General features: G+C 35.1%; 3 protein-coding genes across 8 annotated transcripts; 1 reads left to right on the top strand and 2 right to left on the bottom strand.

Annotated features, from left to right (window-relative positions):
• Positions 1-19,120: 19,120 nt before the first annotated feature.
• Positions 19,121-32,241, bottom strand: LOC138700522 (uncharacterized). Its single transcript, XM_069827118.1, has 5 exons — positions 32,122-32,241; positions 26,410-26,563; positions 24,428-24,510; positions 19,438-19,576; positions 19,121-19,356 (listed from the first exon to the last, which is right to left on the bottom strand). The coding sequence occupies exons 1-5, from the start codon at positions 32,191-32,193 to the stop codon at positions 19,220-19,222; spliced, it is 585 nt and encodes a 194-aa protein (XP_069683219.1). The 5' UTR covers positions 32,194-32,241; the 3' UTR covers positions 19,121-19,219.
• A 3,719-nt stretch (positions 32,242-35,960) lies between these two features.
• Positions 35,961-46,945, bottom strand: LOC138699939 (probable RNA-binding protein CG14230). 3 transcript variants are annotated; one of them, XM_069826145.1, is made up of 8 exons: positions 46,916-46,945; positions 46,133-46,319; positions 45,239-45,855; positions 43,699-43,926; positions 40,774-40,973; positions 40,234-40,517; positions 39,850-40,020; positions 35,961-36,222 (listed from the first exon to the last, which is right to left on the bottom strand). In XM_069826145.1, exons 1-8 carry the CDS (start codon positions 46,928-46,930, stop codon positions 36,035-36,037), a joined length of 1,890 nt encoding a protein of 629 aa, XP_069682246.1. In that variant the 5' UTR covers positions 46,931-46,945; the 3' UTR covers positions 35,961-36,034. The 3 variants fall into 3 exon arrangements, with proteins under 3 accessions (XP_069682246.1, XP_069682247.1, XP_069682248.1); XM_069826146.1 differs by lacking the exon at positions 46,916-46,945 and adding an exon at positions 46,704-46,909; XM_069826147.1 differs by lacking the exon at positions 46,916-46,945 and adding an exon at positions 46,443-46,668.
• Positions 46,946-47,107: 162 nt separating this feature from the next.
• LOC138699940 (uncharacterized) lies at positions 47,108-70,695 on the top strand. 4 transcript variants are annotated; one of them, XM_069826149.1, is made up of 5 exons: positions 47,108-47,345; positions 51,238-51,403; positions 58,010-58,364; positions 58,933-59,008; positions 70,367-70,695. In XM_069826149.1, the coding sequence occupies exons 1-5, from the start codon at positions 47,209-47,211 to the stop codon at positions 70,377-70,379; spliced, it is 747 nt and encodes a 248-aa protein (XP_069682250.1). In that variant the 5' UTR covers positions 47,108-47,208; the 3' UTR covers positions 70,380-70,695. The 4 variants fall into 4 exon arrangements, 2 of the variants coding, with proteins under 2 accessions (XP_069682250.1, XP_069682249.1); XR_011332135.1 differs by lacking the exon at positions 58,933-59,008 and having other exon boundaries at positions 47,111-47,345; positions 70,352-70,695; XM_069826148.1 differs by lacking the exon at positions 58,933-59,008 and having other exon boundaries at positions 47,113-47,345.
• The last annotated feature ends 1,394 nt before the right edge of the window (positions 70,696-72,089 follow it).

The raw sequence follows: 72,089 nt of genomic DNA, 5'->3' as shown, positions 1-72,089 counted from the left end.
AGATGTGTAATTCCTAAGTTATTGATTGTTATCAGCTTGTTGATGATGATGATGATGATGATGATGATGATGATGATGATGATGATGATGATGATGATGATGATGATGATAATAATAATACATGATTTTTTTTGCTTACTTTATACTTTGTAAAGTATACTCGTATTAAAATAATAAAATTATATTTTGTGACGGGGGATAGAAGTTATCCCTGGCAGGAATGTTAATATAAATTTATGAGAGGGGGATAACTTCCCAACAGGGTGGGAAGTCCTCCCATCCCCCGTTAATTTTCACCCTGGTTGTAGGTAGTTGTATTCCTTGTCACTGCAACGCTGTACTGTAAATAATTAAATAATATTTGGGTACAATTGGATAACGCGTGTAGAGCTGTAGGATAAGAGCTTTAACAAGGAAATAAAGCGTTTTCCGACCCATGTTTATATAACATTTTTTCATTCACTACATGTGAGGTACAGAGTGTTTCCCTAACACAGTTACCGTCAAATAATATGACTCTGGGCGCGGGCTCGTTTTCCCCTTCTTGGGCAGCAGTGGCGGGCAAGGTTACGTGGTGGAGAAATAGCATACCACCGGAAGTAGAGTGTTGGCTGGTCTAGGAGCGTTGTGTAAGAACTAAAGATAGGAACCTGGCCATACCTCAGGCTTCACATCATTCATGACGTAATGATAGTCTAAACATAACTAACCTAATATCCTCATGTTGTGGTTTAAATTCGTACCTTTAGTAATCATTAATCAATACCTAATAAATATTATTTCATTACAGCTACGATAGTTTTAATTCTAGTTAATATCACAAAATATAAATGAAATGATGTAAGATGTTCCAAACGAAGGTCATCGACACCTACATTTTTTATTTCCGAGTGGGAGTGTTTATGTTTACAGAAAGGAATGGAATTGCAAAATACTTAACTTGTAACAAAGTGCTTAATCAGATGAAGTAATACAACCTACAACATTATACTGTTTCCCATTTAAGTGATTATCAGAAATATGAGGGAGCAGAGCGCTTAGAAGTGACACAAGATCTAATTAAGAAGATTTCGATAGGTATAATTTAAAGTAATTTTTAAATTCTTATGTAGAAAAATATTTCTTAGGCTGCGTCCACAGTGGAAGCGTCGAGCGGCGCGGTACCGCTCTCGAAAAATTGAGGAGTGGGGAGGAAAGAGCGTTGGTGTGGCCATATAGCGTGGAGTTGGTGAGCGGCGAGGCGCGGTGTGGAGAGGAGATCATGACAGTGTTTGCTTTTAGGTAATTCTTATCTAGAAAGAACAGATTAAAATAGGAATTGAAGAGAATTTTATGTTCATCCATTTAATAAGAGATGTGAAACTCTGAGAATTTCATCGTTTGTATGGAGAATTAGGGACATTTCCAGATAGATATTTGAAGTACACTCGCATGCCTACTACAACAGCTTTCGATTGTTTTCTAAATAAAAATAAGGAGCGACTACAGAAGCAAGCCATCAAATTTCGGAGATCTATCACTATCGCACAATGGCTAATCATTATATGAGCCGTTCAGAGCAGAAGTGGTTAAGTCAAAATTGAGTAATGAGATTCAAAGTAAAAATTCTGTAAAATACAGCGCAAAGTAGCAATTAATATGTCCTTCGTGCTATATATTGACTACTAATAGTTTAAATAAGTTGAATATTAATTGCTACTTTGCGCTGCATTTTATAGAAAGTTTACTTTAACCCTAATTACCCATTTTTTACTTCTACTATCAACGGCTTATATTAAGATAAAATTATTTTAAGTTAAAGACACCGCATTATGCATTCTTCGAGCAATGTTGCAAGTAGGCTATACTGCATATAAATTAAATTAAATAAGAATAGTCCTATGAATTCTTAAGAAAATATTTGGGGCTAAGAGGGATGAAGTTACAGGAGAATGGAGAAAGTTACATAACACAGAACTGCACGCATTGTATTCTTCACCTGACATAATTAGGAACATAAAATCCAGACGTTTGAGATGGGCAGGGCATGTAGCACGTATGAGCGAATCCAGAAATGCATATAGAGTGTTAGTTGGGAGGTCAGAGGGAAAAAGGCCTTTAGGGAGGCCGAGACGTAGACGGGAAGATAATATTAAAATGGATTTGAAGGAGGTGGGATATGACGATAGAGACTGGCTTAATCTTGCTCAGGATAGGGACCAATGGCGGGCATATGTGAGGGCGGCAATGAACCTCCGGGTTCCTTAAAAGCCAGTAAGTAAGTAAGGTGATGGAATTAAGTCTCATTCATTACGAATAATTGCATGGGCTGCATCTTACATTACAAAAAAAAAAACATGTTTATACTTACGAAAATTTAACATTAGAAATGAGTAGTTTTGAATATTTTTCATTTTTTCCATTTTGGTTTATTGCATTTAAAACTTCTTACAATTGTGTGCTGTGCAGTTTTAATTTTTCCACTGCACTTATAATTATTACTTTTCATATGCGGCAAAAGAGACATTAAAAATTGTTCTCCGGACACTTGAAAATATGCTCTCTTGCCGTTGCTTTATTAACAGGATATCGAACTACTCTAGTTTCAGCATATATATGTATATATATATATATATATATATATGTCCTATTTTAAATATCCAATTATTGATAAATAGATTTAACAGAAATATATTTTTACATAAGTAATATATATTTAAATAATTTCGATTTATATTCGAGCCCTTGGATTTGGTGTTGAGGCATTCAAAGACATATTCGTCTGAAGTGATACGTTATCATCGCTGACAATTGTCTTTACTTTCCCCCAAATCAGGACTGTTTGGAATCGATGGGATCTCCTGGTAGGAAAGATTTCCTACAGTCCTATCAGAAAGGACGACGTCCTTCATAAACATCGTCAGATCGAAAAACGTCCATAACGATGTAGCGATTCAAGAGCTTCGGAACCGCTTCGTATCTTTGGGACCTTCTGGAGTTCCTTCTCAAATTTATCTTTTAAATTCTACCACTTATTTTTGCCACGTCTTCTGAAATAAAATGCAGTAGTGAATATTTAATGAATTAGTGACTAAAATATTAATATATTCTAATATTAAGTCTTCTACTACGTTAAAATGAAGAAAAATTTAAGGTAAATTTCTAACATTACTCTTTTTTGTAGGTTTATAACCACAGGGACATCATTGCGATCACTGGCATTTTCCTTCAGGGTAGGAAAATTTACAGCAATTGTAATGGCAAGAGAAACGTGTGAGGTAATCTAGAATGAATCGATTAAAGAATTTATACCATAACCAAATAAAGAAAAATTAAACAAAGTAGTCAGTGATTACTACGAACGTTGTGGTTTCCTAATTGCTTCGTAACAAACGACGAAAAGATTGGTCAGGTAAAGGATCCTGATAAATTCGGTTCCAGATATTTTAATTTACGTAGTATTACTACAGAGTATTGCTGGCGCAGACAAAACATTTTAACCATTGATTTGGTGGGAAGATGAAAACAGTGATGGAGGCATTTTCACAACTTCACACTTCTTAATTTGTTGGAGACCAACAGGTTCATTGTGCCTGAACTATCGAACTCACATGTAAAGGTATCACTTATACTTATTGGAGATGAAGCCCATCCCCCTATCTAGTGAGAGAACTAACGCCTAGAAGGGAAAATTTTAATCAACGTTTATCTAGTGTTCGAAAAATAATATGTGGAATGTGCCTTCGGAATATTGCGTGCTAAGTGACGATTGAGGAATAGAATATTAACAGAAATGTGAAAAGAGTGAGCACATATTATAATCTTCCATTTGAGAAAAAGATTGCGACAAAGAATGATCTGCAAAGAATGACTTTACAAATTGACAGAACTGATGATGTGCAAACTCATTAGAACTCAGATCGCAGGAATAATAGTTGCAGTGAATTTTCTAGACAAATAAGGATAACTTCACTGATTATTTCAATCGGTCGTAATTGTTAATATAACATTATAATTTGTACTTAATAGATTGTGCTTTTTCATAACAAAAGTGTCAATATTCTTGTATGAGATTGTAAATAATTACTTTTGACCTAATAGTTTTAATCGTACCGATATTTCTTTGCTTTAACGATGGTTAATCGTAACAACAGAAATATTTAAATCATATAATTGTACCTTTATTTCGGAGTTGGAATATGTTTAATATTGTACGCAGCACTGAGTGTTTATCCCGACAATATTCTACGAAGTATGATTAATAATAATAATAATAATAATAATAATAATAATAATAATAATAATAATAATAATAATAATAATCATCATCATCATCATCACACGACATATTATAAAAATATTATTCGCATTCAGTAAAATGTCTTTCTACATATTCCTCGTCATGGAGAGGTTTTTGAAGTTCTTCTTCCAATTATTCCACAGGAATATTCGGGTTTTCACTTCTTAAATGATAACTTCTTTCGCATTTCTTGACAATTCATACTTGCAATTGTGAGCGGCGCCGCTAAAATCTCAAGCAAGAGCGAGCGGCCAGCGGCGTGTAGCGTTGTCCTTGAACCAACTTCCCCTCCAAAATGCCGCTCCGCTCACACTATGGCCAGCTGCATTTGCTAACACGCATTTGTGATTCATCCACGCCGCCACTCAACGCGCCGCGCCGCATGCCGCTTGCACTGTGGCCGAAGCCTTAGTAATTAGTTATAAATCAGTTCATAAACGCTGTGCCGATATACTGTCACTTTTATCAGATATCTGCACAATTTTTTGCCAAAACTAAAATATACAATGCACCTATAGAATATATGCCTATAAATATAGAAGTAAATGCTGTGACACTAGAAATCCCGTCAAAAATTTCTAACATAATTTTTTATATTTTCTTTCTATCGATATACTGTAAAACTTGGAAAAGTTTAATCGTTAGTTGAAAATTTTGCATTTTTATTGTATTTCAAGCATTAATAAAAGTACTATTTTCGAATCATGGCGATCACAGTTAAAGAAGAAAAATAATTTGTAAAATTATATATCACGCTCTATTTTTCACCGGTAGGTGGGTTGGGTAAACTATACCCTACCCACCGGTAGGTGGGTTGGGTATAGTTCAAATTCAAATTATGGTTTATTTAACGACGCTAGAAACTGCAGAGGTTATATCAGCGTCGCCTGTTTTCCGGAATTTTGTTCTGTTTTGCAGGAGTTCTTTTACATGCCAGTAAATCTACTGATATGAGCCTGTCGCATTTAAACACACTTAAGTGCCCTCGGCCTCGGCCGGGATCGAACCCGCAACCTCGAGCATAGAAGGCCAGCGCTATATCAACTACGCTACCGAAGGCGACAGGGTATAGTTTCCTAAGCCGCATTATTTATACAGGGTGTTAAAAAAATATCCAATATTTTAGGAGGTGCTAGTATGCATCAAAACAAGAAAATAATGTCTAATAATAATCATGGGTCCTACAACACATACTTTCTGAGATCTGTACATTTGTTCATAGGAGGTGCTCAATGTGACGTCCATTCATGGCAGTGGATTCCTCTGGCCTTCGGCGTAAGGAATCACTTGCTCTTTGAAATTGACCTGGTTGTTCTTGATAACCAAAAGTCTAGAGGATTTAGGTTTGAGGAGCGAGCAGGCCAAGGTGTGGGGCCTCCTCAATCAATCCAGCAGTTCTGAAATATTAGCGTCAGGTATTTAGCTCATTGCGAAAAAATGTGCTGGTGTGCCATCATGCATGAAGTACATGTGTAGTTTTTGCTGACATAGCACATACTCCAGCAGGGTACACAATACGTTAATAAGAAAGTCCTGTTAACGAACCCCAGTTAATCTCTGTGGTAGCACGTATGGTTCTTAATCTACCGTTAAGAACGTCTGCCCATAAGTTGATTGAGAATCGGTGTTGATGCATTGTTTCTTCAAATGCATAGGGATTTTCATCAGCTTACACATGCTGATTACGAAAATTCACAACACCATCTGGCGAACCCCTCTCATATTCGCAACCAGACTTTTGTTTTCAATATTCCTTGCGACGTATCATTATTCCATGCCAGAGGTGTCAACAACGGTATGATTATCTAGTAGTCTGCTGTATTGTAGGACAGAGAAATCCATTACCATGAATGGACGTCACATTGACCACCTCCTATGAACAAGTATTCAGATCTCAGAAAGTATGTGTTGTAGGACCCATGTTTATTAGACATTTTTTTCTTGTTTTCATGCATGCTGTCACCTCATAAAATATTGGATACCTTTTTTAACATCCTGTATAAGTTAAATCTAATGGGAATGTGATGTGAATATTGATTTATTTATATTCTATGCAAGATTGATGTTCTACCTGATATGTACAGTACATATATTAACAGGTGCCATTTTAGAATCTAAAAAATTCTGGAAAGACCGCACACTTATTTCATACTTCCATCTCTGTATCTTTAAGTTCATAGAATATATGTTTTTGATATCGTTATATTATGTCAATTAACTCGACAACCAGAGGACGACTGTCTTTATTTCTTACCGCGTTAATTTTCAACTAATTTAGTCATGAGTCATGTTGGGATCTGAAATCATTACAGTACTTTTAAATTTATGTTAACAGTCGCCACGGTGGTCTAGTGGCTAGAGCGCTAACTTATAATCCGTTTTCGATCACCGGTGTAACCCCGATTTATAACTTGTGTTGGACAAGCCCGTACTCCATGTAACAGGTTTTCTCCGGGAGCTTCGGTTCCCCTGTGGCATTCCAACAAACCTGTATCTTCATCTCAACTCATCGTGGGTGTAGCGCATAGACTTACTAAATAACCGCTAGACCGCTCACTGGCGCTAGTGTTATGCTCCCAAATTGAACAGCCGACGTGCGACCATTTGCTTGGTTGAGATGAATAAGTACAGGTTTAGTTCGTGTGCTATTTTTAATTGCAGCAATGCACACAGATGTAAAGATAAAGAAGGAAGGAATGTTACATTTCACTGATTAGTTAATCTTTAATTTCTACAATATTTTTGGCCCGTATTATGTTACAGAAGACAAACTATTGTACTTATACGGCTGTTTGTGCTTCAGATTTCCTCTGAGTAAAGATTCCCTTAACCGAAAATGGATAGGTGCAATCCGCAGAGAGAATTTCTACCCTACAATGAATCATTCAGTGTTTCAACTCATTTCGAAGATAGTTGTTACCTCTCAAACTACGTTATTACCGTATACATTGTTATTGTCCGTCATCCACTCCATATCCTTCCCTTTCTTCAAACAGTTGTTACTTCAGTGCATACATGAATAATAAAATTATTCGCCGAATTCGAAGATACAGAATTAATAATAACAATAATAATAATAATAATAATAATAATAATAATAATAATAATAATCCGTGGCGCTACAGTCCGTGAAGGCCCCAGACCGACCAGCCGGCTGCTGGCCTCACGCCCACATGCCGAAGCAGAGGTGGACGATCATCCAACCAGAATAGAGGTATCGTGTGGTTAGCACGATGATTCCCCCCAGCCTTTACAGCTGGCTTTCGCAACCGGATTTTGATACCTATCGTAGCTCCCCAAGTGCATCACGATTCTGGATGGGCACTGGTCCCATACACTGGCCGAAATTTCATGACAAAATTTCTTCCCCATGAGGACTCGAACCAGCGCGCATTCCGTAATGCGAGTCCTAGGCAGTATCCTTTAGACCACCACGCCACGGCGCGGGACGGTAGAAATAGATCCTGTTTAAAATATATATATAAACAAATTTCAGAACCTAAAAGCTGAAACATGTTCATTAATACTGCATGTACTAACCACTCATTAAGTAATGCCATAACACATTTCAAATGCATCTCCCAGAACAAGTATTAGGCCACATAGCCTGTTAGAGGAAGGAATTTTCACACCATCGTTCCTTTGGACAACTCAACAGAAACTGTATAAACTAAAAAAGGGAATTTTTTAATATCCCTGATTGAAAGTAACTCTTGTCTTAGTTACGGATTAATGAAACAGTTTTTTATACTACTGCTACTGCTGCTGCTGCTGCTGCTCCTGCTACTTGCTACTACTACTACTACTAATAATAATAATAATAATGCTTTTTGATTTTATACAACAGTTTAACCTACAGATTAAATTAAAAAGTAGACATTATTAACCTTGGTTATGAATATTCACATTCGGAGTTCCTATGAAAATGATGCAAGTCTGACAGCCTGGTTGAATTCCGATAAAGCGGATCGAGATTGTTAAAAATCCCGATTTGAGGGATAATAGCCTAGAATGCAATTTAAACAAGTTAGTCTGCATTTCCTATTATCCGATATTTTTATTTATATATTGACTCAGATGGTTACATTGTAAACATAGAGGTAACCCGCGGAAATTTAGTAAGTTTGTGAGGTAACCCAGCTGACTGCCGTAAGGTAACTCTACTCGCAAGATAATAGTTCCCCTAGTTCTACCACATTGTTGATTAATCCGTTTCGGTACCTAGTTGCTATTCTCGCAAGTAATCAACATTGTGTATTTTAGGTGCGTTGAGTGCCAAAAAAAAAAGGGGCGTTTTGATATTGTATTTTACACTAATAACAGACACATACAATTGCTGCGTTTTGTAGTGCAATGAACTATGTTTAAACATGGACTTATCGTCGATGCACTGTTGCAGTACCGGTTCCGAAAAAGAAAAGTTGCAAAGTTAATTTAGTAGCGAATGGTTAAAACATATTCATGGTTAATAAAAGAAAAAAAACCGATTAGCCTGTAGTATTCACTGTAGCCTACTGTGTGTCTTTCGTATTTTAGTGTTTCTCAGGGAGGCGAATATTACATTAAAAGCACGCGAATACTACTTTGCAGAAAACAACTATAAATCTCTTTGATAAAGTGATGATAAATATAATGTCTTAAGTTAGCTTCTGATATCCCGATTTCCCTCGCAGAAAACCTAGCAACTCTGCTGACAGGAGACACACGTATTGTTCCTTTAAATAAAAACATTTAGCTTTCGGATACGCAATACAACACGTATTCAAATAGCGGTTTCGAAATCCCGCGCGTTTTCTAACAAACAAATGGCGCTTTCTGCTGCTTCAATTTGGGAACATATTTCTCAGTTATTCGCTACAGCGTGGTAGGGGCTCGGTGTAGCGTAGACCAGTCTCGTATGGCGCCCTCTGGGTAACTACTGCTCGTAGAGCAGAGGGTTTGTAGAGTGACATGGTACCGACATTGCTTACAATCAGTACGTGAGCGAGAGAGAGAGAGAGAGAGAGAGAGAGCAATGTACAGGAAACTCTCTTTACTAGTATGAATGTCTTTGATTACCGATGTAATCACCATACCCAGTTTGGTCACCGCTGCCGTAGGCCTACGATCCAGTATCGAAATAAAGAATGTCATGGTCATGTCATGGTAAATAAATCGATTGCAAGGCCTCCAATGGCGGTAGTATTGAAGGTATAATGAAATAGATGACGAGAAGCTTATTTTATTGAGTCCAACAGTATGAAGAGCTTTATACTGTATCATAGCTTTACTAACTTTCTGCTCTCGCTGGTCTCCTGAAATCCATCACTGAAGCACAGTGCCGACTTTGCGTTTGTTTATAAGGCAGTGTAAATAGAAAGACATTTGAAGGGGTTTCATAGATCCATTTCACTTCCCCGTTGTGCCCAGGGCTGGCCTATAATATATTTAATTATTTTAATGTAAAGGATTAATTAACTGAAAATATGGATTGCACATGTGTACGAAGTAATGACCTCCGAATTTGGCTTGATTCATGATGGTCTTCAACTGTTTTTTTCTTTATTGACGTTGACATAAAATCCACACAATTTTACTTACCGCACGCTTTTACTTACAGAATTCCTGTTACCATGGCAACCACTCCAATACGGTGTAATCAAATTACAGACATTAAAACAGCAACGTCGTGCAAAAAGTTTATTATTTATCATATTGTACTTGTTCTACAGTCGAGTAGAGTTCCTCGATAACAATTTTAATATAAAAGTTTAGGCACAGGAACCAAACATCACCTACCTTAGTGCATAATCCAGTAAGCACTTATAACGGCTTTGCTTCTAGTAAATACAAGTTAACAGGTGTTTCTTATTTCCCAGTGATAAACTAGCTGTAATAATTTTATGTATTATATAAGAAATTATATTATAACCAGACATCGGATTCTAGGGCAAATGCCTATTTTGTTTCTTTAGGAGAAAAGTAAAAATAATTATTAATATTTGTGTTTCATGGAAATTGAAAGGTATTCAAAGAGTTTTATAGTGCCCTAAAATGCCCTAAAACGGTTATTAGAGCCTAATTTGTTAATATTCGCCTAAAAATGCCTAACTCACTGTAAAGTTTCGCATTTTACTCTTACTTTTTATAATTTATACATGCATTCACTGCGAAATTTAAGGCATTTAAAAAGTGGAAAGTTTGCTTCACACCGGCCATGAAACCATTGATAAAGGAAACAAAATGTTTTGAATCTCACGACACTCGCAATAGATTTCACCGAATTTAACATGTTTGGAGGCATAAATGCCGACAAAGAACCAACCTTAGTTTTGAAGCAGGCAACAATCACAGCATGTGCTGCTACCGATTCAGAGATATACTATACTATAAAAATGACTGTTTTCGGTCTGAAACCGATTAGCTGTACTGCCCTTCAGAGTGTCATAAAATCACAATTTTTGGAGAAAGAGTGTTTTTGAAATATTTATGAAAAGTCGTAAAACTGCGAATTAGTAGGGTAAACCGTTACAAAATATTTAAAAGAATGGCCCTCCTAGTGTTAACACTACCAGGAAATGCAACAATAAGTGGAACTTTGTATTTTTGTCCAATTGAATCTTAATAACAACGGTTCATTTGAATGCTCGTTAACAGTTGCTCTTTCCCTCACCTTATTTGTGTTGAGAAGTTTTGAGCGGTAGGACGTTTTCCTGTGAAGTTTAACGCGATAATGCCGAAAAATGTAAGTGCAAAATCTACATTGATCCGGCAATGGCTAACAGAATATTTAGAATTCACTTATGATGGAAAAATAATATTCTGCAAGATTTGTAGCAAACAGGTATGTAACAATAGTTGAAATATATAAATTCTATTAATTTTAATGAGTAGGCCTATAATATTTATACATTGACTGAGCTATCCTGAGGTATAATTCTTTTTAAGACCACTACACTTTAACCTTTTAAATTCTGATAGTTAAAGTATTTGCAGGTCATTAAAATTTTGATTGTTCGAACCCACTAACCTTGTGATAGAAATACAGCAATACAACAATTAGGATTTTATTTTAATTCAGTTTACTTTACATTTTTAGATTTCGCAAGAAAAGAAGTGCCACCTAAAGCAGCATGTGCAAGGAGCGGCTCATAAGGCTAAAGCTCAGCAGAAAAATCAACTGCAACAAACTTTACTAACACAGCCTACTTCATCCAATCTCAGCAGCAATTTCTATGCTGATTTAACCAGAGCGTTTGTTGCTGCTAACATTCCCTGGAATGCAATTGAAAATCCGGTTTTAAGACAGTTTTTACAAAAATACTGCAAACAAAATATCCCATCTGAGTCGACCCTAAGAAAAAATTACTTAGACAGAATATACAATGAAACTTTAGCTTCCATTCGGGAGGCTATAGGTGATTCTTACATATGGGTCTCTGTGGATGAAACCTGAGATCCTATGAATAGGTATATAGCAAATATGGTAGTAGGAAAACTTAGTCCTGACGGACCTTCGATTCCACACCTCGTATGTGTTAAGGAACTTTCGAAAGTGAATAGCCAAGCCATTGCTTATTTTGTAAATAAAGGCCTACAGTTTTTATACTCAGGTAATATAGACGATTCTAAAGTTCTGTTGTTTTGTACTGATGCTACCTCATACATGGTTGCTGCAGCTCCACTTCTTAAAACATTTTATCCTAACCTCACGCATATAACCTGTCTAGCACATGGCCTTCACAGGGTTTCTGAAACAATCCGGAATTAATTTGCTCTTGTCAATTCGTTTATTTCTAACACAAAAAAATGTTTTTGTAAAGCCCCATCCAGGATTTCAATATTCAGAGAGAACTTTCCAGACATCCCACTCCCACCTCAGCCGGTTGTTACACGATGGGGAACCTGGATTCAGTCAGTGGTGTATTATTCTAAGTATTTTAAAGAAGTGGTCACAGTTATTGATAAATTACCTGAAACTGATAGTGCAGCGTGTGTGAAAGCAGTGAAAGATTGTCTGAATGACTCACGAGTGAAAAACGATATTGCCTACATAACATCAAGCTTTTCTTTCATACCTGCAAAGCATTGAACAATTAGAACGTTAAAAACAATCTCTTTGTAGCCAAATAGCAATAGTAAAGGAAGCTCAAGTGAACATACATTCTGCTTTGGGCGAAACTGGGAAAAAAGTTAAAAGTAAGTGGGACAACGTATTAAATAAGAATGTAGGATTTTCATTGTTGGAAAAAGTATCAAGAGTGATATCGGGGGAAAGTGTAAATGTTCCAGTAAGTATTGATGTTTCTATTGTACCTAATTAAAAATTTGCGCCTCTCACATCAGTTTCGGTTGAAAGAAGTTTTTCTGCTTTCAAAATGATTCTCAGTGACAAAAGGCAAAGGTTAACTGTGGAGAATTTAGAAAAAATTCTGGTGGTGTACTGTGCAGATAATTAATAAAGTCTGAGCATGGAACTGAATTTCAATAACTTAAAATGAGTAATCTTGATATCAATAATCATTATTTCATTAGTTTCAATATATTAAATTTGTGCAGCTCTGTTTATAAATATAATATAGTATTCTTTTTTAATGTTTAAACGTACTTTTTTGTGCGTATTTTATTGTATAACTAAAAATTTCAGTGAAAGAAATAAGTATGATACCTTGATGTGCCTAAAATGCCTATTTTCATTAAAATAGAGCCTAATTTTACAAATTTTGACCTTATTTTAGGCGCCTAAAACTGCAATTTTTAGTGCCTAAAGATCCGATGTCTAATTATAACATTATATCTGTATGCAATATAAATGCTTAAGGTTTTACTTCTCATAAGAGATTTTTTTTTTTCATTTTCTAGTCATTCAATACTATCAAATCGTTACTTATTTTAATTTTCGATCGAATCAGAGACCATGCAACGTCTCAACTCTCATTATAATAAAGGGACTTTGGAGTCTAGGCATTGCAGATAACGAGGATTTCATTATTTCATTGTCCCAATTTATTTTTGAGTACAGTAAAATGGTGACACTTCAAACACCGAGGTTACTTTGAAACACTTTTACCAGTAATCATTTAAAGTGATGTGACAACAGTCAACACTGCTTTTAAATTCCTTCCAATTGTTTTGTGGCCAACTTGTAGATCTTCCAAATGAATCAGCCTCCCCATCTTTATTACAATCTCCTCGACAAATGCAGAATAATGCGATTCAAAGTTGTGGAAAACAATCATGCATTTGTTGAAGTATCATGACAAAGACAAGGAGCATAAACTAATGTCGCTCTGAATAAGCCACCAGCATAGCTCAGATCAGGCATGTCAATTGATGCCCACAGGAGCAAGCACGCGCTTTAGAGCCCAGGAGAGCCTAAGCGCTTTACAGCGGAAAGGAAAGAGATAGACGATAGAGCTGTTATATGTCTCCTGGTCGAGCTATATTCAGGGATGGCCAGCACTGATTCAATAGATAAAGGGAAGAGAACATTAAAACTGTATCCATGTGAATTTTTAGATTTGCCTGAGAAGTATAAGTGCATTATAAGAATGTATGTTTTAATTTTAATGCTCATTTTTCACAAGTTTGATTTTTTTTTATTCAAAAGAAATATTGTCTCAACTTTTCGTATAGAGAAGTGAAATTTTCATGTATAGGCCTATTTATTTAGTAGCCTTACAGAATGTTTTCGTAAATCTAATATACCGTATATACGTATTACTGAAGATAGTGTATTGAAAATTTTGAAAATGTTCGCATGGAAATTGTTTGTAAGGAAATGAATTAACAAAGCAACTACTGTTACATCATAAGCAAAAGATACGTGCCCATGTGTTGTAAAAATGTCAGCTCTATAGCTTCAGCAGATCTCGAGAAAATAATTTAATATTCTGATGATAGGAAGTTGCTCACAAATATCACCTTAAAAGCATAATGCGATAAGAGTTTTGTTATGTAATATTAGTTATACTTAAAACAGATACAGCACCTAGGTAACTTTGCTTTGTACTATAATATTGTTTTGATTAGTTTATTGATTACTTTTGTAAGGCTAAAGATACCATCAATATAAATTCCAACTTATTATGTCATACTCAATCTTTTTCTTTGGAATATCACTTTCTTTATGAATGATGTGTTTCATCCACTTAATACAGTATAATATTATACTACTATGGAATTTAAGTGAATATTCCTTCTTAACTCTCTATTATGTTATTAAGATTTAAAACACAAGTGCAATATTAAGAAATCAGTGTTAGTATTTTTGTTTTACAGACAATATAGATAATATTAAATAGAAAGAAGCCATATAAAAATAACGACATAAAATTTCACGTTCCGTTTGAAGTTTGTTCACCACTGTTTTCTTAATCCAACAGGTTGCTTATTCATATACACAACCCTTCCTCTTTCCATACTTAGCGCTTGCTGCCCGCGCACGACGTCAAAGTCAGAAAAATGCGCTTGCTTTGACATCACTGGCTTAGATGTTTGCGAGCTCAACTCCTGCTCAAAGACTACGATCGGGTATGATTTCGAATACAGCTTCGGATGATTACTTAGTTTTCTTTCAAGTTTTTCAAACTGTACGGTGAATATTGGGAAACTCCATGACATCTTCCGACTCCTCTTACCAAATACCGGTACCAACTCATCACCAATTTCAGCTATGCTAGATAAGATGCAGCATCGTTAATAACTGATTTGAAGATTTAAGACTAAAATCGCAGCAAAAATTATAATCATGTGTGTAATAACATCTTTAATTTAACAAAAACCTTTTTCATTAATTTATCATGCAAAAGATCACGAACAAAATTGCCCGATTTTATTCAAACTTCACCGCCATTTTGAACTTCTGAATGCAAGTAAATCCATATTTTACCAAAATTAGGTACATTTAATATGCATTGTTCCTGATTTAATTGACTCGTATAGCTATACTGAATGTAACTAAATCCATTCAATAGCTCAGTCGATATAACTGTGCTAAGACGGCATGTGTAAAAGTTTGATCAGTACCACGGGTACTGAAAACTTACTCGTATATTTTTGTTATAATTTCGAATCGACTTTCTGCAGCATTACGATACATCCTCTTTATATTTCAATACAACATTAAGGCCAGTATTAGACTATACCACCATGCACCGGTGGCGCAACTGGTGCAGCTGCCACATTAAATTAATTAGCCTCCGTGAAAAAGATTATCACCCACTGGTGGCGCCAACGCAAAAGATTTTTTTTTTTTCAGAAAATTTTATCTACCGAAATTGTGCTTCTCCTTGCTCTGTTAATAAAAAGAAAGAGAGAGAGAGAGAGAGAGAGAAGGCGGAGTGTGAGGAAAATGTACACGGGAGGATCGAAAATAACGCACAACCATTTTTTTTACGGAATACTATTTTGGTTAGGACGTTCAGAGTTGGCAGATATTTAGTTCGAATTTTGCCTTACAGACAGCAATGGCTCGATCAGGTGTCACCCTGGCGGAACGAGCGGTAACTACTGAGTAAAGATGGCGTATGTACTAACATCGTCTACTTGTGAAGAACAGCGAGGTGTAGTCCGTTTTTTGTGGGCAAAACAAAAAAGTCTGAGTGAAATCCACAAGGAAATGTTGGAGGTGTATGGTGCTGATTGTCTGGACACTAGCAACATCTCCAGGTGGTCAGGTTCTTCGAAGAGGGCCGCCGACGAAGCACGTTCCGGCCGACCAGTGACCTTTGCAACACCACCCAATGCAAAAGGCATTGAGGCGGCAATCACCCACACTACAGTCCAGACTTCGCAGCGTCTAACTTTCACCTCTTCGTACCGGTGGAGAAATTTGTGGGAAGTCAATGCTTCGGTTCGGATGAAGAAGTGAAATCAGTCGCTCTCAGGTGGCTATACGCCTAGAAAACGGAATTTTATGAACGAGGTGTACTGAATCTGGTATCATGATAAGAGGAATGTGTCCCGAGACTTGGTTCCTATGTTGAAAAATAGGTAAAAGCTGTAGCTTTCTTGTGCATTATTACGTTTTGCTTACCTATTAAATATGTTACCACAAAAATTGCTGTGCGTTACTTTTCGATCTTCCTATGTATATACATCCAATGTTAGCTTCAAGAGAAGAAAAAAGATTGTATTATTCTTTATTTGAGGAACTGTGCGAATTAATGATAAATTTTTCAATTATTTTCGCATATCAAAATCATCATTTTTCGAACTTTTGGGCTACATAAAAGAAGACATATGTTAGCACGAAGATGAGAAGATGTATTCCACCAGAGATGTTTTTCTTTTTGCACGTTTTACGCCACTTTTAATAACGTTTTCACTTGACATTATCATACCACTCAACCGGCACTATCAATTTTATTTTTATTGGGTTATTTTACGACGCAGTATCAACATCTAGGTTATTTAGCGTCTGAATGATATGAAGGTGATAATGCCGATGAAATGAGTCCGGGGTCCAGCACCGAAAGTTACCCAGCATTTGCTCGTATTGGGTTGAGGGAAAACCCCGGAAAAAAACCTCAACCAGGTAACTTGCCCCGACCGGGATTCGAACCCGGGCCATCTGGTTTCGCAGCCAGACGCGCTGACCGTTACTCCACAGGTGTGGACGGCACTATCAATTTTGTGGTTACGTGAAAAGGGTGGTAAGGATGTGCGCACAGTTGTGGTGATGTAGCTTAATAGATTACAAATGTAGTAATGCCGCACTTCGATTACTGTGACGTTTTGTTAAGTGACCTAAGTTCTGAACTGTCAGTCAAGTTACAGCGAGTTCAGAATATGTGCGTCAGATACGTGTGCAACATCCGACGATATGATCACATATCACCGCCCTTCGCAAGTCTTTCGTGGCTCCGACTTAAAGAACGTAGAACTTACATTCTTTGTCTTTATTCTTTCGAATTCTGCACACTTCAACACCAAATTACCTTTCGTCTCGTTTCTCTTATCTACTCTCTAACCACAACATAAATACCAGATCACTTATTTGTGGCACGCTAAGTACACCTCTTCATAGAACATCTTGATATTCATCATCTTTTACAGTATCCACCTCGCGACAATGGAATTCCTTGTCACAAAGTATTAGGGGCTACAAGACAATAAACACTTTTAAATCAGCTTAAAAGATAACCTTCTTAGTATTTCAATCCAATCATACTGACAAACTATCAATGACTACATTGCTACTTCTTCCTTTAGACATGCATCCTGATAGTGCTGCATTTTCAAAATTGTCTCATAATAATCTCTTTCTATTATCTAACATTATTTGAAATATATTAACATTCTATTATGTTGGCTTAATTCTACTACACAATTTGTATTTCATTGTTTAATTAATAGTTCATAGTATTTTGCTATTTAATCAGTAAATAACTCTTGTATGCATGTAACGCTTATCTAAATCAAATTGTTGAATTCTTTGTAAGTTCATACATATGTATGTATGTATACTTTTTGCTGGTTGAGTGGAAGAGAAGGCCTTACGGTCTTAACTCTGCCAGCTAAAATAAATCATTATAATTGTTGTTGTTATTATTATTATTATTATTATTATTATTATTATTATTATTATATAAAACAATGCCCCGGCTAGTAGTGACGCTGCCAAATCTGCCCGACTTCTTGCTTGGACGGTCCACCAGCAAGCCACCAATTTTTGGTGGTACCACGAGTTATCGTAGTCTAATAGTTCTCAATGATCCACGACGTGTTGAGCCACAGGTGGATCAGCTCGGTTGCGCCACCAGTGGTCTAATCTAATAGAGGCCTTAGATCAGCGGTAATCAGCACAATGCACCCTCGGACTAGGGTCTCTTACCCTCGGATAAGAGAATGTATTATGTTGCATCCGTGGCTGCTGACGTGTATGCTCTCTCTCTTCCTACTGCACAACGGGGCATACTACGATGCACTACTTACCTGTTACCCATTTCAGCTAGTGCTGACGACTACTGTCTTAGATAATATGGGTAGTATGCGGAAACTAATAGGAAAGCTGAAAAGAGGGAAGATTGGAGAATACTGGGTTTATAGTGAAACACCTTCCCTTGGACAAAAAACTATGAATGAGCCAATAAATATTAAATGAGCTGAAAATCACGAATGCTGACTGTACCGACCTGTTAACAGAAATAGGGAGCTCGAGCACAGTCACTATACACATTTGACCAATAATTGATAGCTCCTGACTTCAGAAATTTTTAGCAATTCTACAAGGTTATTTTTTTTTTTTTTTTCATGAGACGTATTTCATGCAGTAATCCTGTAATCTTCGTAACTAATGATTATTTGTTTGTTTGGTCATGAGTGCCAAGACTGGTTAGAACCTCATAAACGACACAAAAAAGGCATCATTCATGAGGCAACTAAGTCAGGAGTTAATGGGATAGAATAGTCAGTTTCTTTGCACTTTCATTGTACACATCACTGACTAGTAACATAGTTCACTAATCAGACTTGAGATATATATGCAACGTTTTTCCTCTGACACACATTGTCAAGTGAGATATACTGCCAGATAATAGATGTGTATCAGTCAGAACCTCAATCAGAGGTACAGTAATTGTAAAGGTGTTACATTGCAAAATCTCGCTTTGCGCTCTAAAGCTGCGACATGAATGTTAATGAAATGTGGAAAAATTATCGAGAGTTTATATCGCTAGGTAACAAGATTTTTTTTTCGTTTGTCTTATTTGCTGCATTAAATTATGGAGAAAATAACAATGTTAAGTCACATGATATATAAAGATAGGTAGGCCTATATGTTAAATAATATACCAGTTATTCCAAAAATATATTTATAAAAATTTAATTCAATAACTAACATAGTTTAACATGCAAATACATACAATTATTAAGAATTTAAACCCTGTTTAAGTAAAATTATATGTATGTATAATTATGTGACAGTATACAAAGCTGAAGCTATCATTAACACGTTCACTATGGCAGATTGGTTGCTTCATTTCTGGATATGATTGTGTGATTACTCTGTATCCTCAAGTAGTTCCTTTCAGGCATTACTTTAATCCAATTCTCCTGAGCTCTGAACACAGTGCACCAGAAGTACATAGTGATAACTGTGGAACAAGAAAATCAACATCAATAAGCATGTACTCACTATTATATCTGTCAATATCAGTGATATTTATTACTCATACCCAAGTTAGCGAAAGATGCAATGGCGACATCATCTTCCAGGTTATCCTTGTTATTCACGTAATGGGCAAAGCCCACCACTTGCACCAAGAAGCTGGTAGCTTGACACAGGAACCAAGGGACTGTGTAAACTCTCTTCTCCTGCAGGATTAGGTCAAAATATTGAAAGAAAAAGCTGTATAGTAACTTCGTTCTAGAAAGACAGAGTCAATTTCGTGTCTGAAGGTTAGGAAGTCAAATATTCAAATGTCAGTACAATTGTAATATTAAGCTATCACAGTCATGAACTGGAGTTTTACAACACAGATACTGAAAAATATAAGAAAACTACGTTTAATATATGTAGGCCTACATTCTGAAAAAGGTTTTTGTGCTTAAAAATCATCTGAATAAAATTATCATAAATTTTATTTTAAATCATTCACTAGTAAACATGCACAAAACAGATATTTTGTAATTAAACACACCTGTGGAATAATATAACGATTACATTTTAAATCTTAACAATATTGTAAAAATATAAATTTTAAAATTCAGGAATTTCACTGTCGATGTGGTACAATTTAAATAATAAAATTATGGCAATGCCAATATTGAAGTTACTTAAAGTTTTACAATGGAATATGTACACTTGGTCAAAATGAAAGTGGCCGGTCTCTTGAGCAGTGAAAATTTTCTAAGTCCCTTTGGGTGAGCGCGCAGTTCACTACCATAAACCTCCGTGCGCCGCTTTAGTTAACTCCATAATACAAGGCGCTGATTTGGGCTACCTCCACAGCACGCTTCGAATTTTCGTAGAGAATTTTTTTGTTTTGTTCTTTCTTTTATTTTTTACAACTCCTTTTAGTTAATATAACCAAATAATTTTGCTTATGTTAATTCATGTTACTTACAGATAATTACAAAATTTATGAAAATTTGTGGTTGTAACTCCAGGAAATCATAATATATTTTGTCATCAAAATTATGATTTTTCTTCTTGTTGACAATTACTACGTTCAGGCCCTTGAAGATCACTGATTTAGATTAGTATAATAATCATATTCCCTGTAGCACAACTTGCAAATTAATTATTGCCAATTATTTAACCGTCAACATATTTACTGAATGTTACTTAGGCAATAGAGTGTAAAGCATTAGGGATTAATAAAATAATTAACACAGCATTTTAATATGAATAATAACACGCATTTCCCATATTTATTCTGCGTTTAATTTCCTCTCGAGTATCATTTATATTTGTTACTGTTGTTCCAAGATATTTGAATTTTTCCACCTCTTCAAAGGATAAAGCTCCAATTTTTATATTTCCATTTCGTAAAATATTCTGGTCACGAGACATAATCGTATACTTTGTCATTTCGGAATTTACTTCCAAACCTATCTCTCTTATTTTGAGGTTTCGTAACAAGTTGCTGTTAGCCCTTCGCCCAACCCCCCAAGCTGGAGGACCACTCCATATCGGCTTTTCGCGACTGCTTATTCAATATATTCGAAGCTACTCTTCATATCTGGAGGCCGTCTCCTCTATCCGCAACCTGAGGACGCGCCATGCTGTAGTAATAGAGACCCATAATACATTAGCATATTAAATATAATTAAATAACGTTATATAACACTGATTAAAATAGGCCAATACGTTAAAAGAATTAACATATATCTATAAATACAAACCTAAAGGGAAACATGATGAAGAAACTCCTATTTAACTAATACATAGATTCAATTTCTTGGAGACGAAACAATCTAATTAAAATAAAAACGAGTGGTGGTGGTGGTGGTGGTGGTGGTGGTGGTGGTGGTTGTCCCTTCTTAACACATCTCTTTCAGTTGTTTTACCACTCTGATACAAATTGTTGTCAAAGTTATTCTTCGATATTTCTAGCAAGATTTTCGTCGCATTAGTCTTGATTGTCTCAATGTCTTTAAATCTCAAACCTTTAAGTGATACTTTATCCTGGGAGACAGGAATAGTCGCAGGAAATCATGCCAGAGGAGTAAAGAGCCTGTCGGACCTGTGCGATTCGATGTTCAGTGCAAAAGTTCTGAATGAGATGATCTGAATGGGCAGGATCATTGTAGGGATGGACTGCTATTCAGTCACAACTGAGATGAACAGTATCTCACAGGAAACAGAGACAGAGAACGTCTAAGAGATACTACAGTCTAGTATATAGTCACGAAGCTTGATTTTATGAGGGCACTAGGAACAATAGACTGTGCAGGTACTATTTCGCATTGTCTATAATTAGGCGATAGTAGCGATCCTAGTGGTTAGCAACTATCTATGGATGCATATTTACTACGTATTGAGCTTCGTGACTATATACTAGACTGTGGAGACTCTTTGTTGATTGCCTGATCATTAAGAGCATATTCGTCATGAACCAAACCCTGATTTTCAAATAGTAATTCCATTTTGGGACCTATTTTATTTCTAATATATGTTAATGATCTGCTAAATATAAATTTAGAAACATTTAATGGATCTATATATTCATATGCGGATGATACAGTAGTTATTTTCAGTGGTTTTTCTTGGCAGGAAGCATATAGAAATGCTAATATAGGTGCTAACATTGTTAAAAAAAATGGCTTAATTCCAACTTCCTTTCTTTAAATATATCTAAATCAACTTTAGTTCCTTTTTAGTTAACAGCTGCCAGTGTTCAAAATTTAAAATTTAGCGATAAATATAGACTAATAATACACAGTGAAAATTGTTTAGATCCCAAAAGTTGTAAATGTCCACCTTTGAAAGAAGCCACGTATGTCAAATATCTGGGTATCATTATTGATCAGAACTTAAAATGGCGTCATCACATTACTTATCTTTGTAAGAGGCTTCGTAAAACAATTTATAAATTCGTTAATCTTCGATGCTACTTACCTATTAGAGTTCTACGAAATGTTTATTTGGTCATTATTCAGTCTATCATTCAATATGGTATAATTGTTTGGGGTGGAAGTACAAAAATTAATCTTAGTCCGTTAAATTTACTACAAAAACGAATAATTAAAATTTGTTTGAAGAAACGTTTCGATTATCCAACTAAATTAATTTATTCTGAATTTAATGTATTTAATATTGAACAAATTTATAAGTATACGCTGTTAAAATTTTATCATAAAAATCGTAATAAGTTTGTATTACAGACACACAATTATGACACAAGACGAAATATTAATTCAACATTAGTAGAACCTAAATGTCTCACATCTGCTGGTCTAAAGCATAGCATAAATTTTGGCCCTCGGTTGTACAATGCTTTAACTAAATTACACCCAGAACTTCTAACATGTAACCCACTAACATATAACAAGAAAATTAGAAACGTGTTAATATCTTCAATTTGATTAAATAAATTTATAGCCTATGTGTATGAATTAATCAACCTATATTATATTTATATTCTATAATTTTGAAATATATATTAGTCCTACTTTTCACGTGCGATATTATTCTTCTCTAGTGTTAATATTGTATTATATAATTCCACTGCCGCTGTAATTATATTTTAGTTCCTATTTTATTTTACTTATTTATTTATATTATTATTATTATTTTTTATTTTAATATTATATCTGAACTACGACCGAGCACGAGCGCTGCTCATTCGGTCTCAAATTTTGTTAATACTACTGTATCTTCTTTTTATATTGCTTGTATTATCTTAGTTGTATTTCTCTTTGTTTTGTTTTGTAATTATATTTCTTTATTCTGTATATTTGAATTTAAATAAAAATAAATAAATAAATAAATAAATAAATAAATAAATAAATAAATAAATAAATAAATAAGAACGTTCATCACTAACAACTGTTCTGCCATCTTTGAAGCAATGAAATTACTCCTTTATTATTTTGAAGCAATATTTGATTGGGCTCTTCCTGTGGATCCCTGAGTTTTTTTAGAAAATTTGATGCAGATTCTCTGATTATGTGCCCAGTTATGGTAGCAAGAAACAACATAGCGACGAGTATACCCCACAGAACAATAAACACGGACTAACTTATGTGCCTGGGACCTAGTCGGAAGTCAGGACAGTTAAAAATGCAGTTATGCATAGAAAAATCCAAGATCACACATCGCAGTCTCATCCTTATATTACAAATAGTTTGGAAGTAATTAAATAAAATCAGTTACGTCTTTTAAAGATCTCATATTCATGAAAAACATGTTCTGTCTTCTGGATTATCCCCAAAATTAATTTTGCTGAATTAATCAGGATGTCTTAAAAAATCTCATCCTTATCATTAATTTATTATGAAAACAAAACTTCCTAATGAGAGCACACATGTATGGTTAATTTGATATCTCTCCCTCCTATCTTAAATCTCTCCACACGTAAACATTACACACATATTATATTTATCTTTATCTCACTAGCTCTGAACATTTTGTGCAGCTTTGTAAATAGTTGTAAGTATAGTCACGAATGTTATTTCACTTTACTATATCTTATCTTGTGCTGTGCTAAAATCTATAGAGTGAGTTTATGACTATGTTAATGTCTTTGTTATAAATAACTGAAAAAATAGATGACAATTTTGGAACTAGTTCAAAATGAACGTTGAACAAGTGTCCTTCAATTCTAAAAATTTCTAACTGAACTAAGTGTGTTACAGTCTACATAAAATTATTTCTCTAAACTTGACCATGAAGCACAATTATTTACTAATGAATTTTTAACAAAGTCACTATTCTTTCAAAATTTAAACATTATTAGCTAAATTTTCTTTCACTTTACTAATAATTATCAAAGCAGTTTTCACTTTTCGTACAGCAATTTTTCTAGATATTTTTGTTCTTCGGAAGTCTGGAAGCCCTTGAGTCTAATAGTACGTATAGTACAGTGATTCGGGGTAAAAAAAACTCGTTAGGAACCTATCATTAAAGGTATAAGCATAAATAAAAAGGCTGTATTTATGAACTGTTATTTTGCATTCACTACAGCTAATAATACGATAGATTAGTGGATAAACCATTACCAGTATAGTCGCCCAGATGAGCAGAGAACTGGCCAGCAAGTTCGCAACAGCAAACAGGAATAAAACGACAAGGCAGTAGTTGGCTGAAATAAAAGTTTTAATACAAATGTACAGCACTTCGAAATAGCGGTAATTTTCAGAAAATCACAAGTGTTACAGCCAATACTATGATATGAAATAAAACTCCACTCAGTCTACGTTTATTGTTTGATTTCTTAAATTTCCGTTATCTAATGGGAATTTCATAGATTATATCGTAATATTGCCTAACTTAAACATTGTTTATTTTCTTTCCGTACAATTCAAGATGTTTCAATAGAACAGACGTTAATGTGTGTTGCACATAATTTTCCCTTGTGATATTGACAATACTTCTTTTCATTTGTTTAACAAAATTACGTTGTTTTCATAAACATGGATCGATGGAGTGGATCGCAACATACAAAATTGCTGTTAAGGCATTTTATAAAAATTTTAATTGTGCAGTTGCTGATAGAGGAGAATATTGACGTTATTTTTACCTTCGACTGCATGATCCCGTCCTAATTGTACATACAATCAGGTTATAGGAGCAAAATTTTGAAGCTACAGAAGTGATTTTAAAAACCTACAGATAGGTCTTGAAGTATTCGAACACAAAAAGCAATACACACAGTGACAGGTTGTTGCAAAGAAGTCCAAAAAGTTCTGCGAGACGAATTGTCGAAGCGCTACTGTGTATAGAATCTTGCGTGACGATTTAAAGTTGCTGTGGTACGAAACATTGATTGTCCAGTAACAAAATGGGGGTGATTTTGAACAGAGGGCGTATTTCAGTGTAAAAAAAAAAGAACATACGGGACAAGATTGGGAAAATAATGAATGAATCAGTTATCTTCTTCATGATTTTTAAGTCACTGAGCTATTAATTTTACTTTCAGGTTCAGTCTAGAGGACTACAATGAAATAATGCGCTCTAGCAGTAAATAAGAACATTATTGTATTATCAATTCGGAAATGCAGACAAGTGAACGATACTATAATAAAAATCAGAACATTCCAAACGAATCCTTTGCGGTTAGTGAGCGCTGACATTTAGATCTCACTTAAGGAAAAGTTTGAAACAACAGTTTCCCGATTTGTCTGGAAGAACCAGAATATCCAAAAAAAAAAAAAAAAATAATTATCCATCATTCTGTTCAAAATATCATAGTTACAGTATGTTCCATGAGTGGGGTCCAACGGAATACCGTCCACTATGCAATCTGAAAGACCCCCCCCCCTCCTCTAACGAGATTTGAAACAATCAGCATTTAGTTTTATTGATCCATTTAAGAGAAGCTAACTTGTAACACTTTATATGGGCTACGTTATATTTGACTATAACAGATTCAGATTGTCTAATATTTAGTGTAAAACATTTAAAAATGCTTCAAAATGCTCGAATTTTACTCAGTCATTTCTACACAGTTGTCTGCCACACTTCTTATTGATCAAGAGCTTGTTTGTTATCTTGTATCTGCCCTCAACGTCAACTTTCACACACCATCGAATGAGCGAATATGACGAATGAGGTTGTCTAATTTTACTTTTGTTATTTTTAGCAAGTAGTGTATTCAAGATCTGAGACAGACATCAAGAAAAAGATTGAAAATATGAAATCAATATTATGAACCGATTTTTACTCCTCACTACATATTCGAACGAACTGATATCTTAGAACAGGCCCGAGCACTATTAACTCAATTGAGTCTACAGATTTCCCTTCAACTCCCCACTTCACCTTCCCCGGTGACGGACTGTAACATAGCTTGACGAACTTTCGGCTCTCGCTGGTCACCTGAAATCCAACACTGATGCACTTGCGTATTGTGCGTTTGTTTATAAGGCAGTGTAAGCGGAAAGGACATGGGAGGGAATTTCAGAGTTCCATCCCACTTCCCCGTTGTGTCCAGGGCTGTCTTAGAACTTGAGTATCCCTTTGATAGTACACTTCCACTCACGCTGTGCTCGTTCCTTTCCGCTGAGCTCTGCTGTGTTCGAACTATCGATGTAAAATTGGTCAACATCCACACCCAGTATTACTGCGATCTTTCCTCGTCCCTCGTGCAGAGCCATCTCTGTCGCCAATTCGCACATCACAATTACTGAAACAATCTTCAACATGCCACCACTATCATAATGCTCCACTAATAAACAATTAACATCATTTTAATATTCATATTGTACACCCTTTGTTACTTCCTTTTGTATGATAGTGATGTTTGAATTCTAACCCACTGCACCGATCTAACTTAATTATGGAGTCATATTAAGAATAAAGCTGTTTAAAAGTGAATTAAAAAAATGTATATATATATATATATATATATATATATATATATATATATATATGTATATATATATATATATATATATATATATATATATTATGTTAAGTTGAAGAAAGAAGGTTAATGGTAGATATTTAGACAAAGATAAATATGAAATTGTAGACAGTTACTTTTTATTGGGGAGTCACGACGACTCGGCGCAGCGACCTAGTAGATCTATCGAGCTTACCCTCCAGCTAGACCAGGCTTGCATAACAGGACGACAAATGTGGCGTTGCGTCACTCATCGGAAACGTCAAGCATCCCTTCCTTCTACCCTCGCATCATTGGCTTGGTAGGGGAGGGATTTTGTATTCAGTGTCTGGTTATGTGATTGCGTACGGGCCACAGTGACGACATTCAACGCAAGTGGACTGTGGACGGGGAACCAACACTTTCCCCATGCTTTCCACCCCTCTCTCGCCAGTTCTGTAACCCTGAGCTAGACGCATTTCTAACCCACACCGCCTGACTACACTAAGGTTAAATTTCGAGCAGGCAATCCCATACGTCCCTAGACCAGTCCCTTTTTATTGCTGCTTCGCCATCTGGAAATCGGGGAATGATATGGAATGCAGATCGGACGGAATTATGTTGATGCCTAATATGGAGAAACAGGAGAACCTCAAGACAACCCCCAAGTGAGACCTTGTCCGCCACAAGTGTTATTATGGATTGTTCAGAGTCCCACCGTACTCGAATCCGAGCCGCCAACGTGACAGGCCAGAGATCTAGATCACTCATCACCTCAGGGACAAAAGGTAAATACTATGCACAATAAAGAAGAAGTTGGAATGATACGAAAAGAAATGAGTGTCATTATGACTTTATGGGTAGCTTATGATGCAAAATTAACTCGAAGGTAAATTAACCGAGTAACTGCCATATCTATCGGCCGCATCTGTGGCTCAAGTGCTAGCGTGCTGGTCTTCCATCCAGACGGCCAGGGTTCGATTCCCGGCCAGCTTGTGATGAAAACTATGGTGGAAAAATACGTTGTAGGGGGTTTTTATCCGGGTAATCCAGTTTCCCTCTATCATTTCACAACATTTTCCACCTCCCCCTCATTTCATCTACCATCTGCAATATAAAAAAAACGGGATGAAAACGTGGGGGTAGTACGGATTTCCAATGTTGAAATGAAAAGGGCTTGGAACTCCGGGCCCCTAGGCCTTATTAGGCTAATTGTGTGCGGAGGGACCTGGCTCTATCAGGGGCTGAGATATGACGACCCACATGTCAGCGTTGGATTCAAGAATGCCATCCAGACCACTGGACAATCATCGCATATACCGGATGTTTCATAATTCAACCGAAGAAATTTAAGGGATTGTGGAGGAGTCCTAGATAAATATTGTGAATTTTATTAGTTACAACAATGTAATTTATTCGTCACAACAATAATTCCTTTCTACAATTCACCTTAAACGCTCTCGTCAACAATTGGATCTTCACTCACACAGTATTCGTTATAGCACTCCACCGACGACAATGACAATTGACTTGGACTATTACGCACAACAATGAACTGTTAATCTTAACTAATATTTACAAAGCACTATTTACAAATCAGAACTACCAGTTCTCAGTTCTTCTATCTCAGTCACTCGAGTTCACAGTATCTCGAACCACAGACCTTCAGAGACAGTTCACTGTACTCGAACTCGGGTCCCTCCAACTGCGGTCCACTGCACTCGAACTCAGGTCCCTCCAACTGCGGTCCACTGCACTCGAACTCAGGCCTTCGGATGCTGACGCAGATGCGGACGCACACTCGAGTCGAACTCCGGCTGGCTTGCTTGCTCTGGCTTTCTCACTGACTGAATAACTGAAAACTCTGAAACTGCCGTCGTTCCTTCGCGACCGTAATTTATAACCATAGCGACGTAACCTCGAAGGTTCCACCCGTCTCTAGAGATGGCATTCCAGAGAAATCCAGGGCCCTCTCCTCTCTACCAGCACCAGATGCGCGCGCAAACTCGTCGCTTGACGTAATACACCCTCTCTCTTCTCTCCACCGCGCGACGTCACTCAATGTTCCGTGGAGCCTGTGCGATCTGCTTTCATGCGGGACGCTGGTCGTGAGTTCGATTCTCACGTCGCTGTCACAATATTTTGAGATAGGGAAGTATGGGTCTGCGAGTTCAAACTTGCACATAATGGCGTGGAATATTTTTAGGCCAGTACGCCACTGATTGAACCTGCACGTGACATAGCGGCACAATATTGCTATATCTCTGTGGTGCAATCGGTAAATACTGCAGATGGTTCCTGTCAGGGAATGAAGTAGAACGTTCAAACTTCAGCAGTCTACAGCAGTAAAATAGATCAAATAACGAAAATTAATGAGGGTGAAACAAAAAGCAGTACAGTAGCGTATTGTCTCATTATTTTCCGACAATTTTACAGATTTTAATAAAGTTAAATTTAGAAAATACGGTTGATGAGTTCTTAACAGTTGGACTTCATCCAATCTCTAACGAGGTCCGAAACCATCACATACCATTCCATACCTCTATTTCATTTTAATACTGGATTGTTGTTTTTAGTCAACTGTTTGAAGACAAGTCTGGACCCCACAAGTGACACCAACAACGCATCACTCATGAGGAAACTAGGCCAGGAGATAATAGGGTAGGATGGCCAGCTTTCCCTCTCCATTGCATACATCTCTGACACATATCATCAAGTGAGATGTATTGCCTGATAATAGATATACATATCAGCCAGAACCTCAATCAGAGGTAAATACTGGATTATGAGTGTCAATTGTAAACAATTTTAACGACGGTAACTCAAGATATTTTTCGTTGGAGACCCTGGGTTCCTTATCCAAATTGCTTGTCTCCAACCCCCCCCCCCCCACAACCAGATAAATGCCTTCGATTTAATTCTGAAACATCCGGTATAGAGCACATAATGGGACAAAGTGTGGACCGGGGTCCATCCATCGTAAAGCCAAGCCAATCCACATCTATCTTGAGCTGGAGGAGCAGGAGGCATATATGTTTACTCTGACCTTACAAAAATGCCTTATACAGTACCGTCACTCTTGCCCTAAATCTCTATCTGTCAAATGAGTGTGTAAAGAGCACTCCTTTCTGTTTGATTAATATTGAACTACGGTAAACAGATTTTCACGTCAGTTTCAGTTTTCCACAGAACTATTAACGCGTATTCATGATGCGCAGTATGGTTCAATCTATGAGAATATCCGTGTTCAGCATAAAAATATGTAACCATAAAATTTCAATCACGAAAATACCTTCACTGTTGTCGAGAGATCGATAAGCACTAATCCTACATAAATTCAAATTAAAAATGTAAGTATGACAATTTCCGTATGACCGACGAATGTTGTCATACTTATTTAATTTCGAATAGTCAGTTGGCGTGCTTTTCGTGACAGCAACGAAGAGTTTGAAACTGATGTGGGAGCATAATCACATGTAATTACTCAAAAGCGTTAGTCACATATTGCAATGAGCAATACACGAAAACAGTACAGAGCTATAGTATATTTAATTAAGGAGAAAAAAAGGAGGGGCTTTTCTACAGCACGCGACGCTGAGACTTCCAACTTGCATTTTTGTAAGTTCTAAGGTGTGGAAATCTATGACAGATTAAGTTAGGTTAGTTTAGGCTTTTCATATGCCTTGCATATACGAATGTCACAGGTTAGATTAGGTTAGGTTAGGTTAGGTCAGCTTAGGTTAGGCTTGGCTTTTGATATGCCTTGCATATACGAATCTCTAACAGGTTAGATTAAGTTAATTTAAGCTTTTGATATACCTTGTATATAATAAGTGAAATGAAGTGAAATATGCATTTCGCGTTCATTTTGAAGTGTTCTACCTCATTTCACGTGTTAAATAATCACTTTTAGGTTATCTACACCGATCAATTATTTGCGATTTTTACCTATGTTCTAATATGTTTTCAAATCAACAGGTGTCCTATATGAAAACCTCACATTCCAAACTACCTTTCCCTCTGAAAATTGGACCATTTTTCCACTTGTTTCGTCAAAAAACCCCTTCACTGTCGCGAGCTATAGCGAACCCAAGGGTGGAAAATAAATTGCAAACAAGTCAATAATCACACAAACTTTAAGCTCAGAGTTCAAAACATTAGTCCTAACAGCAATAATTGATAAAAGTCATACTTAATACGCATTAAAAAAAATTGAAAATATACAATACTAAGATTAAGAGGTATCGATGTATAAAGGTGTAAGGCAAAATAAAATTTAAGTTTAAAAATATATGTCTCAAGAATATTAAATGGGTCTCCATTTCCTAATCACACCTGCCAGGTCCATTAAGCAAAACAACTATGTTTAGGCTTATGTAGGCCTCTTACTTATTGCCTTAATGATCGCAGATAAAGTATATTTCTGTTCAGAACTTTACAAGGATACCTATGTAAATATTGTGATTTTGTTGAGGAAATTTGCCTCAGAATTTCTTTACAACGATCATTTTATTAAGATATTAATTTAACGGCAAGACAAGACTAATTTACACCGTTTTAATAATTCTACAACATTTTCTGTAAGCAGATTATTAAAATTCCACTACCTGCCATTATTGACAACAGTATCTGTATAAAAACTTTACACTTTGCGATAATTATTTACATTAACTACCTCGCCTATTTCTGGCCGAAAAAAAAACGAAAAAAAAACCGTTGAACATAAAATAAGCAAATCTATGCTAACCTAACCTAACCTGACTTGACCTAATCTAATCTAACCTAAACTAACCTGACCTGACCTAAGCATAACGCCATCGGAGTGCAAAAGTGGAACAACTGCACGAACACAAATTAGAAAAAAAAAATACATTAATTTAAACAAATTACCTTTCCTTATAACATATGTTCAGATACTCTATTAACACAAATGCGGAGACATAACAAATATGTTCCACTCAGAAATTAATACATATAACCTATTTGTTATATCTTTTTACTCGATATAAACCGAAGTAGTTAATCTACATATTTAATGACTTTGCCACTGAATGATACATTGTATTTGTACCACAAGTTATATTACTTATAAAACTAAAATTCAGGAACCAGTGCAAAGAATATTTCGAGTCGTAAGTCGTCAAATTGGCCATTAACATGTGACTTACGTGCCTAAATATCTGACATGGCTATTTAGCGATATTAATAATTTAAAACGGAAAGATGAGAAAGATAATTATTTGAAGTAATTAGTTCACCGCAACCATTCAAGTTAATCGGGATGTATGAAATTCGATGTAATGGCTCACTACAACCTAATCGAGAAGTTCACATCCAGTTAAATCCCTGTACCTTAGCTTTCCTACTTACCAGTCCCACCGCACCAATAAAGCGGGCAGCAATCGTTAGGCCCAAGTCTAAACAGCACATCTTGCTCATCATCGCAAACAAAAACAATAGTACTGACTGCGCACCCTGCTTGACTGATGAACCAGGTTCTTTCCAAATCTAAAACAATTGCCAGTTTAAAGTGCGCACAAATCGCCGCGAGAGTGCGGCAACTATTTCGCTTCTTGCGCTGAACGGGTTGCAGATGCAGTGACCACTGCAAAGCAAATGTTACGATGCCAGAATAGTTTACACTCTAGAACAGCGGTCATCAAAACACTGCACTCTCGGGCTAATGTCTCTTACCCGCAGACAAAACACTGCCCTAGCGTGCATTCGTGGCTGCTGGCGGGTATGCTGTCTCTCTATTCCTTGTGCACGACGGAGCATATTTCCTTACCCTCCATGCACTCTACCCATTTCAGCGAGTGCTGACGACCACTGCTCTAGAATCTAGAGTACGGTATAAAATCCACGAAGAGTTTACAATGTTCGGGATTTCACATACGAGTATTAACAATTATTCTCAAAATTCTTTAAAATGTTTACATATATTCTCTTACAGTGTAAGAATCAACTCTTCTTCGTCTGCCCCTAGTCTTATTTTATTTCTCCTTCCCGTTATCCTCATACCATTTTGGGGGGGGGGGGCACTGTATGCCTGTTTAAATAAGTTCCAGGTCTCTTATGGACCCTTGCCTTTCGCAGTCGTGTGGAGAAATATGATTAATGTGACGCTGACATATCTCATACCATATATAATATAATATTCTTAATACTGTATTTCACCGTGGTAGCTCAGATGGTAAAGCGCTGGCTTACTATGACTGCAGACTCGGATTAAAATCTCCATGGTGGCGTAGTCGTATTTGTGATAAAGTCAAGCTTACAAGCTTGGGGTCTCCAGTTTTCATCTTCATTCTCTATTTCAATATTTATTATCATCATCATCATCATCATCATCATCATCAGAATTTCAACAGTATTTATCCGAAACGGTGTGACATGATGTTAATACTGTCATTTGCGTACAGATGGCATCAGTTCGAGAAAACGTACTACTCTCTTGTAGATTAAAGGACACTCTAGTGGGAACTCATCGGACCTTGAATCTACATAGCTGAATCGATAGATGTAATTACTAGTCATGCATTTGAACACTTAAGAGTCTCCGAACAAACCATTACAGTGCAATGTAGGTATGTATGGAGTATAGCCTGGAAGCATCCAACGCTACTTACACAGTTCAGGTCTGCTGTTCAGTGAACATTCGAAAACAAAACAAAGCTAGGCTCTTGGAGATTAGTGCTCTAAGAGAAGAATTTGGTAGCGAGAATTTAATTTTTTTTTATTTTAGGTTATTTTACGACGCTTTATCAACATCTTAGGTTATTTAGCGTCTGAATGAAATGATGATAATGCCGGTGAAGTGAGTCCGGGGTCCAGCACCGAAAGTTACCCAGCATTTGCTCATATTGGGTTGAGGGAAAACCCCGGAAAAAGCCAGACGCGCTAACCGTTACTCCACAGGTGTGGACGCACTTCATTAGAAAATAAGAAAATGTATTAGCAGAAAGGAGAATTTTTTATTTGAAACTCTTAAAATGTTTACAGTCATTCATCGTGATGTGCAGAGACTAATGAAACACACAATCAATATAATTTGTTTTATTTTAAGAAGTACTGAGATTTATCTTTATTTTTAATTGTTAATTCCAATCTTTAATTAGATCTAAAGTATCTAGATAGGCTACGTTTTGCTTATTGCAAAAATCAGACGTAGACAAATTCCGAAAACCAGATAGCTATGGCGACTAAACATTTTTATGTGGCACCTGACTTTTTTTTATTCAGTTCAATTTTTTTTTTAAAACTTCCATTTATTTTCTTTTATATCACTACGACTAATACATGTTAACAAAAGCGCTTTAGAAAGGAATTCCAATGTGCCTTTCAAATAAATATTGTTTTATTTCTTTCGTATCTCAAGATATTGTCACTACATAACTTCAGTGAAGAATGGAATGGAATGCAATTTTCGGGAAGGGTGGCACTATGAACTGCGAACTTTTACGATTGCACTAACCCTTAAGCTAGGGACATTCTCAAACCCACACCAGCTGACTACACTAAGGTTTGCTGTGTACGCAGGTTTCGAGCAGGCAACCTCCCTCGTCCCTAGGCCAGTCCCCTCCATAAGTTGCCAGCTGGTATCTGGGAAATGCTATGGAATGATGATGAAATGGACAAATGTCGACGGAATGATGCAGATGCCTAATATGAAACGGGAGAACCTCGAGAAAAACCTCAACTACGATTATGTCGGCCACAAGTGTTGAAAAATCCCAGGCCTGACCAGGACTCGAACTCGGACCACCTGCGTGACAAGTTGAAGGTCTGACCTCTCAGCCACCGCAGGGAACACTTCAGTGAAGAACACAGAACGTCTCTGAGGGCTTGTATTTACATTGCATAGATATTTAATATTGTTAAATATATATTAGTAAATGTCTCATCTTAGCTCGAATAGTTTTAATCATTGCACGCAGGCAAAATGTACTGTCTCCTGATATTTTTAGACTTCGTCTATTTCTGGTAAAAATATTTTATTCCATTTAAGCTGCTTTTGAATAAATACTTTGTTAATATTGTTATAAATCCAAGTGGTATTTTGTACATGAGTACTATTTCTGTTATCTACTGAATTATGTATTTATTTACACTGCAAATGAGTAAATACCCGGTGGCAGTAGTAACTAATTACACTCAATAATGACAATTAATAATAAACACAATTAATAATAAATACAATTAATAATAAATTACAATTAATAATAATTAATAATAATATAAACGATTAGGGAAAACACGGAAATTTTACTTGAAGCAAGTAAAGCGATCGGTTTGGAAGTAAATCCCGAAAAGACAAAGTATATGATTATGTCTCGTGACCAGAATATTGTACGAAATGGAAATATAAAAATTGGAGATTTATCCTTCGAAGAGGTGGAAAAATTCAAATATCTTGAAGCAACAGTAACAAATATAAATGACACTCAGGAGAAAATTAAACGCAGAATAAATATGGGAAATGCGTGTTATTATTCGGTTGAGAAGCTCTTATCATCCAGTCTGCTGTCCAAAAATCTGAAAGTTAGAAGTTATAAAACAGTTATATTACCGGTTGTTCTGTATGGTTGTGAAACTTGGACTCTCACTCTGAGAGAGGAACATAGGTTAAGGGTGTTTGAGAATAAGGTGCTTAGGAAAATATTTGGGACTAAGCGGGATGAAGTTACAGGAGAATGGAGAAAGTTACACAACACAGAACTGCACGCATTGTATTCTTCACCTGACATAATTAGGAACATTAAATCCAGACGTTTGAGATGGGCAGGGCATGTAGCACGTACGGGCGAATCCAGAAATGCATATAGAGTGTTAGTTGGGAGACCGGAGGGAAAAAGACCTTTAGGGAGGCCGAGACGTAGATGGGAGGATAATATTAAAATGGATTTGAGGGAGGTGGGGTATGATGATAGAGACTGGATTAATCTTGCACAGGATAGGGACCGCTGGCGGGCTTATGTGAGGGCGGCAATGAACCTTCGGGTTCCTTAAAAGCCATTTGTAAGTAATATATTTATAGGAACTCTGTGCATTTTTTCATTATTATTAAAATATTTTCTGCGTAATAATAAATAGCAGGAGTCTAATGGTAGTAATTGTGGTGGGGATGGGAGAGTTGTGGTGGTAGTGGTGGTAACAAAGTGAAATTTTATTTAATGTTACTGCTGCGTCAAACACTAAAAAGTCCAACATTTCAAAAAGATGATCTTTATTAAAATAGTAATATAAATATAACAATTATCTAAATATCTAACCCGTTACATTTTCAATTATTCTTTCTTCTTTTATTAAATTTCTTCATTTTTTGACCTCCAACCTTCCTTCTCCAGGGGCGATTATTTCGTCGGTTGTTTTTTACTTTTGCACGGACAAGTCTCTTCAATTCTCTTCTGTGCTTTGCATAATCAAATGATTCATCTTTTGATTGGCTTCCTCTTATCCAGTCCAGACCCTCTGAAAGTTAAAACCCATAACATTACAGTATGCTATTCGTACAATATAAGTGCAATACCAAGAACATACCATAACTATTTTGTGTCTACAATGAGTATTCAAAGCAATTTTGGTAAATAACCCACTTGATGTACATATAATTCATGACCAATCATAACTTTTTTTAATTGTTCTGGAAATAGAGCCACAGACTCACTGTCATATGACTTAGCTTATTTTGTAACAGTTCCACATATTGATGGGTATTTGTCATTTTCAAGCCACTGATTCACAAAGTAGTTGTTGAATTCTGTTACTTTCTGGTAGTTGTCTCTTAGTCTTAACTCTTGTTTATAACTTGTCTGGCAAGGAAAGCCCTACCAGAAGTTTAAGCTTGCCAGCATACCTCACAGACTCACTGAAATAGAAAGCCCCATGTCCTGATATAAAAGTCTCTCTCAAAGTGGAGATATTTTTTTAATTTAGAGGAGCTACTTTCGAATTTATGTACAGTTGAAGCAAAAAGTAAAAAAAAAAGTTAGAGGGGGAAAAATAAATACTGGAATAAGTTATTTTGGGTCCTGATGAGTAGGGCCCGGATTCTTATGTAATTACATATTGCGTTCCTTTACTTGTAGATTATTGAAAAAGACTAATTTTGGCGATTTGTAGTTCTGATATGGTTATAGTTGTTTCATTTTACATATCCTTAGTAATATTACATATTTTACATATTATGTAAAGAATGTAACTTTTTTGTATCTATCAGGCAATTATTGAATTTTAAATTTTTTTATTACATTCATTTTATTTTTCAGGGTAAAGTATTGAATTTTCTTTCATATTTGGAGATAAATCTTAACATTTCTGTCCCATAACGCCGCATGGAGGGCTGCTTTTTATTCTCATTACAGTACATGATGCTGGTGAAGAGGGAGGGCTTGGAACTGACATTGTTATATGTATTATTATAATGTACCGAAGTACATATGATATTTCCATCGTATGACATTGTTATGTTCTGTTCACAACTACAGAAAATACTTCAATTTTTCAATTTCTAAAGCTGGCTTAAGAGAATAGTTCTTTTAAAAATAAAAAAATAAACATAAAACTGGAATTCCAACCCTTTGTCCGTAAAACACAGTAATTCGGAGTGCCTCAACTCTATACATTTGCATTCATGCTTTCTCAGAATCACTGGAATTCCAACCCTTTGTCTGTAAAACACAGTAATTCCGAGTGCCTCAACTCTATACATTTGCACTAATGATTTCTCAGAATCTGGGATGGTCAAGTGTGCTGGTCATTTAACTTTGCTACAAATTGAAAGTAGGCTATTACCAAGGGGTTTGGGTTGGGTGTTAGGTAAGTCAAAATACCATTATGTGTGTGACACAAAAATATTTTTCTAAGAAATCTTAAGGCACAAGAAAAAGCATAGATTGTGGCAGAGACAAGTTGTATTTGCAAGCTATACAATGGGCTGGAAATGGAAAATCGACTTTTCAGGCTTCATCCTCCCACTTCAACTGACCAGTTAAATTGTGACGACATTTTTGTGAATTTAATGCATTAATAATTAGTGATTTTAAATTACATATTTCCCTGATATTTACTACATTTTTATGTACATGTTTCATACTTTGATATTACATAAAAAATCCAGGGCCTATTGATGAGACTACTGGATCAGTAGAGGCATAAAATGCAATAAAAAGAATCAAAAGGGAAGAGGTGCAGGAATGTTACAATTAATATATCCAGAGCAATGTATGATATATTATTCACATTTGTTTAAAGAAAGCAGGATGAAATATCTGAGAGAAGAATATGAATAGGAAATGGACGGAAATATAGTAGAAATAACAGAAACTTTAATGAGTTTTTAAACAAAATGTTTAATAATATAGAAATGGGAGAAGATAGAAAATACTTCCTATATTAGTGCAATATTGAAGAAAGGTAAGTGTTATGCCAACAGTAGCAAAAATTCTTTCAAGCATTTTGTATAATAAAATACAAAACAGTTTATCAGCATTATTTGAAGAGCAAAGTTGTTTAAGAAGGGAAAGATCGTGCTTAGATATTATATACTACGCTAGACAGTTAATTGAGAAAAACAAAGTCAGAAAAATGGAAACACATGCAATCTTTATTGACTTATAAAAAGCCTACAAACATGTCCCTAAAGCAAAATTAAGCAGGCAATGAGATGTCTCCATGTTGATGAGAAATGGACCAATTTGGTTAAAAAAAAAAAAAAACTATATTATAATAATAAAGCATAAATAAAAATAGGAATTAAGTTACTTCGATGTATAATGATAACTAAATGACTTAAACAAGGTTGTGGACTGTCTTCTTTACTTTTTAATAACTCTTTATAACAAACATTTGAAAGTTGGTTTAAAAAATGTTTAAAATTGGGGAATAGAAATACAAGATGATAACCTAATCCTCATTCCACATAAGAAGACTCTACACCTCAACAAATACAATACAAAATCCTTTTGTGTCTCATCTTCTGATTGGTCCTAATTTCATGCCAGAAAATGAGTCAAGCATTGACACGTGTGAAACAGTAACAGATGTGACTTACTTACTTACTTACTGCTTTTAAGGAACCCAGAGGTTCATTGCCATCCTCACATAATCCCGCCATCAGTCCCTATCCTGAGCAAGATTAATCCAGTTTCTACCATCATAACCCACATTCCTCAAATGTGACGTAATATATAATTATTTTAAACTAACAACCTAACAAAGCATCGAATGAATGTGGAATTTTTACAAGAATGAACTTACATTATAATTATAAAGTGTCCATGTCAAGTAATGGACTGTTTCTGTCAAACATTTTAATTTTTTAACTACAGAGAATAAGTTTATGTGTAATCCAGAAAACGAAAGTCCATCCCTTATTTAGGTACATAATAAATGACTTCATTTAAATACTGTACGAATTTGAACTGAAGAAAATGAATTATAAACGATTTTATCAATCGCAATATGCAAAATGTATAAAACATATACCGTAATGAGAAAGTATGCATCACTTTATTTCTTTACTTAGCTTTCGTTTATAAATGTGAATAAAATAGTAATTAACTTAGTACTCATTTTATTTCTTTATGTAGCTTTATTTTATAAATGTGAATAAAATAGTAGTACCAATACAAGGTCGCAATTGGGGTTTTTCTCGGAGGTCTCCTGTTTTCCCATATTAGACATTTACATTATTCAATCAACATTTCTCCATTTCGTCATCATTCCATAGCATTCCCCAAACACCGGCGGGTGATACATGGAGGGGATTGGCCTAGGGACAAGTGGAGTTATCTGCTCGAAACCTGGGTACGCATCAAACCTTAATGTAGTCAGCCAGTGTGGAATTGGGAATGTGCCTAGTTTGAGGGTTAGTGCAATAGATCTTAAAAGGTCGCAATGCTGGGTCTGAAAATTCCATTCCATTCCTTTATGCAAAATTTGAGAACTGAAGTTGTGATTTATGCTGTTTTAACAAATCATTATTCATATGCTACACAGAACTTCACGCCTTACTGTGTAGCACAATAGAACTAGTTTGAATATATGACATCATTTTGCTAAAAGTTTTTCTTTTTTGCTCAGTTTCAATGTACCAACCTTGAAAGCATGGATCATCCTTAATGAAGAAAAAGCGTTCACTAAATTGAGACTGAGGCTGATTCTGTTCTATGGGTTGCTCTGATTCAAAAGATTCGCATCTGAATGGATCTGTGGTCCACTCTGGTTTGCTCAGATGTTTGGTAGTGTAAGTCTCCTCTTCCTCGGAACCTTCAACAGTCATAAGCAAAACTACTTAGCTTATGTGAAGTAGTTCAATAGCAAAACGAAACTGTGGTGATAAATTGTGATACAATAAAAATTAAAAAGTTGTTCTGTTAGCATTCATAAAAGTGATATCTCCATAAGCAATATAATTTCACAAATGGAAATGATTTTATAGAGAATATTGAATATAACAACAGTCAGCCTTAATATACTAACCATCTTCCTTGCCTGTGTTTCCAAACAATTTACGAAGACTGAATTCCTCTGTGTTCTCATTCCTTTTCTTTAATGTTTCCTTCAAAGTATCTGTGACTTTATAAAATGTTTCTTTTGAAACAGTGGTTTGTATATCATTCTTATTTGTTTCGCTATGTAACTTTTCCCTTTCATTATCAGATGACAGATGAGTAACTTTCCTATTTTTTACGTTGGGTTCAATCTTTGTTTCAAACTTCGCATGATCAGGATTTGTGGGATCGTATCTTATCATTGGTGTATGCCTGAAAATCAAAATATGTACTGCTTAAAATGTGTACGTTCAAGGAAACCAAACCTAAACTATATATTATAATGTTAATAATGATGATAATGATAATGACAATGATGATAATGATGATGATAATAATAATAATAATAATAATAATAATAATAATAATAATAATAATAATAATAACAACAACAACATTGATGATGATTTAAAAAAAGGTAAGCAGACAGAATGTGATTTCTATGACTAAGGAAACAATATAAACTAACTTGATTTTTTCTTTCTTCTTTTCAGTAACTGGAATTTTATGACCAAGAATATTTTCTAATATTTCAAATTGTCTCTTCCTTTCGTCATCCACATTTAATGTTTCCATATGTACTTCCTCATTCTCCTCATCACTCTCATAAAATCTCTCATCCATTGCAAATCTGCTGTCATTTCCAAAACGTGACTGCAACTCAAGTAGCTGTAACAGTTAGAAATAAATTTATATCTGATCAAATTTCACACATATAAGAAACAAAATAAGCCTGTCTCACACTATACCTAAGTTGTAATGATTGAGTTTCATTTTATAAAATGATTTATCCACAGTTTTAATTAGCATTAGTAGTATGGTAGTATGATTAACGCCAAGGGTAAACGTGATCAAGGATGAGAATGGTGACTTGCTTGCAGACTCTCCATCAACCTAAACAGATGGAAAAACTATTTTGCGCAACTACTAAATGTACATAGGCCAAATAGAAATGATCGGGACGATATTGAAATACAAACTGCTGAGCCATTTATACCCGAACCCACGCTTTCAGAAGTCGAAATTGCGATAGAAAATCTGAAAAAGTACAAGTCTCCAGGTATCAATCAAATTCCAGCAGAATTAATACAAGAGGGTGGAAGTGCATTATATTGCGAAATTTATAAACTTGTACTTGCTATTTGGGAAAAGGAAATTGTACCAGAACAATGGAAGGAGTCCATAATTGTACCTATTTTTAAAAAGGGGGACAAAACCAACTGTGGTAACTTTCGAGGAATATCACTTTTGTTGACGTCGTACAAAATTTTGTCCAATATTCTTTTGAGGAGATTAACTCCATACGTAGATGAAATTATTGGGGATCATCAGTGCGGTTTTCGGCGTAATAGATCGACTATTGATCAGATTTTTTGTATTCGGCAGATAATGGACAAAAAATGGGAGTATAAGGGTACAGTACATCAGTTATTCATAGATTTCAAAAAGGCATATGACTCGGTTAAGAGGGAAGTATTATATGATATTCTTATTGAATTTGGTATTCCCAAGAAACTAGTTCGATTAATTAAAATGTGTCTCAGTGAAACATACAGCAGAGTCCGTATAGGTCAGTTTCTATCTGATCCTTTTCCAATTCACTGCGGGCTAAAGCAGGGAGATGCACTATCACCTTTACTTTTTAACTTTGCTTTAGAATATGCCATTAGGAAAGTTCAGGATAACAGGCAGGGTTTGGAATTGAACGGGCTACATCAGCTTCTTGTCTATGCAGATGACGTGAATATGTTAGGAGAAAATACACAAACGGTTAGGGAAAACACGGAAATTTTACTTGAAGCAAGTAAAGCGATCGGTTTGGAAGTAAATCCCGAAAAGACAAAGTATATGATTATGTCTCGTGACGGGAATATTGTACGAAATGGAAATATAAATATTGGAGATTTATCCTTCGAAGAGGTGGAAAAATTCAAATATCTTGGAGCAACAGTAACAAATATAAATGACACTCGGGAGGAAATTAAACGCAGAATAAATATGGGAAATGCGTGTTATTATTCGGTTGAGAAGCTCTTATCATCCAGTCTGCTGTCCAAAAATCTGAAAGTTAGAATTTATAAAACAGTTATATTACCGGTTCTTCTATATGGCTGTGAAACTTGGACTCTCACTCTGAGAGAGGAACATAGGTTAAGGGTGTTTGAGAATAAGGTGCTTAGGAAAATATTTGGGGCTAAGCGGGATGAAGTTACAGGAGAATGGAGAAAGTTACACAACACAGAACTGCACGCATTGTATTCTTCACCTGACATAATTAGGAACTTGAAATCCAGACGTTTGAGATGGGCAGGGCATGTAGCACGTATGGGCGAATCCAGAAATGCATATAGAGTGTTAGTTGGGAGACCAGAGGGAAAAAGACCTTTAGGGAGGCCGAGACGTAGATGGGAGGATAATATTAAAATGGATTTGAGGGAGGTGGGGTATGATGATAGAGACTGGCTTAATCTTGCACAGGATAGGGACCGATGGCGGGCTTATGTGAGGGCGGCAATGAACCTTCGGGTTCCTTAAAAGCCATTTGTAAGTAAGTAAGTTTGTAAGTATGATTAACACGAATAACGCAATTAGATTAAGATGCAAAAAATGCCACAGCATTTTCAACAGGAACTAGCAGAAGTTTTCGTTAGAATGACATGCCTCAAAAAAGTTATCCCAAAACTTCTGAATGCAAAACAACGACATAACACCAGAGTCAAACTGTTTGATTCAAGTATGTAAGAATGTAAATTTTTCGTCTGTATGTTCTGTTGGAAAAAGACAAAAGCACACTCCCTCTCCACTATTTCTCTGGACAAACCTCACAGACTATTCGAGGGTATAATTATCATATCAGTAGGAATATGTGGCACCTCGATCCCACTGTCTAAGCCCTAGTGACTTTTATCTCTGGAGAATTCTAAAAAAAAAAAAAAGTGAAGAAAAAAACAACAGACTCTGCAAGGACTGAAAAATAGCATCCAGGAAAATGACGCCTTCTCTTCTCAATGGGAACTACAGCTAGTGATATGTTGCTCCTTAAACAGGTGTGATAAATGTTTGGAACAAGAAGACAGACAGTTTTAGCATCTCCTTTCTTAATTTAGGTGCGTCAATAATGTTTTAAGTCCTCTTATTTAGTATATTTGGTAATATTTAACATTAATAGTTTATGATATATTAAATTATCACTCTGGCAGCATATCATTGATATCAAGCTCTCTGTGTAGAATCGTGATTTCTCCAAAATTTATTCACCCACTACATTAATTTTCTTAAGCAATACTTATATTAAAAATGTTGTTCATTGTAAAAGTTTATTTGTATTGTCTTCAGTGTGAAGAATAAAGAAATTGCCAAAAGATCAAAGTTTTCCAATTCGTGTTACATTTACCTTTTGTCCTTTACTTCCTTCAAACTGTGGTTTAATTTTAAAGTTGTTTTCTGCTTCAGATTCTTCACCACTTGAAGAACCTTCAAAGAGATTTGGTTTATGTGTTGATTCGTCCACAATTTCACTCTCCAAAGAAAAATTTGCTTCACCAAAGGATACTCTCTTCTTGGTATTATTACTCTCATCTTCAGAATCAAATACGATCTTCTTATTCTTGTGACCTGAATCCTGCAATATTGATTAAATATTTGACTCATTAGAAATAGGCTATATAAAATTGCACCAACGAATAAGATTTCATCAGACTAAAACATATATTCAATTAGAGACAATGTTCAAGTCAAATATCGAAAACTTTAATTCAAATCTTCTCTCGGCATCTGCAGTCAATCCTCACTATTTTCAGGGAGTTAGATTCCTAAAGAAAAAGTCCTATGAATATGGTAAAAACAAATACCTAAACCATTGGGCTGATAGGAAAATGATTAGGTTCCTGTTCGACATTATCATACACTTTGACTACCTTTCATCATAAACACACTGTTTTGAGTAACTTACCGGTAATCTTTTTGTAAAGAATACTTTACTTAATATATTGTGCATTTTATAAGTCTATTTTACGTGTTCTGTAATAGTACAGTATGTACAGTCTTTTGGTATACCTACACATTCTACCTTTCATTCACACTATCACAAATCATTCACGCACATTATACTAAAACATTACACAGAAAATTTAAAGCCAAGAAATAAATAAAATTGCATTAACATTAAATACATGTAAAGTAATACTTAAATTTTCCTCCTTACCTGCTACACATGGCCATGAATTGCCGCAAAATGACCGTCAGTGACAATGGTTTACAGTTTATTTACTATGGATGAGCTAATACGTAAACATGAAACATGCAAATAGCAAAGACTGACTGTAAGCATTTTACATAAGATATTAAATGTTACCATTCTGTTTCAGAAGCAAGAGATAAAGCTACTTCTTTGACAGTCTAGATTATTTGCGGTACAGTCAGTCATTCCAGGTTTAACAACACTTAAAAGTATTATGCTGTAGTATATAGCCTAGCCTACGAAACATAATAACTTCATGTTAAACACGATATTAACTGTCACTATTGCTATAACATTAGCAACACTCATTGAACAATGTGTGAAATAATTATTACTATCAACCTACTATTATGACAAAGGGAAACCGAGTTACAGGTGTAAAAACGAAAATAATCAAAGAACATGCATCACTAAGTAGGCACAGCACAAATAGAATAGGCTAATTCATTTTGCTTAGGTTGTTAGGATAAATTATATTAAAGATTCAGAAATTAGATTATAACTTAAAAATTATTATACAAATAATGGCAATGAAAGGAAGTATATATATATATATATATATATATATATATATATATATATATATATATATATATATATATTACTTCTGAAACTACATTTTTAAACATTCTACCATAATGATAAGGTTAGAACTGTTGTAAAACACAAAATAATTACAGAAAATTTCACATACCGTAGAACTAAGGGCTAATTTAATTGTTTGCTTTTGTTTCTGAAAAGACTTTCTTCTTTCTTCGACAGACTTCTTGCGTTTCTCTTCTGCAAGTAAACTTTTTTCTAATTTTTCAAATTTATTTGTAATTTCTAGTTTTCCTAACTTTTCATTTTCGATCTCTATTTTATCAGTTTTAATTTTAATCAGATCACATTTCTCAGGTAGATCTTTCCACACATTACTGAATTTCTCCAGTCTCTGTAGTAGATCCGTGGCTGCTCCCTCAGACTCACACATTTTACCATGATTAACTTCCTCCAAATCAGAAAAAATGTTTCCTGTCCCCCCAAACATTCTAAGCTTCCCATTATATACTACTTGAGCACCACTTGAACCGTCTGAATCAATGACCCTCAATTTCTCGTCTTTTGCACTTTTATAGATTTCTTTTGATGACACTTCCTTATGTTTCCTAGTTACAAAATTATCATGTTTATTTTGTTCTCTTCCAAGTTCTTGTCTTTCTGACTGGGTGCCTTTCCTTTCCTTTTCAAGTCTGCTCAGAAAACTCTCTTTTGCAAGTTGTAGCTTTATTACATTTCCGTTCCACTTCTTCTTCAACAATGTTGAAAAACCTGAAAGATAATTAAATTAGTATTTTTGTACCACCTTTAGAAAACTTTGATACATACCAGTGGCGTATACTGGTTAAAGAGTTTGGGCTACCGCTGACCCTATTATTACACAAAATATATCTAACAATTACTTTAATTTTAATTACTATGGTAAAACTAATAATACAAAATTATTACATTATGTTATATTATAAACTTTTTCTTTTGTAGCCCCGGTAGCCCCGGTAGCCCGCAAAATACGCCCCTGATACATACAGAACTATGTACTGTAACCTACATAAATTCAGATTCTCTTCATCCGTTTCGAGATCCAGAAATGCAAATGCTGATGAATCTGGACGATGTTTGACTTCTACAGATTGTACATTGCCGAAGCTTCTAAATCTCTTTATAATGTCTGTTTCAGAAACATCAAAGGGAAGATTTCCGACATAGATGCGTTTCTTATCCTTCTTCATAATGTCCTGTAAGAAATATTAAAACATTAAGATACATTATATACCTGAGATAGTATCCGAATTACCACAGCAAAGAAATGAGACAAACGGGCACAGAGCGATCATCCCTCATTTATTTTGTAAATTTACTTAGATGATATTTTGGCAGGCACTTCCCATCCTCATCCTTCGAAGCCAAAATATATAAACGCAAAACGAACACCCAGAGAGACAGCTTTTACATAATATAGGCACAAATCTAACCTAACCTCAATACCGTGGAAGACTATACAGTGCGGACTAACAGATAGCTCAGATAGTTACCAGTGTCTACAAAAAATATATGACTTGCGACTTAAAAAATAAGAAGTAATTTAAAATATGCTAATGTATTTTAGGCTATTTACATACAATTTCTTCTTCAACAAATAAAAAGGAAACCCAAACCCCAAATCTTTGATAACAAAATTTATGAGAAAATTACGAATGAGTTAGAGAAAGGTCATGGACAAATATATAATAATTTATCCATAGAGTTCCCTATGGCATCATCGCCGAGCCACAGCCTCCTAAATCTATCTACAGATGAATATTTTTCTATTCAATTTTGTTTGTATAATCACATTTGCGTGCCACATTTGCTAATTTTTATGTTGCATTTTTATCAAGTACAAATTACAAAATTTAAAGAATTTCTCTGTATTCTATCATATAGAGTGATTTCTTGTTCCTTGGTTGGCTACACTGGATGTGTAGTAAGCAATGAGTATGAAAGAGATCTTTCTCTTTCTAACTCGTTGGTAGTAAGATTCACTGCCTGCTGGCTGCCATAAGATGCGATCCAGCAGGCAGTGGTTTGAATTAAGCGGGCAATTAAGTTTAGTCTTTGTTGACTCGCCCTTAATAAAATTGTAAAATGGAGCAAGGAAGACTTAAAACAGTATTTGGTAACTTGGTAAAAGAAAGAAATATGTTAAAAGAAGTAATCAAGCAGAAAAAGAAAGAGGTTTTGGAACAGAAAAGGAATCTCTCACTATTCGATGATGAGGAAAGGTTAGCTACATTTCCCATAATATTTTTTTTTTATTATTTTATGTTATACCGGTACCGTAACCTTTTCTTGATTTCCCTACCTTCTCACCTGTCCAATAGTTCTTGCTTAGTGAAATAGAAATCAGGGCCTAACTTTAATATTTAATACTATTAGCAACCATCACCACTTTACCATTCTGTCAGCGGTACGTCGATGTTTGTGACAAGGTTAGAGAGGTTTTGATGAGGGTTTATCTAAATCTCTGGCCGACGTCTGTAATAGATAGCCCAGAGATTTGTGACAAATAGTCGTAATTTCATTACCGGTACATTTTTCTTGTGCCACGTTGGTGTTTAGGAAACAGAAAGTCGAAATCTATACAACTATGAAATCTACCTCGACATGGGGAAATTAACATCCCATGGTATTCGTAAACTGCTTCATAGTTAGAACCTGGAACAAGTAAAAAAACTTAATACTGCTATAAAGTCTTAATTTGGATAAATTTCAGAACACGGATTTCGTCCTTTCCCTTTTATTTCAAAATTTCAACCTTGTGCACATAAAATAAATTGTTGGCACTGAAAAGTGCCTTTTCGTAAGCATGATAATGCACATTCAACAAACGCAGACAAAATTTTTACTGCCATATAACGCACTTCTCTTTGTAGCACGATAGACTTGCCTATGGAGTATGAAAGTCATTTTTGGCGCGTATTTATGTTATGAACTGTTGAATTAGTTACTGTAGTAGGTTAAACGAGAGTTGAATGGATTCCGCCGATTTTGGAATAGACACCGACGCACTTAGGTTAGGTTAGTTTAGGCTTTTATTATCCCGTCAAGATGTCACCCTGTAGTACAAAGTTTTCACGATTACATACGAGGAAGATTATTAATGAGAAAATATACTGACAAGCCATGAGCATTATTTGTTGTTTTTTTGGAAATGTCCTACATGATTCCCTAGATTTGGCACCTACTATTGTTCTAATTACTCTTTTTTGTAGTAGGAATATACTTTTATTATCTGTGGAATTTCCCCAGAATATTATTCCAAAACTCTACCGAGTGAAAGTATGCAAGTGAACTATTTAATTCTCAGCATCACCAGTAACAGGAATCGTTTATTCAATTGAATCATTGACTCAGCAACATCTCATCTATAATTACCATTTCTTTAATATGATTTTTCCAGTTTAACATACCGATTTTTAAGCAAGAAATTTGGTTGTTGTTGTTTCTATTAGGGACCTGTTGTTAATTATTGCGCTTCTAATTTGCGAGGTTGCATTTGGACAGTGTTTAAATTGAATTATGTTAGTTTTGTTACAATTGAATACTAATTTATTGACTGAGAATCAGTCACATATTTTCAGGAGAATTTCCTCTGTTGAAGATTTGAACACTTAAATGTGTTGGAGTTATTGGCTGTAATTACTATAATTGTGTTGTGTGGTCCAAGTAATAAATAGTAAATCCAAAATAATCTGTGTTCTAATTATGCTGTCTAAATATTTAGGGAAGCGAAATTCTGATAATGAGGAGCCTGCATTAAAAATGTATTTATTTAAAGAGGCGAAGAGATGTGTATTGGCTTATGCTCACACAGAATAATCGCTCTTAAGCTCACAATTAAGCCTGGTTTCAGACTTCCCCCTCAATGCAGGTGCTTGGCCAAACAGTCATGGCCTGTTGCCAATCTAAATGCAGCTACAGACGATCTGCGTGGTAAATCGGGAATTAACTGTGGATTATGATGCAGAGAGTTCCATTTTTTCCCTTGAGATTGTGTTATCAAATTTTGTTTGTTGAAGTCTACTGTAAGTATGTAGATTTAATAAATCTTTTCATAGAGTAATATGTAGATTTAGAAACAGGTCTGTAAGTAGCAGTGCTGCCCTTCTTTGCTAAAGCATCCACATTCTCGTTTCCCAGGATTCCACATTGGGATGGTATCCATTGGAATACAATTCTTTTATTGAGTGTCATTAATTGAGAGAGCATTTTAGTTATTTTTGCTGTTTGAGATGAAAGTGTGTGTCTAGAGACTATTGATAGAATAGCTGCTTTGGAGTCTGACAATATAACTGCATTTTTAAATTTATTGATATGGCATAGAAGATTCCTGAGACTTTCACTTATTGCAATGATTTCTCCATCAAAACTTGTTCCATATCCAAGAGATCTATAAAATGAGAAGAGACAGCATGTAACACCTGCACTGGCACCTTGTTTCCTGGAGATCAAGGATCCGTCGGTGTATGAATGAAGCCAGTTTTATGTAGGGTACCTAATATTGTTTCAATATTTCAGTGTTTACTTCTGATTTCAGTATTTCTTCTGTTAAATTTAGATTATACTCTATATTTAATAGAGTTAAAGGGTTTGGTTTAATTTGTAAGTTTTCTTTTAAATTCGGGATGATTTTTTGTTTTAATTCTTGAACCATGGATATGAAACTTTTTTGAGATTTTAATCTACAGAGAGGACTGTATGAATGCCAATCGTTTCCTGGTAATCTGATAAGTTTTTCATACTGAATCAGTGCTTTTTCTTCTATTATCATTTTCAATTTAACCACTTTCCTGATTAACCCTAGTTAACTCTGGTTGCTAACTTGTGTCAAAATTTATTAACCCGAGTTAACTCGTTCGAGTCCCATTTTCGCTGCTAAGGATTATATCCCGAATATATATGTTTCCATTCTTTCATTAACCTTTTCCTCACTAGATGGCTACAGAAGTTAGTGATATTGCTATATCTGGTGGTGTTTTTTGTACTTCTTCCTTGCGAGTGGAATTCTATGCTCATATAGCATTCACACACAGTAGTGAGTAGATGCTAGTTAGTTTTGGCGGTTTCTGTTTTTGTTTAGTGTTTTTTGTGCTGTTTTGTGTAAAGATGGATCAAGTTAGTGATTTCGAAACTTTTGATCAGGAATATATTCCTGTAGAAGATTAGGAAATGAAACATCGGTATCAGAAGACGAAGTTATAGACCAACAAGCAAATTCAGATCAGTTGATGTCGCGTTTTTTCGACAGCGGTTTGAATAGAAGACATCTGGCATCATTTCTTCTGCACCTCCGAGGTCCCCATTCCCTGAAATTTTAATATTGTTTCTGATAACGATAATTCTCAATTTTTAAAATTATTCTTTAATAATGACTTCATCAACATTATATTCGAGGAGATGATTCGGCATGCTAATAAGTGTTCACAGAATGCTGAAAATAATTCGTGACGGTCTACTACAGACTCTGAAATACGTGTACTTTTGGGCATAGTGATACTGCAGAACATTATTCACAAACCTGAAGAACAGATGTACTGGTACAAATATTCAATGACTGCTACACCATTCTTCCTAAAACGCTCTCATATAGAAGAGCAGATACTACTGTCCGGAATGCAATGTGCCACTGTGCGTAATACCCTGCTTTCGAGTCTATCACATGACAAGCAACATTTAACGCCTTGATAACAGCACTGGTATTGTACCTCATAAATTAATCCATAAAAAAAAAACATAAGTTGGTAAATAGTTCAGGAGAAAATCAAAGTGGGACAACTACCAGAGCTGGAATCAAAGTGCACGGGATAACTCGGAATAATAATTCAGATATGAATGTATGTCTATTTCATAGTGATTTTTTAGGTATGTAAGAAAATTAGTGCTGTACAGTGATTCTGCAATATTAAATGACCTCTTTACGAAAATAAAAAAATATGACACTTTTTTTCACAAAACTGGTAAAATATATAGTAAGGGAAGAGGTTAAGTAATTACTTATTTAGACTGGGAAGTTTTGAAATGAAAGCCCTATATTATATATATATATATATATATATATATATATATATATCGAATTTTTTGAGTAGTTACTAACTAAGATCATTGTGCTTACAGAACAGTAAACGTGGCAAAATGTGAGAAGATTAATCAGTTTTTTAACAAGACAGCCTTTTCAAATGAGAAAGTAAATGCAACAGCTGATGGATCGATTCAGTGCACTGCTGATGTGCAGGCTGGGTGTGTGAAATATCACATATCTTTCATAAAAAAAGACTTGAAGGTACTGTAAGAAGTATAGAGTGTTATTGTTCATTGAGACACATTTATTCACAGATTTATAAGTGAAAAGGTATATAAGAGAATGCAGATGTTGCCGAGGCGGGATTGATAATATTACAGAGATTCTAGCTAAAATTTATTAAATGTAGATGGAATGGATCATTTTGATAAACTTCAGTTTTTCCTTGTTATTCAATTTTTAACTGTGTATTGGTACATGCCATATTTCGAGAAAGTATAAGATGTATGTATGTTTCTCCTACAATCTGTCAAGATACTGCCTAAAATTTATCTTTATTGCATATTCACTATGATCAGGAATGAGGAGTCCAGAATGTACGTGTATGTGGCTGCACATATCACACATACATTCAGAATTACCTTATTTTGTGTTCAGTACCAAAATATCTTATTGTTTATTATACCAGTATGCAAACATTTTTTAAAATATAAAATCTAACATTAACTACGTTTATGATCTGATATAGGAGTGTATTCAGCTTTTTTCATTTTTTTGCAGTCGTAACAGTATACTAAAAAGGAAGAAAAATTCTCCTTATACTATATAGAGTGTCTGGGACGACCACTACCAATAAGAAAGTTTTATAACTCAACAACGAACAAATTTGTTTGCTGCAAAAGACAGAGGAATTCGCCAAGTGTTTATGGTGATCAGTAAATCTACATATCTCGTGTGGCTTGGCACACTTATCAATGCAGAAATATCAGCAATAATGAATGGAATAACAGTTTCACTAACATAAAACTTAATAACAATTGAATATCAAGCAGAAATCATTAGGAACGGAATTATTGTGTTGTCATCATAAAAACTTGGCAAGTTCCTCTGTCCCCTGCAGCAAATAACATTTAGATAAATTTATTACTTACTGAGTTATAAAACTTTCTTATTGGTATCGTTTGTCTCAGAAACTGTGTACTCGTATGTAAACTAGAAGCGCACTTTCTCCAGCAGGCCAATTGTTATGATATAGTAAACCCGAAACTAACTGTTAAATTAGGTGAATTTGAAATAATATTAAACTCATAAACGTTATAGAGGGTGAATCAAAAGTCAGGAATCATAGTGTTATTCACTTCAGTTTGTATTGTCTTTATCAGTGGTCATCAAAACACTACACTCTTGGGCTAGCATCTCTTACAGCACCAGCATGCATTTGTGGTTGCTGACGAGTATGCTTCCTCCTGCACAAGAGTGGATGTCGCCATGCACTGCTTACCCATAATCCATTTCAGCAAGTGCTGACGACCACTGGTCTATATGATATACTCAATATGGTGATCCTCTTTAGCAACACATATTCAGATGATGCTCCCAGTTCTTCAGAACACTGAGGATTGTGGCAAGTGGTATTTGTGCGACACATTCCATTATCTCCCTTGCAGATGGTGTAGGTCACGAATCTTGGTGGAATAAACCATTGACTTCAGGTGACTCCATAGGTATTAAACCATTAGTGTGGGATAGGAGACCTCACGGGACATTCAATGGGCCTTGCCAACCTATCCACCTCCCTGGAAACTGGTCATCCAGCCACTGTCGACGTACGATTAACACATTAGTTCAGTTGTTCTTGACTTTTGACACACTATATTTTGTGAGCATTCTACAAAGATCTAAACAAAATATAACTTTTTCTACGATCACAGGACAAGCAGTGGAGGGGTGAAATATGGGCCACAACCAACCAGTAATCCAAGAAATGAAGCTGTAGCAATCTTTCATCTCACACTGGATTCTTAGTTAAAGACGTACACCACATTGGAGTAGTACAAAATCCATACTGCAATAGCAGGGAGACATGAATAAAAGCCATCTCCAAAAATTTATGGCAGTTTCCAAAACTATTAAATCTATTCTACATCCCAACCAGTCTTATTTCTGATGTAAACAAAGGGATGGAGAAATGTTCTATGATTACAGCACAGGATTAGTAGAAAGAAATACGCACATGCTTGAGTTCAAAAACTGTGCATAAGTTTATGCAACATTTAGAAATGAGTACTGTGTAATCTATGAGTAGTAAGCTGTGCTGACCTCGCAAGGTTTACAATTTTAATACATACGGAGATAATCACTTACTGTATATATAGTTTTAATATATACAATTGCTGTAGATGGACAGGTATGGGCTGGTATGCTGTACTCTCTAAAATAAAAACTTGCCATTACCATACTGGCAAAAAATATAGACTCGAAAATATATTAACTATGTTTAACTAGTCTCAATACTTTTAAATGGAGGATGTTAATTATTTCAAGAACATTTTGATTTAGATATCTGGCACAGATGTAGCGGCTGATACTCAGGGCTGTAACCAAGGGAGTTCCAGGGGTTGATGAACAACTGCTAAAAATTGTTCCTTACCTCGTACCACTATATGTGTATCGTAACATGCAAAATACTGCATCGTACTGGACGATTGCTGATTACAGTAACTAAAAAATCATACTGTAAATACAGTGAGATGAAAAGAAAATTACAGGTATTTTAGGTTCATAAAGTTTCACTTCAATCGTTTCAAGTGATATATTTAGTGTTTCATGGTCTCATTATTGTGTATTAATGATGAATAGTAGATAAAAAGTCGTATTAAGTTAATAATTTTGTACAAGGTGTTAATTAAATTGTGTTCAATGTCAAAAAAAAATACTCAAGACCAAGTTCAGTTGCTACCCCTAGGGGTTCAGAGCAACCCCTAGCGCTGTCTGCTGGTTATGGCCCTGCTGGCACTTCAGGAGTAGTTGTGATTTGTTAATTTCAAACTTGCATACTGCCATGATATTTCTACAAATAATTAACACAAATTTTATAGCTCAAGAAATCTGCTACACTAATTCGATCATTTCAAAACTTGTGTAGATGCCTTTGCATAATACTAATCTTATGATGTGGCACCTCAAGAATTCTGCTGGAGTGATTTGATAATTTTAAAACTCGCTCAATCGTAACATTAGCAGTTTGCTAGAGGAGGGAATTATTGTTACTTTTTCGTGTGTTCATGACTCTTGAGTTTTGAGGTAGTGGTTGATCGTCAAAAGTGTTTAACTATCCTGACAGTGGACATGAAAGTCTTGATTTGTGCGTTATAATGAGTTTGCATAACTGGTTGAGAATTTCAAAAAGAAAAGAAATAGAACGTAGTGTTCATGATGAAAAAAGTGATAGTGACAGATGTCAGATGTACAAAATTCCAAAACTTAGAGACTTAGATTTGTAGGATGGCTGGCTGTTTAAAAGCTGTGTTTAAATCAGACGAAGTAGATGGAAATATGAAAGCTCTACCAACAGATTTTCCAGAATGTTGGTCGGAAGCTCGTACAATTAGTCTAATTTAAGAAAGAAATGGAAAAATTTGGTTCTTCTACGTGTGTTCAAGTTTGTAAGTTTGGCTTAGGTCCATCCCAAGGCACATGCTTAAAATCAGCCAAAGAATTGGTCGATTGTGGAGAACACTAAGAAAACATAGCAAAATGATCTGCAGATAAAGATACATTAATATAAAAGCACTACTACTGATACAAAATCAGAACAGATTAAGAATGATGTTAATAAGAAGTCTTCAGAAACTGGAATATACAAGATGAATGTGGTGCAGTATGAAACAACTACTAGAGTTTAGATCAGCATATAAAATTAGAAAATTTGGTAGTTGACTCACTGATTTTCCAGGAGACATTAAAGTTCAGCAGTTAAATGGATTACACATGGACAGAGTTTTACACTCCAAATTTAGCCGCACTAATATCTTAGATCACATCTACAGAAATGGCAATTTAGAATAGCTAAGCATATAATTTCAAACAATATTAAATTCAGTGTCATGGTAAACAAATCAATGACTATCAGCAATAAGCCTGTAATGGCCACCTTTAAAATGTGCAATGCCAGAAAGTACACCTGTGCATTCTTTCTTTTGGGACATAATTTAACATAAAGACACAATTAGCAGTTCAATCAAGGATGCTATAATACAGAATCTGAGTTTCTATGGTTCGGATTAAGTTTCTCTTAAGTTTTTTTTGCTTGTGATAGAGCATTCGTTATTTTGAGAAGGAAAAAACGGAGTTATAGAAACTTTTTCACAATTTCATTGTATGGCATTATGCTAAATATAGATTATAACGGGCAGGAAACTCGTATTGTAAATAGAGCAATCTGCATAACAGCAATAAAGGTAAGGGGAGAGGCTAAGCTCTCTGAAGTGGCTGTTTCCCGACTCTGGATTAGAACTAGCAGTTCATGGTACAAGAAATGAAGTACAGGGCCTCAATAGTATCTTTGACAATTTATACTTTGCATGCAATATGTCCTCAAAAAATTAGATACAACTTAAAGGCTGCAGCTGAGTTGAGTGAAAAGTTCAGTAAAGTTGGGAAGATATTTTCTATTAGATGGGCTGCCTCCATAACAGGAAAGCTATAGAGTTGTCAGATTTATCTATACTTCTGCAAAGGAGAGATATAACAATTGCAGAAGCTGATAAAGCTATCAATTCTACTGTTAAGATCTTTGAATCTTTGGTACATTCGCCAGGATCTTATGCTGAGGAGGTATTCTCTGCTTTAAAACAGAATATTTTTTAATAATTGAGCTACACAGCAGTACAAGAACAGTTGAAATAAACTCTAGTCAATTTCGCATAAGTCTGGCAGAAAATCTCAAGCAGAAGCTTATTATCAATCCCACACAAGCATTCTACTTACATTTACAATCTAAAATTAGTGATACAGAAATGGAACAAGCAGAAAAACGAGACTGTTGAAAGATTTGGCTATTGTAAATACAAATAGATATAACCTGTAGCAATACAAACATCTCAAACTTATGTGAACATTTCCATCTTGAAAACAAGTGAAAGTACATTCAGGTCTTAAGAAAATATACTAACACCATTGTGAAACCACTAGAGCTTTGTAGTTTGTTACGCATTATGACAACCATTGTTACGTACAGTAAATTGCAAGATTTGCACTACCAAACCTAGGTACTTTTTTTTTTCTCTTTGGCGTATATATTTTAGTTGTAGCCATTTCTTTTATTCGTGTTTTAAGCAGGACAATATGTATTTAGTTTCTTTAAGATTATGATAAATATTTTTATGACTAAACATTCTTTGCTTTATGAATCGTCCTAGTATACTGAATGAAAATGAAAACCTTCCAACTACTGTATTTAAAAATAAGATCACGAAGATGACCTCCATTTTGTTCCACACACATTTTCAGTCTTGTCTGTAGGTTCCCATCACATTGTACTGTACAACATTATTACAGGAATTCGTGCCATCTTCCCAGATTTATTCTTTCAAGTCTGGCCTTTGTGTGATGAAGGTGTCTGGAATGTGTGCTTTCAAATATTCCCTAAGAAAGTGCACATGTGGACAGATCAGATGATCTGACAGGCCATGGAATATTCCTGTTCTTTGAGATTACGTGATTAGGAAACAAATTCTTCACTATGTTCATGAAAGCCCTTGAAGTGTGGCTTGTAGCATCATTTTGTTGGAAATACACCTCATTAACAGGATGATGAACTAGTTCAGGCTGAAGGAAGTTTTCTAACATTCTAACAAAGCACTGTGAATTCACGTATTACTATCGTAGTTTTCAAAGAAATAAGACCCTGTGTCTAAAAAAATGAGATGGCACATAAGACTGTCACTTTGAGACTGTGCAGCAACTTTTCATGGAGTATTTCAAGATCTTTATTTGCCCAATAGCGAAAGTTTTGCTGAATGACAATACCTGAAAGGTGAAAATTGCTCATTAAAATTGTTTACAAGCTCTGGATTCACATGTATCATGTTCAATAACTGTTAATAGAAAGTGAGTCTTTTCACATAGTCATCATCATTCAGTGCTTGCATTATCTGAATCTTGTATGGGTGGTACTGGAAATTCTTGTATAAAATATCTGCATGCTGCGATTAGAAATGCTAAGTAACACTGCATATCCACATGCTAAACAGCTAATGTTTTAATCAAGTGCAATGTCCTTAATGTTATATAAAATTAAAGAATATCAACATATTTTATATATAACATACAATTTGTAACATACCATATCATGACCATAATACTAGCTGGCCATATAATGAACGCATGGCTCCTAAGGGTTAATTAGACATGTTTTGGGGTTACTGCTTCCCCATCATCAATAATTAAAAGTGACGGATCGAAGACACAAAAAGTAACCCTGAAACATGTCTTGTTAAAGAAGCCTTGATGAAAAAAAAATTGTATTCACACAACTGTTTTAATTATTTATTGTATTTTTATTTATATTTTAAGAATCTAGTTGTTTTGGTCTATCTCTTTAATGTAATGTTTTAACATTTAATTCTATGGTCATAACTTCCAATTGATAGTTGTATTCCATTAGGAGTAGACATAGACAAAGATCTGTCATATCAACTGTTACATTGGTTTTCCAAATGTAAGTGATATAGTATGTGATACAGAAGTGTTCATTAGTCAGTCTTCATTCTGTCTTCAGCTATGTTGTTGTTCTGTTTACTTTGTAATTTCCATAATCAGACTAATTTTGACACATTATAGAAGAACATGTATTACTTTGTGCAGGACAATGAAATGTTGGTTACTTCCCTCAAAGCAAACTACTATAATCCATTCCATGAAGCTGAATTAAAATCGTGGAAAAACGAGAATGTAAGGAAGAACAATTTACAGAGGCTTATAAGAGGCACAGTGGAGTATGAAGATTGGTTCATCCACAGAGAAGAAATCACGAATTTATGTGAGAGACATGCTTCCCATTTCTCTGTCGAGAAACTGCCTGAAAATGGAGAGTACAGTATTACAGCATTTATGAAAGGAGAATTTACTAAACATTTCAGTTGCAAGTGGAAGATTAATTGGAGAGATGAATCTCTTAGGATGTTTCCATCCTTCACTTTCTACAACGTAGAAAACACAAGTAAGTATTTATCTTCATTATCTATCCTTTGATGTATTTAGAGACCTGGTTTGTTACAATGTCACTATGTGTTCCTTTTGCCACTTTCTTCCGTCTTTTAAGCTTACTTACATTCCTTTTTTTTTACTCTCTTCAAAATTTATAAGAAAAAGAGAGCGTGCATGCATGTAGTGGACAAGGTCGCAGTTGGAGTTTTTCTCGAGATTCTCCCATTGTCCTATATTAGGCATCATCATTCCGTCAACATTTCTCCATTCCATCATCATTCCATAACATTCCCCGAACATTGGCTGGCCTAGGATGAGTGGAGTTGTTTGCTCGAAATCTGGTACTCAGCAAACATTAGTGTAGTCAGCTGGTGTGGGTTTGGAAATGCGCCTAAGTTGAAGGTTAGCACATAGATCTTGAAGGTCGCACTGCTGAAATTCTATTCTATGGTGCCAGTGTTATAAGCTGTGTCTTTACGGTGTTCAACCTCTTTTGCAAAGTGAAGTTCCACAAGCAACTTAATAATTGTTCATGTTTGCAAAGGTGTAAAATCTGCAGCACATTCTTTCATTTATTACAGATGTTATAAGTATTCATATCTGGATCGAAAAGACATGCAAAGTTTATTGCTGTACAGAAAAGTATGCGACTTTGAGGTATGTGAACTTGAAGCAATAACTGAGACTCTTTGAGCAAGCCAAAGCATGTATTGCTATAAAAAAACATTTTTCGCCATACTTGTGGTGCTTATAAATCATGTTGAAAATAGAGTAAACATCTGCAGAAGGCCAAGTAATACTGGAACAACTACATTTTTTACTTTTGTTTCAGCTGTGTTTGTTTTCCATAATTCTGAAGAACTTGAAAGTTTTTTTCTGATTTCATTCAAAATAAAGACTGTGACATAGGAAATGCTTGTATTATTGTTCAGGCCAATACTGATAGATTGAATGATATGAGAAATATACTAAGCGAGTTGCACGGTTTATTGTCAGAGAGCAAAAAGCTTGCTACAGAAAAACTGTGTTGACATTAAAATAAGTACTCCACAACATTTATACAAATGACTTTATTGTCAAATGCCTGGCATTAGAAAACAACAACATTTATACAAATATATTGTGACAGAATATCTACTCAATAGACGAGAAAATCTGTGTAATGAGGATGACTGAAGACAGCATACCAATATTTATATTCCAATAAACTGAAAGGGCAATTTCAGAGTCGAACTGAAGATTTAAATGGCTCCAGCCTTATTGGAATACACGCTTTACATCCAAAAACTCCATCTCTCTTAGAATATGAAGTTCTAAGCCATTTGCCGAACATTACCACTGATAGTGTTCAAGTGGAACTGAAACTTCTTCCTAAGATAAGAAGTCGCTATGAATTTAAAAGTCAGTGAAAAGAAATTTTTAAAATAATTTCAGTTAGCTTTTCATGAAATATACAAACTAGCTGTTATTGCATTGACAATTCCATTGTTTGAACATTCATTTTTGTGTATGCAGAATATAAGAACATAACTCTGTAACCGAATGGCAGACGAGCAATTAAGCAGTCAAGTAATTCTTTGCATTGAAAGGGAATTAACCAAGAACCTTAACAAGGACACTATCTTAGACAAACTTGATGCTCTCCATAACAGATGATCGATTGGGGCAAGCAAGTTATAATTGTTTCATTGCTTACCGGTACGTAAAATTATTAAATACGTAGGTAAGTGCATGGACATTTTCCAAACAAGAATAGTTGCCTTATTACATTAACACTTCACAATGACATTTTAACGTAGCATGGGGGGGGCTAATGTCTCGCCCCACCTTTGCTCCCCTAGATTAAAAATCCTGTCACCGTCCCTGCTGTGAATGTGAACGCATGCTAACGATGTTAAATGTAATGTAGCAATAATCCTATATGTAGAATAATATAGCGAAGAGTGAAGAAAGAAAAGTAGACAAGCTAGATAGGTCTCGAACTGAGGATATGTCCATTATCACTCTGGTGATAAAGAAGGTACGTACTAAAAGTTTGTAGAAGATATACTGTATATGATATGCTGCCAATAATTGATATGACTTGATTCTGTGTCTTTAATTTCCATCCAAAACGATAATCAGAATCAGTGATCTTTTGGAATCACTGTTTATCTCGTCAAAACACCATCTTGGCTATCACCAATTTAATCTATGCTAGGGAACTATATAGTAAGTAATTGATATATAGAGATCTATTTATAATTTGAGAGCAGTTACAGCACGCACCATTGCAGCAAGTAATTGGCACTTAACGTCACCTCTCCTTCATAAACTGTTTCACCTTTACAGCAAAACAACTCTTGTCCACACAGTATTACAGTCATTCTAAAGGAAAGATTCGATATAGTAAATTAAGCAGAGACTTTTTCTAGTGGAAAATTATTTACAGAATAAAACTATAAAATGTGTTAAGTGTATTTGTAAGTTTCGTCTCAAATATCCACATAATTTACAACCTACATGCAAGCTATACATAATCGACTTTTTAACCTGTATCATTTTAATAATAATGAAAAAAAAACGGAGTTTTGAGACTTAATGCTGATATGGGAGCAGTTGACTTAAATACCGATAACACATTGCATCAAGAGGTACTGCAACCATTCTCAGATATAAATCTATCTCTCTGTAGCATTGTTAAATAATCCTCAAAAAATTATTACAATTTATTCATCTAAAATACTTTCCATGAATGTATTTATTAACTGTGTACCAGTACGGTACTTAAAAAAATAAACACCAATCTTGAAATTAAAATATTTTCTCCACACAAAAATATTGAACTGTGGTACTGCAAAGATCTTGAAATAATCCTTTTCAAGGACCAATTCTTCCCAAGTGTCCAACAGCACTCATACATTTTTAATGGGAATGCTGTAGAAAGCCAAGGTATCACTTATATCTCCCCTGATCATCAAACCTTAGCAATATAATACACCAACTATATACTTATTCTGATGGACGGAAATATTTCATTTAGAGATGTTTTTTCAACAGAGAAGATGAAATTTTTATCCAAAATATGAAGATATTGGTTTGTACTGAGCTTGCCTAAAACCCTCAGTAAGATAACTGTTCTATAATAAGGAATTCAACTCCAGTACGAAAAACCTTGGCAGCCACTTTATTCTTCCTCCTCATCCTACATTTGGTGCCAGACCGAAGAGTATTCAGACCCACTTGTCATACACATTTGAGATTTTGACTTAAGAGGAGTCATGGCAAAAATGTGACTTGCGAGCACATTGTGGTTCACAATGGTAGCTATGCATTTGTCTTGCTTCCTACCACTCCCACTCCCAACCCCCACCCTCTCACTCACTGGAGTCAAACTCCGTTCAATTTGTATTTGTCTCTGACCTGCGAGTGGCATATCGTCGTAATGTCTCTCTCGAAACCATGTACCTCTACAAAAACTAAAGTTTCAAGTAGGATGAGAGGACGCATTTTTTTGCTGCCAATATGATGAGAATATTAAATGTATGATTTGTTCACAATTATTACGAGGAAAACGGTTGTATAACATAAAACGCCATTATACTACATGTCACTCATGAAACATTAAAAGGTTAAGTGTTATTGTTATTATTATTATTATTATTATTATTATTATTAATAATATCCAAAGCTTCGTTCTTTCACTTGCTCTGTTGAAGCCATGTTCGCTACAACTTACGTTTGTGAAAAATTATTTTCAACAATGAAAATAGTAAAAACCAAATTTAGATCACAACTGACAGACAAATACATTCGTGATCAGCTATGACTGGCAGTGACATAATTCCTGATTTGAAACTCTGTCACAGAGACATTCTGAAGACAATTTTAGGTTGTGATAATGTGTTCATTAGTTTGTAACCTTATACTGTATAAAATTATATTTGTTTTCTTATTCATTTCTTTCTTTGTTACACATACTAAACATTAGTTTGTAACCTTATACTGTATAAAATTATATTTAAGTGCTTAACGTAAGGAAAATAAAAATCCGTTAATAAGTCAGACAGTTGCTTCACTTCCCCTTTGGGCGTCTGCCTCCCTCCATAGGTGCTATGCATGTTGCAGATTACACAGTGGCTCGGTGCACAATCACATTTTAGCCATGGCTGACTTAGAGAAACTACCCTGCTCCATTCACAATTTCATATAGCATACTCTTCTCCTTATGCCGAGCCACACATGTTGTCTCCTGAGGAAATCCAGGAAATGAAACTCAGCAGCATCGTGAAGTTGGTCACGCACTGCTATCTTCAGGGTTTATTTCTAACTTACGGGGGCACAATGGACCATTCGTACCTAGAGCTCTATATAGACAGAGTACCGCAAAGGTCGGCGGTGGACCCAAGCGCTCGCTCTGTTAACATTGCTGGAATAGGGAAATTGACGCGCTCGCTCAGTTTTTATGCTGTAAATTCCATTCTAGGGCACTGATAATAATTGTAAATATACTGGCGTGTAGCTAAATGTTTCACGCATGACACTATGAACTTTTAAATGTAATATCTCAATTAGAAGCGTTGCAAATACATGTTATTCGTGTATCAGTTCTGGCAGGAAGGGAGATCAAATATATAATGTAGACCTACTACAAGTATTATTTGAACTAGGAATCTCAGGCAGACCATAACACTCTTGTTTTACAAGTAGAATTTTAAGAAGTATATTATATACTTTGATGGCAGTTACTTAGTACATACAATATTGAACAGAATACATGAAATATGGTGACTGACCTATTCAGGTCCAGTAGAACTCTTTACTTTCATATTTGTTTACAGTATTCTCCAATAAAAGCTCAATATTTTAGTAATTTCAGTACATTAATTTTTGAAGCAAACACAAACTTATAGATTAATAAATTATAACACTGAAATAAAATTATTTGAAGCAAATACTCGAATATAAAATTATTATAATCATGGCATTTTCGGTCACTCTCAGTAAAATGCGTTGTCTGAAATATGTTTGTAAGGCTAGCATTAATTGTCGAGATTGATGGAAGAAGTGCATAGCTAAAAATGCAGTTATGAAAAAATGAGTAAAAAATGCACCAATAAAAAATTTAGTTAAAATTGTCATACTTTCATAAAAGAATCTTTACAATAGTTGGTAGGTGAAATTACACTTTACTCAATTTTTTAATGGTTTAATAATAATAATAATAATGGCTCTATTTAACCTGACAGAGTTAAGGCCGTAAGGCCTTCTCTTACACTCAACCAGAATTCAAACTTGCTTACATAGTTGAACATACAACTGTATCGGTTTTAATTAATTACATACAGATACGATTTAGGTACACAATGAAATCAAAATAGGTAGTTACATAAAAATTTACCTCATAAAATAAAAATAAACAAGTGGAATACATATGAATGTTGTTTAAATCAAATACTAATCACACAAAACAGAAGCCGATAATTCAATAAAAAATGTACATAGTAAAAATAAAAATAAACACATTAGATTACAAGTAAGATTGACATAATTAAAGCAGAAAATGTACACAATAAAAAAATAGATTAATAATAAAAAAATTAATAAAAAACAACACAGTGGGATACATATTGGTGTTGAGTGATAAACACAATTTACATGATTACACAATAAAAATAAGAAACAAAAAATAAAAATAAATACAGTGGAATACATTGCATTAAATATTTGCAACGCGTTAGGTCTGGCAACTCATACGATATAATATTTTGTTTCATTTAATTTAGGATTATTTGTAATATATTCGGAGACTTATTTAGAGGATAGTTTTCAGTTATACTGGTCAATAATGTGTTGTAACTTTACATTGAAAATCTCCTCTTCTCTATGTAGCATACATGATCGTAAAAGTGGAAGAGTTTTGTTGAATACAGTATTCGGAAAGGCAGAGTCATAAAAGGGGAAGAAAAATATTGACCTTTCGTAAGCAGTAACGAAAGAGACATGTTAAAAGGAAACTAATTTTTATAGCTCAAGCAATTTTTTTCTTCTGGTGATTCTCAGACAGCCACGGTGGTAGAATGATGGACACCGAATTTCTAAAACGGAAAGGGTCACTCAACCCACTTACCGCGTTACGAAAACAATAACTTTAAAAATGGCTAACTCCTTTTTTTTATATATAGAATGAAAGTCTCTGCTTTTCAGAAATGTTGAAGGGCAAGGTTTGTCGTTTTTTCCTTCTTTTCATTGAACTTGTGAGACCGTCATGTCTCGTTTTTATGGTTTTATTTTTCTCCCAATTCTAAGTGCACGTGTAACAAAGGTTTTAGGCCTATTTTCAAGTCTTATATGTGGCACTTTTCCTTTCAAAATAAAGATTTTTTTGTCCTTCAGCTTTCTAAAACCCTTCTCCAGTACTACTTTGACTTTAAACGTCAGTTTTTTTTGTCTGACATCTTCAGTCTGATAGTCACTCTCAACTGTTCTACATTAGTTTGTGTTAAGTTAGTGCGAAGTGTTAAGTATACGTTTTTCGAACAGTGGAAGTGGATACTTTTGTAAGGAAAAGCGCATAGGGTTTAATGACAAAAATGTCATTATTAGTTATTAATATTCATCCATGTGTTTGTGTTAAAAATCTTTGTAACGTATGTATGAAAAACCGTGTGGCTACAGTTTCTAGCATAATAAACTTATGAAATATTAAGTTTATTAATTTTCGTGCAGTGCCATTTCTATGGATCGGTGGCTAATAAAAACAATAAAAGTGACAAAGAAAAAAAATCAGAATACCGTCATTGCCTGGATGTCGCACCAGACAGAGAATTCAACTTTCTTCAATCTTCCCCAACTTCAGAGAAATTTGTCAGACGAGGTAACAGCAACTTCCTCCATGATAGAAATTATAAAGTATTATTTTCATAGCTGTGCATCCAATTACTGAAATTATAGAAATATTAGTATACAGCAGTACAGAGCTCCATTGTAAGCTTGTTCATTTTATATTACTTTTTCTTATATAATTCGTACTTAGTATGATAATTTACTTTCTAAATCGAGAGTCAAGACAGGAGTAAATATTATATTGTAAGGTGTTAGACTAGAAGGGAAGCTCTACTGTTTTCATGAACTAATAGCTGTGTATACTAATTAATGTGTTGTCGATGTTAAATAGGGATATTCAGTTGATATGAACCTTTCAAAATTATCAAAAGTATGTACTTACAAGAACATTCGGTGTGTTATAACCCTTTGAGCCACTAAAGAAAGTGTCATGTGTTGTTATGTACACAAAGTCTTTCATAATATTAATTTGGGGAACTCTGAACTTTTTTTGGAATTGGAAAGAGATCCGTGAGAAGAAAGTTTCGATATTATTATATTATATTATATTATAGCCACCGGCATGGCTCAATCGGTTAAGGCGCTTTTCTGCCGGTCTGAAGTTGCGCTCGGGCGCGGGTTCGATTCCCGCTTAGGCTGATTACCTGGTTGGGTTTTTTCCGATGTTTTCCCCAACCGTAAAGTAAATGCCAGGTAATCTATTGCGAATCCTCGGCCTCCTCTCGCCAAATACCATCACGCTATTACCAATCTTATCGACGCTAAATAACCTAGTAGTTGATACAGCGTCGTTAAATAACCAACTAAAAATATTATATTATATTATATTATATTATATTATATTATATTATATTATATTATATTATTATGTATAGTAAATAATCACCATTTGCGAGGAAATACTTACCAGCATTAATACGAAGCCGTGGCGGTTTCTGTAGTCTTGGTACTGAAGTGTGTGAGAATATAGACGGTACAGCATTTGGTTTAAGTTTTCTATCTCCATCGCCATGCCTATTTTCAAACTGGTCCTTTGTAAAATGTTTCTATATAGGAAAAGTAAATGATACATAATCATTATTTTATCGAGTGGTATGTTAAAAAATCGGGTTTGAGTTATTTAGGTTGAGTGAAACACAAAACCATACTCACTTCGCATAATCGAGAGTTTTTAGATGGTGTCCATTTGTCGCGATTTATTCTTGCCACCCAAATTTTTCTTCTTTTCTTGTCTTTCTGCCCTTGAGGTATTCGATAAAGATGTACACCTTTCTCTTGCCTTACCCATATGCACAACACTGTGGCATTTTAGTGCCTTTAAATTAAGAAGAAAATTGGCATTTAACTGAATTCAATGGTTTTCTTATGCTACTACTAGTGGGCTTTGTGTCCAGAGAAGAGCGCGAGGTCACGTGGACCAATCAGAGCGCCGCATTGTCGGCAAGAAGCAGGGAAGACAGTTGCGGTACTCTGTCTATATAGAGCTCTATTCGTACCTGGTATTAACTGCTTTAGTAGCTGTCTAGTCCCTTACTGAGGAAGAAGAAATGTCAGGCATTTCGTGGCTTGATTTGCTATCAACCATTTCTTTCCTTGAACCAGCAACAGGCTGAAACGATTATATTTTACCTGAGCCAGCAGAAGAACTTCATCTTGCTCCCTAGTAGAAATATATGAAAATCCCATAAACAACGTTTTTCAACTTGTACATTGTCCCAGAAAGGTGTACTCCATCACAAAGCCTACAACTTGCAATTTCTGCAGTCTGAAATGCCGAAATTGAATAATATGCTCTGACTGGGACATTTCATTTCAAAATGTGTAATAAAAATGGAGATTTAAGGTGATTATTTTAAAAGAAACATCACCTGGAATCAAACAGTATTGCTATATCAACTTGGTTATTACTAAAGTCTGTATAATTATTTTAAAAGAAACATCATCTGGAATCAAACAGTATTGCTATATCATCTTGGTTGTTACTGAGGTCTGTAAGATGTAATAATTTTAATTATATTAAACACTGAATTTCATAATAGTTTCATTTCACTTTACAATAAATCAATTGTTTATTCTCTGCAATACTATGTAAGGGTGTAGATTGCTGGTAATGAAAAACTAAATCACAGCGTTTCGAAGTTTAGTTCTACCTTTATGTTCAGGTGAATAAAAACTGTAGTGAGAATGGTTCCTATTCGTTGAATTTGTTACAAACGGCTAAGTTTGCTTAACTGGTCCATTAACTGTTCATAACAGCTTTAACAACTTTTTTGGCCCCCCCCCCCCCACCACATTCAGCAATTTATTGATAAAGTTCCAAAACAAATATGTTTTCTGCCTTTTCGTATTTTAGTGTAAATTCAAATAATGATGCACAAATATTGTTCATGTCCAGCTGTCAAAACAATTGGGCATAGAGACATTAGTGTAGGTTTAACAACTGGAACGTCTTTCTCACTCCATTCCCCCATATCTCCTGAAGATGGAGATAGAGCCAATCTTTAAAATGTTATTTCTTTATTCATTACCAGCAGTGGAGCATTGGAAGAAGTCTCTTCTTACTTACTTACAAATGGCTTTTAAGGAACCCGAAGGTTCATAGCCACCCTCACATAAGCCCGCCAGCGGTCCCTATCCTGTGCAAGATTAATCCAGTCTCTATCATCATACCCCACCTCCCTCAAATCCATTTTAATATTATCCTCCCATCTACGTCTCGGCCTCCCTAAAGGTCTTTTTCCCTCCGGTCTCCCAACTAACACTCTATATGCATTTCTGGATTCGCCCATATGTGCTACATGCCCTGCCCATCTCAAACGTCTGGATTTAATGTTCCTAATTATGTCAGGTGAAGAATACAATGCGTGCAGTTCTGTGTTGTGTAACTTTCTCCATTCTCCTGTAACTTCATCCCGCTTAGCCCCAAATATTTTCCTCAGCACCTTATTCTCAAACACCCTTAACCTATGTTCCTCTCTCAGAGTGAGAGTCCAAGTTTCACAACCATACAGAAGAACCGGTAATATAACTGTTTTATAAATTCTAACTTTCAGATTTTTGGACAGCAAACTGGATGATAAGAGCTTCTCAACCGAATAATAACATGCATTTCCCATATTTATTCTGCGTTTAATTTCCTCCCGAGTGTCATTTATATTTGTTACTGTTGCTCCAAGATATTTGAATTTTTCCACCTCTTCGAAGGATAAATCTCCAATTTTTATATTTCCATTTCGTACAATATTCTGGTCACGAGACATAATCATATACTTTGTCTTTTCGGGATTTACTTCCACACCGATCGCTTTACTTGCTTCAAGTAAAATTTCCGTGTTTTTCCTAATCGTTTGTGTATTTTCTCCTAACATATTCACGTCATCCGCATAGACAAGAAGCTGATGTAACCCGTTCAATTCCAAACCCTGCCTGTTATCCTGAACTTTCCTAATGGCATATTCTAGAGCGAAGTTAAAAAGTAAAGGCGATAGTGCATCTCCCTGCTTTAGCCCGCAGTGAATTGGAAAAGCATCAGATAGAAACTGACCTATACGGACTCTGCTGTATGTTTCACTGAGACACATTTTAATTAATCGAACTAGTTTCTTGGGAATACCAAATTCAATAAGAATATCATATAATACTTCCCTCTTAACCGAGTCATATGCCTTTTTGAAATCTATGAATAACTGATGCACTGTACCCTTATACTCCCATTTTTTCTCCATTATCTGTCGAATACAAAAAACCTGATCATTAGTCGATCTATTACGCCGAAAACCGCACTGATGATCCCCAATAATTTCATCTACATACGGAGTTAATCTTCTCAAAAGAACATTGGACAAAATTTTGTACGACGTCAACAAAAGTGATATTCCTCGAAAGTTACCACAGTTGGTTTTGTCCCCCTTTTTAAAAATAGGTACAATTATGGACTCCTTCCATTGTTCTGGTACAATTTCCTTTTCCCAAATTGCAAGTACAAGTTTATAAATTTCGCTATATAATGCACTTCCACCGTCTTGTATTAATTCTGCTGGAATTTGATCGATACCTGGAGACTTGTACTTTTTCAGATTTTCTATCGCAATTTCGACTTCTGAAAGCGTGGGTTTGGGTATAAATGGCTCAGCAGTTTGTATTTCAATTTCGTCCCGATCATTTCTATTTGGCCTATGTACATTTAGTAGTTGCGCAAAATAATTTTTCCATCTGTTTAGGATTGATGGAGAGTCTGCAAGCAAGTCACCATTCTCATCCTTGATCACGTTTACCCTTGGCTGATATCCGTTCTTAAATTCCTTTATACCCTTATATAAATCTCGAATGTTTTTATTCTTACTATTTGTTTCTACCTCATTCTGTTTTTCCTTAAAGTAACCTCTCTTTTTATTCCTAAGTGTACGACTTGCTTCCCGTCTTTCATTGAAATAATTATCTCTCTTCTCCTCAACTGGATCCTGTAAGAATTTCAATTTTGCCTGTTTCCTTCTTTCTACTACCATGCAACAATCTTCATCAAACCACGGTTTCTTTTTCTTAGTTTCATAATAACGTATGCTCTGCTCAGCTGCAATTTTGATACTATCTCTGATATTTTCCCACATGCTATTAACATCTAATTCTTTCTCAACTTCGTCGGGACTTTCTAAAGTGGCAAACCTATTCGAAATTTCGACCTGATAATTTTGCTTAGCTTCCTCGTCCTTTAATTTCAAAATATTGAATTTAGTAATATTAACTTGTTGCTCTACTCGCTTGGCTACTGATAATCTTTCTCTTAATTCTCCAATCACCAAAATAATGGTCAGAATTACAGTCTGCACCCCTGAAAGTTCGATTATCTACTATACTAGTATGTCTCCGTTTATCTATCAAGATGTGATCTATTTGGTTGTGTGTCAATCCATCTGGAGAAGTCCAAGTATATTTATGTATATCAGAAGTCTCTTCTAAACAATGAAATTGCTCTTTCCTTTATTTAGATCAATATATAATGCTAAGCAAATAGATTACTCAAGTACTGTGTCAACATTACTTTCTTTTGATCAAAAGGAGAATTTTTCGAATTCTCTTGAAATTAAGAAATGTTATGTATAATGGCTACCTGAACAGAATTTTGAACGCATTTTTTACAGCATATTTTGTCCATTTTTTTTAAATACAGTACAATAGTCTTACTCATTACAGGTTCCATCTATGAAGAAAATGAATATCTTATCAAGAAGATCATCATGCCTGATATCGAACAAGAAGAAATAACAAGTCTGTGGAAGAGATTGATAAAAAATGTCGTTACAGAGAATGAGTTTGTAAAACTACAACAAAATTAAAACACATCATGTTTTTTTATTTTGTTTAATGTTACAGAGTTAGTTCAAAGTATATATATGCGTTAATGTAATAAATATTCATAATTTTGTATTCCATGTTTAGTTGCAGAAAAATGTATGGAAATTTGAATGCAAAGTAATCGACTACTGTTATTTTGTAATAAAGGATTAATATCTAAACGGAAATTTTATTGTATTTCGTTTAATATCATGTTTCCATAAATAAGGTGTCTAACATAATTTTTGGTTATATCATCTTAAGTTCTGAATGTAAGCCATTTAACTCGTGACCTTGATTTTCGTGCAGTTATTGAAGTCAAAAGTGTGAAGGCATTCTAAAATTTGTACCTATATGAATGATTTTTGGTGCCGTGCAACATCATAGACTGTGGAGGTATTTGATTGTAAATCTAACTTCGGCAAAGCATTCAACAACTGGTGAAAAAAATGGCGTATATTGTCCAGTAAAGAATACATTGTATTTTTTTTTATAAGTCTCGCAGTATTGTCATGGTACAACAAGAGTGAAGTTCCATAACAATAGACAGTTGAAGTGATGAAAATGAGATAATCCAAAGCCACACTTTTAACAAAAATGGTTTTTTGCGCGAATTCATTTCTTTTACATAGCCTACCTATGAGGAAGCTACCAGTAAAATAATATAAAAATTACTCAACAAATGATGTAAATATACATTGGACTCTAAACCTTCAATACTCTCTCCTGTAAAATTTTGTCTGTGTGGCTTAAGACTTATCATTCTTGCCCCTTCAATTGAGATTTGTGAATAAATAAGAAATAGTGCCATGGACAACATAAAAGGTATTGTTTGCACACCTGGTATACAGTAAGTATTTATTTGTCCCTCACAGCAATTCAGTTTCAATCTTCCACTTCAAAATTAATCTGAAAAGATATACAGATATTTCCATATATATATATATATATATATATATATATATATATATATATATATATATATATTTATTTTAGTAGGTTATTTTACGACGCTTTATCAACATCTTAGGTTATTTAGCGTCTGAATGAGATGAAGGTGATATTGTCGGTGAAATGATCTCTCAGGGTCCAACACCGAAAGTTACCCAGCATTTGCTCAAATTGAGTTGAGCGAAAACCCTGGAACAAAACCTCAACCAGGTAACTTGCCCCGACCGGGAATCGAACCTGGGCCACCTGGTTTCGCGACCAGACGTGCTAACCGTTACTCCACAGGTGTGGACATCTCCATATAAAATTAAGTGCAGGTGACAAACAAAGACGTATTGTCTTTTCTGATAGAGGCTTCGCCTACCCAAAAAAAAATTTGAGTTAATATTCATACTAACAGTATAAGTTCGTATAGGCCATTCGTTATCTTGTGACACCGATTTGCGCATCAGGAGAAGGTGAACTGAGAAGCTTCCCTCCTTCACTATGTGTCCACTTGCAGCTAGGTAAGCTCGCTTACCCCCCCCCCCCCAAACCAATAAGGTTCTTAATATGAGGTAATTTATATTACTTTATTTATCCTATCACGATAATCCTTTATTCAGGCACTTTATTTTTTACTACAGTGCAC

Source organism: Periplaneta americana, chromosome 5 (assembly GCF_040183065.1).
Source record: "Periplaneta americana isolate PAMFEO1 chromosome 5, P.americana_PAMFEO1_priV1, whole genome shotgun sequence".
NCBI classification, from domain to species: Eukaryota; Metazoa; Arthropoda; class Insecta; order Blattodea; family Blattidae; genus Periplaneta; species Periplaneta americana.
Note: the sequence above shows the minus strand (reverse complement) of the source record. Positions and strands in the feature narration are given on the sequence as shown.

Coding starts and splice junctions, on each gene's coding strand:
- LOC138700522 (XM_069827118.1), bottom strand. CDS start 32,193: ATGATGAGCAAGATGTGCTGTTTAGACTTGGGCCTAACGATTGCTGCC. Junction 24,511..26,409: donor CGGAAAGGAACGAGCACAGC/GTGAGTGGAAGT, acceptor CTTTTATTTCAG/CCAACTACTGCCTTGTCGTT. Junction 19,577..24,427: donor TCATCTGGGCGACTATACTG/GTAATGGTTTAT, acceptor CTAATCCTGCAG/GAGAAGAGAGTTTACACAGT.
- LOC138699939 (XM_069826145.1), bottom strand. Junction 45,856..46,132: donor TGAAGAGAATCTGAATTTAT/GTAGGTTACAGT, acceptor ATTATCTTTCAG/GTTTTTCAACATTGTTGAAG. Junction 36,223..39,849: donor GGATGATCCATGCTTTCAAG/GTTGGTACATTG, acceptor TTTAACTTTCAG/AGGGTCTGGACTGGATAAGA.
- LOC138699940 (XM_069826148.1), top strand. CDS start 47,209: ATGGAGCAAGGAAGACTTAAAACAGTATTTGGTAACTTGGTAAAAGAA. Junction 51,404..58,009: donor TCATAAAAAAAGACTTGAAG/GTACTGTAAGAA, acceptor TACTTTGTGCAG/GACAATGAAATGTTGGTTAC. Junction 58,365..70,366: donor CTACAACGTAGAAAACACAA/GTAAGTATTTAT, acceptor TACTCATTACAG/GTTCCATCTATGAAGAAAAT.